This window comes from Primulina eburnea, chromosome 5 (assembly GCF_022965805.1).
Source record: "Primulina eburnea isolate SZY01 chromosome 5, ASM2296580v1, whole genome shotgun sequence".
Classification (NCBI taxonomy): Eukaryota; Viridiplantae; Streptophyta; class Magnoliopsida; order Lamiales; family Gesneriaceae; genus Primulina; species Primulina eburnea.
Genome location: NC_133105.1, coordinates 22,659,754 through 22,731,842, shown reverse-complemented (window position 1 = coordinate 22,731,842; position 72,089 = coordinate 22,659,754). Strand labels below are relative to the sequence as shown.

At 37.3% G+C, this 72,089-nt stretch overlaps 1 protein-coding gene and 1 pseudogene across 1 annotated transcript; one reads left to right on the top strand and one right to left on the bottom strand.

Moving 5' to 3' along the window:
- The first annotated feature begins 26,312 nt into the window (after window positions 1–26,312).
- Window positions 26,313–48,402, top strand: LOC140833096 (protein SLOW GREEN 1, chloroplastic-like; annotated as a pseudogene).
- A 158-nt stretch (window positions 48,403–48,560) lies between these two features.
- LOC140833097 (uncharacterized) lies at window positions 48,561–51,296 on the bottom strand. The gene is made up of 6 exons (XM_073197532.1): window positions 51,108–51,296; window positions 50,410–50,565; window positions 49,733–49,810; window positions 49,518–49,643; window positions 48,890–48,997; window positions 48,561–48,811 (listed from the first exon to the last, which is right to left on the bottom strand). The coding sequence occupies exons 1-6, from the start codon at window positions 51,205–51,207 to the stop codon at window positions 48,726–48,728; spliced, it is 654 nt and encodes a 217-aa protein (XP_073053633.1). The 5' UTR covers window positions 51,208–51,296; the 3' UTR covers window positions 48,561–48,725.
- Window positions 51,297–72,089: the final 20,793 nt, after the last annotated feature.

Here is a 72,089-nt window from a genome sequence, read left to right as displayed (position 1 = left end):
AGTTACTTTAGGTGAGTAGAAAATAAATTCATTTAAGTTCCTTAATTAAGGGGTTAGTTCACTAAATTATTTAAAGGATAGGTGAGGCTTTTAAGGGTTATAAATTTAGTAACTAAACAACAATTTCCCTTCATTTTATTGTGAATTTTCGGCCACCTTAGATGAGTAACCAATTTCCTTGCCAACTCACCCTTTGACCCATTCTTTGTTAAAATTTAGCATGCAAACTTTTTAATTATTGATCAACCTTAATTAATTAATATTAGAGCATATCCTAACCTAGTCTAGATGAGAATTGGCCATGCTCCCCTCCCCCACCCCCCAAGAATACTTGTTCAAACAATTTCAAAATTTAAATGAGATGTAGACTTAGTCTTGCCCTTCAACCCCTTTATTAGTGGATCTTCCCCTCACCCTCCTAACCATCATTCTCCACCCCCCATGACCGAAATTCAGAGCATTTAGAGTAGAAAAATCGTGACCCTCATAGCCAGAAACAAGAGAGAAAAATCGAGCAAGAAGCAAGATAAGAAAGCGCTCCACCTCCTCCGCGCCAGATCGTCTCATTCTTTCGTTTTTCTTTCAAACGAAACCAGGCATGCATATATTCTTCCTTGACTCTTCAATAAAGTCCTACTATCATTATTTTTATGTTTCAGGATCATCATTTCATGCAAAAACCGAAATATATCAAACAATTTTCAGAAAATAGAAGGTGCAGATTTTCGGCCCTCATGATGCTCTTCACGTTTTCTTGTGTTTTGATGGTTTCAGGATTGGTTCGATTCCAGGCTCCCAAGGTGACATCTAGACATATTATAGGATTGTTTAGGATCATGTTGATCCATTAGTTCAGCCCCATGCATGATGGAAACCGAAAAATGACAGCGACTTTCCATTCTTGCCACTTGAGTCTTCGAAAAATTCTGTTTTTATGTCAAGGGAAACGTTTCTGATCATGGTTACCCAAAAGGCCTATAGCCATGGTTAGATCACTTTCCTAGCATGTCTAAAACGTGACTAAGTCGCCCTTTTGGTGGCTTGGTCCATGGTGAATCGATTTTTACAATAAAACTCAAGAACAGCCCCTCCCCACTTTCGGCCCTCTCATTTTTACAGCATGTATGGTTCGATTTTGTGGAATGGTGTGGATCTTGGTTGGCCTATGGCCATTAGCCACGGTTCATCCCATACCCCGAGATGTCTAGACCGTGGCATGGTCAATCAAATGGCCACTGGAACGATCCGTGACAGCAAAACAAGAGCGATGCCCGACGCGCAGAATTTGTGCTCTCGGGTGTGACGTTCGATTGAGTTATGGTGTGATGCGAATGGTGGCTGGCCTAGGGCCCTTAGCCATGGTTCAAATCATTCCTTAGGATGTTGGTAAGAGGTTATGGTCGGTGGTTCAAGCCCCAATGGCCATTAGCCTCGCAAACGACGCAAGGAAACCAAAGCACAGCTGCTGTATTTTTGTGGACCGAAACTTGCTGCTGTGGTTCAGTGGCTCGTTCGAGTTCTTGCTTGGCTTTTAGCATATGGCCTTGGACTGGACAGTGCCTCATTGAGTTAGAAAGGTCACATTTTTGGCCGTTTGTGATTCGGATCATTTTTGAGGTCGTACGAGAATTTACGGTGCGATGTGCCAAATTGACTCTCGAAAGAGCGTTTCATGTTTTGGCATCCATCCACCTAGATTTCGACCCTCACCATTTTAGGGGTATTACTTCATCATTTGAGACGTATTTTAATCATGACTATATGATGTTTCAGTGTTGGTTCGGGTTGGTTCAGAGTCATGATTAAATACGAAGTCGTTAGACGCACTTGTCTCAGTTTTTGGATGTTATTGCATAGTTTGGTCCCATAAATCTATTGCATATTTTTCATGGCATATGAAGGTTGCAACGAGCCTGGGAGCGATCCAATCCATTCAGTAAAATTATTGCAAGATATTTATTATTTTAATTAATTATATTATGTGCAAAAATATTCATTTTTAGATTTATGCGATATTGCTTGTGGTCACTTTACTATCATGATTTAACCCGGTCGTCAGTTACCGGTCATGGGAGCATTACTAAATCCGGTCGCCAGTTATCGGTCAGTTCAGTTGTTTCACCCAGTATACTGTGGCAGTAGTTTGATCAGACGTACATTATTAAATCCGATCGCCAGTTACCGGTCAGCTCAGTTCAGTTCAGTTCAGTTCAGGGACCACTTGCGTAGACCATAATCTCACCAGAAAAATTACTACATGCTATTTCAGTACAGGACTCCAAGGAGCAAACATTTTCACTATGATTTTCAGTTCAGTGATGCAAATATTATAATTAATCATGACACGATATTTTCACGATATGCCTCATGACATGATATTTTCACTTACATACAATTTTACTATTTATGTACTTGTTATTTACGATATATGCATGTTGAGTCATTAGACTCACTAGACTTGATTGTTGTAGGTACTGATGATGTCGGGATCGAGGGCGGGGACAGTGAGCAAGCTCGAGTCGGCAGTAGTAGGACCCGAGGACCTCAGTTCAGCATTTATTATTATTTGTCTGCTCAAAATTTTTTATCGTCGGATAAACTTTTACTATTATTTTGAAAATTTTAACTTCTTCCGCTGCCACTTTGAACATCAAACTTTATTTATCAGTTCATTTATGAAGGAGACGATTTTAATTATTTAGAAAAAAAAAGAAAATTTTAAATTTTCCGCAATTTTCCAAGGACGGATTTTTAGGCCTCTACAGGTGGTATCAGAGCAATGGTTCTGTATAGGGTCGTACTACTACTGATTTCGGGAAGCTCACGAAGTCACGTCTTCGGTCTGTAAGTTTTACGTTTACGCATTTTATTTAAAGCATGAATTATTTTCAACAGCATGATTTCATGAGTTATGTTGCGCCCAGATTTTTTATTGCTCAGTATTTAAATTTAAATTAATGAGGGAATTATGCATGTTAGTTACGTATGGGTTATGTATGGAACAGTATGCCCCCTAGACGCATCCTCGAGCGCACTAGAAATGACGAGCCTCGCCAAGAGGACAGGGAGGAGCAGAGGCAGGAGAGAGACCTACCACCTCCACCACCCCCTCCACCTGACATGAGTGCCTAGATGTTAGCTGGGATGACGCAGTTCTTCGCACAGTTTGCAGGGAACCATGCTGTGGCGACCAGGCCGACAGGGCCAGAGGCTGTATATGAGAGATTTATGAAAATGCGTCCGAAGGGTTTTTCAGGGACGTCGGACCCCATGATTTCCGAGGGCTGGATCAAGTCCCTCGAGGTTATCTTCGAGTTCATGGAGCTTGGGGATTCAGATCGAGTTCGTTGTGCCTCTTATCTGTTCAGAGGAGATGCCCGCTTATGGTGGAAGGAGCTTCAGTAGCCCTTAACTTGGCTACACTGACTTGGGCACGCTTCACGGAGGTATTCTACTCTAAATATTTTACTGAAGAAGTGCGCACCAGGTTGACTACTGAGTTCATGAGCCAGAGTCAAGGAGATCTGACTGTTACGGAGTTCATCCAGCATAAGAGGCATTTTCACGGCCCGCCCAGAAACAGAGGATGACCTCAGCAGTAGCAGCAGTAGGGACGCACAGTCCCGAGGCCATTTGAGCACCCAGTCTGTCCCAACTGCTCATGCCGTCATCCTGGACATGCATGTATGGCTCAGGGAAATGTTATAAGTGTGGCAACACAGACCACGTTCTACAGCAGTGCCCCCGGAAGAATCTGCCTACCCAAGGCAGAGTTTTTGCTCTCCATGCTGCGGAGACGAACCCCGATACCATGCTGATGACAGGTACCTTACAGCTTTAAGTTTACATTTACATTCCAATGTTTTGGGAATCGGGATTAAGATTTTGAACTTAGGAATGGAGATAGGATTGCATGCTCTACTCAGTATTATTTCCGGGATTAAGATAGAAGAACTTTGACATTTGCATGCTTATAAGCTTAGCTCTTGTGATTATTGGATTTTACTTAGTGTTCCGAACTTTCAAGGAGAATTTTCATAGCTGGCTCAGCTACCAAAGCCCTGATAGATTCAAGGGCTACCCATTCATTATTTCAGAGGTCTTTGCGAACTTTCTCAAAGTTAAGACCATCGGAATAGATGTAGCCTATTCCGTATCATTGCCTTCTGGAGAGGAGATCACAGCCACCAATGTGATATGAGACATAGACCTTGAGTTGCATGGAAATCTTGTTTATGCGGATCTTATCTTATTGCCGATACCAGAGTTTGACATCATTCTGGGGATGGACTGGCTATTGCGGAACAGAGTTTTGATCGAATTTCAGCGGTGATCTATTCTAGTCCAACTGCCTGGAATGACGCAGTTCCTATTTGAGCCGGACAGGTACTTTCCTTTACCGCGCATTATTCCTTATGTCCAGGCTAGAAAGCTCATGCATAGAGGGTGTCGGGCATTTTTAGCGACTTTTATATCTGTCCCCGAGGCACCCAGTCAGTCAACCGCAGATGTTCCGATTGTTAGAGACTTCTTAGACGTTTTCCCTGAGGACGTCTCTGGTATGCCACCTGAGAGAGAGGTGGAGTTTTCCATTGAGCTTATGCCAGGTACGACTCCGATATCCAAAGCGCCGTACTGACTAGCACCGACAGAGATGGCAGAGCTTAAGAAGCAGATTCAGGAACTTCTTGAAAAGGAGTTCATTCGCCCCAGTTTCTCACCTTGGGGCGCGCCAGTCTTGTTTGTTAAGAAGAAAGATGGCACGATGAGGCTTTGTATTGACTACCGGGAGTTGAACAGGGTTACAGTGAAGAAGAAATACCCACTTCCGAGGATTGAGGATCTGTTTGACCAGTTGCAGGGAGCTTCGATTTTCTCTAAGATTGATCTGCGTTCAGGTTATCACCAGTTGATGGTGAGAGACACCGACGTTTCGAAGACAGTTTCAGGACTCGTTATGGTCACTACGAGTTCCTTGTGATGCCGTTCGTTTTGACGAATGCGCCAGCGATCTTCATGGATCTCATGAATCGCGTATTTCAGCCGTAACTCGACCAGTTTGTGATAGTGTTCATAGACGACATTCTCGTCTACTCCAAGAATCGGGAGGATCACAGCCGGCATCTAACCACAGTGTTGCAGACATTGCAGAAGCACAAATTATTCGCAAAGTTCAGTAAATGCAAAGAACTGGTTAGAGAAGGTGGCGTTCCTAGGCCACATTATTTCCAGCTGTGGCATTGAGGTAGACCCAGCGAAAGTTGCAGCAGTCAGAGATTGGGTTGTGCCACAGAATGCATCAGAGATCCGCAGTTTTCTTGGCTTAGCAGGATATTATCGGAAATTCATTGAGGGATGTGAAATTTGTTTGGAGCGAGGAGTGTCAGAAGAGCTTCGATGCTTTGAAGCAAGCTCTTATCTCAGCACCAGTTTTGGCCATGCCATCAGGGTCCGGTGAGTTTGTTCTGTATATCGATGCTTCGAAGCTCGGTCTTGGCGCAGTATTGATGCAGCATGGGAAGGTGATAGCTTATGCTTCTAGACAGTTGAATACCCATGAGAAAAACTACCCTACCCATGATCTAGAGTTGACCGCAGTAGTTTTTGCCTTGAAGATTTGGAGGCACTATATGTATGGAGAGAAGTGCCAGAACTTTACCGACCACAAGAGCCTCAAGTATTTCTTTACGCAGAAGGAGCTGAATATGCGTCAGAGGCGTTGGTTGGAGCTTGTGAAGGACTATGATTGTGACATTAGCTACCACCCGGGTAAAACTAATATAGTTGCGGATGCATTGAGCAGGAAAGTTGCAGCGATGGCCCATTTGACAGTTTCGAAACCTCTTCAGTTTGAGATGCAGAGATTTGATCTTGAGAGTTATCCTCGAGGTAGAGTTCCTTGTCTATCTACCTTGACCATTCAGTCTTCCCTTATGGACCGTATTCGTAGTGGTCAGTCATCAGATGAGCAGTTAGCAAAGTGGAAGCAGAGAGATGAGGCCAAGGGCAGTGTCTTGTATTCAGTCAGCGATGGTATTGTGAGATACCAAGACAGGATATGGGTTCCTAGCAGTGATTCTATTCGAGCGGATATTCTGACGGAGGCCCACATGTCACCGTACTCCATTCACCCTGGGAGTATGAAGATGTACAAAGATCTACAGTTGTTGTATTGGTGGCCTGGGATGAAGAAAGACATCAGACAGTTTGTATCCGAGTGTCTGACTTGCCAGTTAGTGAAGGCCGAGCATCAGATACCAGCAGGTTTGCTCAAGCCTCTTCCTATTCCCGAGTGGAAGTGGGAGAACATTACCATGGACTTTGTGACCGGATTGCCGAAGTCAGCCAGAGGATCGAATGCTATCTGGGTGATTGTAGATCGTCTTACCAAATCAGCGCACTTCTTGCCTATTAAAACGACTTTCACCATGATTCAGTAAGCGGAGTTGTAATCCGAGAGATAGTCCGACTTCATGGTATTCCAGTTTCTATCGTATCTGACAGAGATCCCTGATTTACTTCCTCATTTTGGAAGAGTTTGCATTCGACTATGGGGACGAAGTTGTTGTTTAGCACAGCTTTCCATCCACAGACAGATGGGCAGTCAGAGCAAGTCATTCAGATTTTGGAGGATCTTCTCCGTGCCTGCATCATTGATTTCTCAGGGAGTTGGGAATCGAACTTTCCATCGGTTGAGTTCACCTATAACAACAGCTTTCAGTCGTTTATAGGAATGGCTCCGTATCAAGCATTGTATGGTCTCAAGTGCAGATCTCCTGTTCATTGGGATGAAGTAGGAGATAGAGCAGAGTTGGGTCCAGATATTATTCAGCAGACTGTCGATGTAGTAGCCCAGATCCGTGATAGAATGAGGACTGCTCAGAGTCGACAGAAGAGTTATGCAGATCAGAGAAGGAGAGATTTAGAGTTTGCTGTCCGCGACCATGTCTTTGTGAAGGTGGCACCTATGAAGGGTGTCATGAGATTTGGGAAGAAAGGGAAGCTCAGTCCGAGATTTTTTGGACCATTTGAGATCCTTGACAGAGTTGGGACGCAAGCTTATCGTGTGGCTCTTCCGTCGAATCTGACCAGAGTACACAATTTCTTCCACGTCTCTATGCTGAGGAAGTATATGGCGAACCATTCGGATGCCCTGAACTTTGAGCCGTTGCAGCTTACTCCGAACTTAATTTATGAGGAGAGACCAATGCAGATCTTAGACAGGCAGGAGAAGAAGCTTCGGAACAAGCTGGTTAAGCGAGTCAAGGTCAAATGGCTCAACCATTCAGAGGAGGAAGCTACATGGGAGTCTGAGCCGGAGATGAGAGATCGTTACCCCGAGTTATTCGGTGAGTTTTAATTTCGAGGACGAAATTTCTTTTAAGAGGGGAAGGATTGTAGAACCCGTAAATCAGTCTACGTATAAGCCATGCATAATTCTAGTATTTTAAATTAAATTGATTTTTTTCCATGAGTATTTAAATGATTTTCTTTAAGTTGATTATTTATGCAGTAGTTTGATTTTTATCATTTCAGTTAATTCAGTGAGGCCGGACTGGAGTTGGAGTTTAGAGATAAAATTTAAGATTCAGAAAACATTTCCAGAACTTATTTTAGCTAGCAAGTAAGTTCATTTAAGTTAATAAGGAAGTTTAAGGAATTATATTAGTCACTTGAGGTGAGTAGAAAATAAATTCATTTAAGTTCCTTAATTAAGGGGTTAGTTCACTAAATTATTTAAAGGATAGGTGAGGTTTTTAAGGGTTATAAATTTAGTAACTAAACAACAATTTCCCTTCATTTTATTGTGAATTTTCGGCCACCTTAGATGCGTAATCAATTTCCTTGCCAACTCACCCTTTGACCCATTATTTGTTAAAGTTTAGCATACAAACTTTTTAATTATTGATCAACCTTAATTAATTAATATTAGAGCATATCCTAACCTAGTCAAGATGAGAATCGGCCATGCTCCCCTCCCCCCCCCCCCCCCCTCCCCCCCCAAGAATACTTGTTCAAACAATTTCAAAATTTAAATGAGATGTAGACTTAGTCTTGCCCTTGAACCTCTTTATTAGTGGATCTTCCTCTCACCCTCCTAACCATCATTCTCCACCCCCCATGACCGAAATTCAGAGAATTTAGAGTAGAAAAATCGTGACCCTCATAGCCAGAAACAAGAGAGAAAAATCGAGCAAGAAGCAAGATAAGAAAGCGCTCCACCTCCTTCGCGCCGGATCGTCTCATTCTTTCGTTTTTCTTTCAAACGAAACCAGGCATGCATATATTCTTCCTTGACTCTTCAATAAAGTCCTACTATCATTACTTTTATGTTTCAGGATCATCATTTCATGCAAAAACCGAAATATATCAAACAATTTTCAGAAAATAGAAGGTGCAGATTTTCGGCGCTCATGATGCTCTTCACGTTTTCTTGTGTTTTGATGGTTTCAGGATTGGTTCGGTTCCAGGCTCCCAAGGTGACATCTAGACATATTCTAGGATTGTTTAGGATCATGTTGATCCATTAGTTCAGCTCCATGCATGATGGAAACCGAAAAATGACAGCGACTTTCCATTCTTGCCACTTGAGTCTTCGAAAAATTCTGTTTTTATGTCAAGGGAAACGTTTCTGATCATGGTTACCCAAAAGGCCTATAGCCATGGTTAGATCAATTTCCTAGCATGTCTAATACATGACTAAGTCGCCCTTTTGGTGGCTTGGTCCATAGTGAATCGATTTTTACAATAAAACTCAAGAACAGCCCCTCCCCACTTTCGGCCCTCTCATTTTTACAGCATGTATGGTTCTATTTTGTGGACTGGTTTGGATCTTGGTTAGCCTATGGCCCTTAGCCATGGTTCATACCATACCCCTAGATTTCTAGATCGTGTCATGGTCAATCAAATGGCCACTGGAACGATCCGTGACAGCAAAACAAGAGCAATGCCCGACGCGCAGAATTTGTGCTCTCGGGTGTGACGTTCGATTGAGTTATGGTGTGATGCGAATGGTGGCTGGACTAGGGCCCTTAGCCATGGTTCAAATTATTTCTTAGGATATTGGTAAGAGGTTCTGGTCGGTGGTTCAAGCCCCAATGGCCATTAGCCTCGCAAACGACGCAAGGAAACCAAAGCACAGCTGCTGTATTTTTGTGGACAGCAACTTGCTGCTGCGGTTCAGTGGCTCGTTCGAGTTCTTGCTTGGATTTTAGCCTATGGCCTTGGACTAGACAGTGCCTCATTGAGTTAGGAAGGTCACATTTTTGGCCGTTTGTGATTCGGATCAATTTTGAGGTCGTACGAGAATTTACGGTGTGATGTGCCAAATTTACTCTCGAAAGAGCGTTTCATGTTTTGGCCTCCATCCACCTAGATTTCGACCCTCACCATTTTATGGGTATTAATTAATCATTTTAGACGTATTTTAATCATGACTATATGATGTTTCAGTGTTGGTTCGGGTTGGTTCGGAGTCATGATTAAACACGAAGTCGTTAGACGAACTTGTCTCAGTTTTTGGATGTTATTGCATAGTTTGGTCCCATTAATCTATTGCATATTTTTCATGGCATATGTAGGTTGCAACGAGCCTAGGAACGATCCAATCCATTCAGTGAAATTATTGCAGGATAATTATTATGTTAATTAATTATATTACGTGCAAAAATATTCATTTTGAGATTTATGCGATATTGCTTGTGGTCACTTTACTATCATGATTTAACCCGGTCGCCAGTTACCGGTCATGGGAGCATTACTAAATCCCGTCGCCAGTTACCGGTCAGGTCGCCAGTTACCGGTCAGTTCAGTTGTTTCACCCAGTATATTGTGGCAGTAGTCTGATCAGACGTACATTATTAAATCCGGTCGCCAGTTACTGGTCAGCTCAGTTCAGTTCAGTTCAGGGACCACTTGCGCAGACCATAATCTCACCAGAAAAATTATTACATGCTATTTCAGTACAGGGCTCCAAGGAGCAAACATTTTCACTATGATTTTCAGTTCAGTGATGCACGTATTATAATTAATCATGACACGATATTTTCACGATATGCCTCATGACATGATATTTTCACTTACATGCAATTTTACTATTTATGTACTTGTTATTTACGATATATGCATGTTGAGTCTTTAGACTCACTAGACTTGATTGTTGTAGGTACTGATGATGTCGGGATTGAGGGCGGGGACCAGTGAGCAAGCTCGAGTCGGCAGTAGTAGGACCCGAGGACCTCAGTTCAGCATTTATTATTATTTGTATGCTCAAACATTTTTATCGTTGGATAAAATTTTACTATTATTTCGAAAATGTTAATTTCTTCCGCTGCCACTTTGAACATCAAACTTTATTTATCAGTTCATTTATGAAGGAGGCGATTTTAATTATTTAAAAAAAAAGAAAATTTTAAATTTTCCGCAATTTTCCAAAGACGGATTTTTAGGCCTCTACATAGAGCCATAGAAATAAAAAAAATGCTACACACGAAAATTACATAAGTTGGAACAAACTTTCTGTCATGTTAATCAAGGGGCTCGGTTGATGTGGAGTTTGTGGCTTGGCTTGGCTGGGGCTGGACCAGGATGGGCTAGGGTCATGTGTGACTCAAGGGAATAGTCATGTCCACGCTAGGACTTGAGTTAAGTGGGCTGGGAGGAGTCCTTGCCAACAAGGACTCCTACCCGAGAGAAGTTCAAGGGAGGATGCGCAGGGTTCAGGGTCTTGTGCGGGGATCATGGCTCGGTCAGGGGGAAATTGGCTGGGCTAGGTTAGTTCCTTAGTGTCCTAGGAGGGTGATTGAGGGGATGGTTCAAGGGTTGTATCGGTGGTTGGGGCCCTAGCAGCAAAAAAACGTGGAGTACACTTGCTGTGCAAACTCACGCATGCAGCTGTTGGAGGGCACGGGGATTGATGTGGCTTTGGGCGCTGGTTCAGGGCTTGGGCTGGCCTGGGCTAGGTCTGGGCATGGTACATGGAGGGTTAAGTTCGTGAGGGGTCAAGTGGTTAAGGCTAGGAGGTGACCTAGTTGACAAGGGAACCTGATACACCAAGGATACTAACACACGCACACAAGCAGATTTTTGGGGTCAAGTTCCAGAAGAGTTTTGGTCAGGCCAGGGCTTGTTTTACGGGATGGGCTTGGTCAGGATGGTTTTTACGTGGGTTGGCTAGGTTTTGGCTCAAGGTGGCTTGGGCGTGGCTCGAGTAAATTAGGAGATGGCTCGTTGTGTTCGATAAGGTGTCTATTTCAAAAATTAAAAGGATAAAAATGAATCCATGGGTCCACGGGTATGGCTCATGACTTGGAAGGGTAGAATAAATAATAAAAATTCTATGTGTAATGTTTGGGATCAAAATAACGAGGTTTGAATTTATTCGAGATTTAATCGCCGCACGAAAACGCTAATTAACGAGTTAATTGAAACGCCTAGTTTTAAGCTTTATAAAATTATGAAAAATTATGTTTAAGCTCAAATAATTATTTGAAGTCTAAGTTTGTAATTTGGGAATTTTATATTAAGGTTTGGTTTAATCGGGATTAAAATGCAGTAATACGTCTTATTTAAAGATTAATTTAAAAGTCATCGATTTAAGCCAAATAAAAATATGAGAAAATTCATTTAGGCTTAAATAATTTTTTGGGACATGTAAGAGTTCATGGAATCAAGAAAAAGTCAAAAACGTAAAATGTCACGACCAAGGGTAAGACGATTTTTTTACACCGAAAAATTAGTAAACGTCATGGCAGTGCTCTAATCTAATATGATTATTTTCAATGATTATGTATGTTTATGGAATTTTTATATGTTAATATGTCAATTTTAAATGTATATGGATTTTTAAGATGTTAATATGTTTAAATGTTTTATGATTTAATATGTTAAAACATTTATTTTAAATGTTGTTGGAACATTTAATGTTCGCTATCTTGATTTTGATGTTAACAAAACTTGTTATTGTGTTTCTAGCATATTTACTCAAGTGTGAAGTTGCAAACACAAGAAGCAAGCTGAAACTGAATTCTGCACAAACTGAATTTCTGGCAAGCTTCGGTGTTTGAATAATATCTCTCAACTGGATGATCCAAATGAAAATCCGCCAACTGGACTGACCATAAAACCCAATTTGGAACAAGTAGTATTTCACGTCAGTTGGGCAAACTCGGATGTTATCATGGTCTAACTGATCGCTTAATTACCGAACTGATCACATGAAAACAACAATCAGTTTGGTTTGAGCAGCTGCGGTATTTTGGTCATATCTCTCAGCTCAATTATCGAAACGAAGTGATTGAGTATGCGTTGGAAAGATAAGACAATGATCTACAAATCGTCTTCAGAAGTCAAAGTCTGAATCGAAGCTTAAGATTCTAATAAATGACGATGAATTTACTGGTTCTGCACAAACTGAAATCAGCTAGGCTGGTTTCAGCGCACCAGCTGAAACTGAATTGAACCAGTTGAACTAGACCAGAACAGCTGAAGACCAATTGAACTAGACCAGTTGAACTGAACCAACTGAAATAAACTGAACCAGCTGGTGACTAGTTGAACTGAACGACCAGTTGAGTTGATCAGAGTTGACCAGTCGGGAAAATGCCCAGCAAAACGAATTTGACCGTTACAATTTCAGAAACAGTACAGAAACTTTCCAAACGGTCATATTTTTGTGTCTAACATATATATCATTGTTGGGGCTTATAAATACAACATCTTGAAGATCAAACAAGAGCTTTTGAAGTGGATTCAAAGCATGGGCATTTAGCATGAATATATCAGCTAGTTGAGAGCACAAGCCCTTGTGTGATGATACATTTGAGATGTACACTGTAACTGATAAATTCCTCACACACAATCACTCACACTTATACAAGAGAGTTGAACTTCAAAGATTAGTTGAGTGAATCTTGCACAAAGACGTAAAACTTGTGTATGTAATCTTTGCATATGAGACATTAAACAATATGCTGATTGTGAGGTACTTCCTACAATCTTGAGTGCTAGGAGTTCAATTTAGGCAGTGGGTAAGTCCTAGCTGAGTGGGTTTGTACAAAGAGTTGTATCGATCAAAGTCTTTTAGTGAATCCTTCCTAAGGAGAAGAAGGGGTGATGTAGGAGCATTTGAAGTCTCCGAACATCCATAAACAAATTCGTGTCTATTTGTTTATTGCATTTACTTATCATTTTCATAGTTTTAAATATACATTGTTGAAGCATTTTATGTGTTCTTCAAATACCAAAATATTACATACCAAGTGTTTGAAAAAATGCTTCCACCAAAACATTTTCACTCATTCAACTTGCATAATTTTAAATGCTTTACAAAATATTTAATCGGTTTCTACGAAGGATTATTTCCAGTATCTTCCGCTTGGTTTGCACACCAAACTCGATTTAATTCATCGGTGTTCAATATTTCAAGAACCGAGCTATTGTACCTCAACGATGATCCCCCTAACCGATCCTATCAAATGTTTATGATTTAAATATTTATTTTAAATGTTTATGATGTTAAAATGTTTATTTTGAAACGTTTATGACTTTTTATGATTTTTATACGTTAAAATGTGTATTTTAAATGTTTGCGGATTTTTAATCTGTTAAAAATGTTTATTTTAATTTTTTATGGATATTTATGGCTTTAATATGTTAAATTATGATTTGTAAATGTTTATGAATTTTATGATTTAAATTGGACATTTAAAAGATATGTTGCATGCTTGGTTTCAAAATAAAATGATATTATATGCATGTTTTTATTAAGTGATGGAAATACGACATGTTGAAGAATGTAAAGGGATTGTGACTACTACATGTTGGAGATATCGTGAGGGTTATGGTCCCAGTAGGAGCCCGACGATGGTGTTTCTTTGGATACGGATACGGATACGAATACGAATATGGTAATACGTTGGCCAGGGCCCAGTTGACCGGTGAGAGTCTCGCTGGTGTCCCCCGCCGCCAGTACTGTGATTTTGTTTAGATGGATCCATCGCCCAAGATGTTTAAGAATACGAGTCACAATCACGATCTTAATTCAGCATACACGAACATGAATATGAATATGTTAATATGAATATGAATATGAGGACATGAATATGTTTATATGAATATGAATATGAATATGTTTATATGAAATTGTTTATGCATAAGATTATGAAAACGTTTTTATTTAAAGTTTTATGCATTATAAAAATGTTTATGAAAATGGATTTGTTTAAAGTTTATGCATCTTCATGAAAACGATATTTTAAGTACAAGTATTTTCACTATTGTATGTGATCTTTATATGTATTACTCATTATCAAGAATATGATGTGTTGAGTCTTTAGACTCGCTAGGTGTGATTGAAGCAGGTGATTAGGATAATAATTTTTATGGAGGTCTTGATGGTTGACTTTGCTGGACTGAAGGTGCACATAACACGAGGACCGACGGTAGTTTTCCGCACTAGTTAAGATTTATGATTTTAAGTTATGTTAAAAATATTTTACGACTTTTTATTTATGAGTGGTTTTTGAGAGGTTATAGTATGGGTTATTTCCTTTGGATTTTCAAATACTAGTGGGATGGATTATTTTAAAATAGTGCAAAAGTATTTTTATGTATATGTATATGCAATGACCGAATATGTGAGAGTTTTTTTTTAAAAAAAAATATTCTAGTATTTTTTAAGAAAACGAAGTAGCAGACGTTTCACAACCTCCCTTTGACCACCCTAGGACCCTACCGGACCCACTAAACTCACGGCCTCAGTCCCATGCAAGCTGAACTAAGCCTATGACCGCTAGACACCGAAGGAGCACTACCGGGACCAATTTTTCCCTCACCGATAGATCGCACTTGGGGGTTGGTTCCAGCAGGTTCCGAGCCCTTCCAGGCCCTATCTCATACCCACCAGGGTCTGGTCCATGGCGCGGATGAGTCCTTGCACTGCCGGTTTGATCCTTGCATGCAATCTCCTTAAAACCGAGCCAAATTTGGACACCACTCTCAATCTACACCATGCTTCAACCAACACCGACTCCAGCCCTATTTCCTCTATACCATGACATGTTTCGGCCCTTCCCTAGGAACAGCATCCAACAACCCTTGTACATCAACATGAGAAAGTGAGTGTATGCCATAAAGATGCAAGGATTCATGACAAAACATGCATAAAATGATTTACTATGATAGCCGAGAGAAAACCTCATGCATATACACGTATAGCAGCAATAATATTGTGACACCCTGACCCGTAACGATAAAAATACAGCGGAATTTAAAATTTTCTTTCAAATGGAAGGAGTTTCAAAATACATTTCAGAAAATGTTTACAAAATAAATACATGATCATTCAAATGATATACAAAATACAAAACAAACATTTCTATGATCATGTCCCAAAATGATAACAAAATAATCACCTTCCAATCTTCGTATGCATATGACCTCTGACCACAGTCAACGTCCTGGTCCGTCGCTCTTATCTGCATCACATGAAAATAACTGAAATGAGTATAAAAACTCAGCAAGTGGAACTCTACATAGCAATGATACATAGTATATTCTGTAAAGCATGACTTTAAAATCATAAATACCATCAACTCTGAAACATGAATATTGTAGCAATAACTGTAGCAATAACGTAGCAATAGATAGCAATACGATGGTATTTCTCTTTTCTCTGGTTGGATTGATATCAATAGTATCTCTGACTGTGGTTGCAAATATCCCATCGATATAAATCGATAACTGTGAGGGATAAAAGCCTATGGTTGTTGATCAACTAATTGCATGCAATGCTCTGACTATGATTCAATCAATCCAATAAAAACATTTGAATTCTCAATAGCATTTAAACAATCACTTTGGAAACTATATCTTTTCTCTTGTATTCCCTTTTTCAATAAATGAGACATACAATGCCTCCAATAGATAATCAATGGAATCAATACATAACAATGGATCAATTGAAGGGAATAACACTTTGAAACCTTTGAAATACAATACATATAACATCATGTGAGCAAAGGGATGAAATTCCACTTACAAACCAATAGAACACCTCCAACTAAACTCTTGGTACACCACCTACAACAATAATCCATAAATAACACCAATATCAACTCTATATCCACAAATACAAGTCAAATAATCCCTTAAACCAACAAGAACAACACCCTATAACATCTCATTACCAAAAACCATGATAGAACTCAACCAAAAACTTACCTAAGCTTCCCAGCACCAAGGAGAACCTCGATCTCAAGTCGAAAATCGAACTAGATCCACGAATCGAAGATAGGAAGCAAAAGAAAATGGAGAAAACCCTTGGAAAATGAGAGGAAATCGGAAATAAAGGAAGAAGATAAGGTAAGGTATGGCCAACAACTCCCAAAAAGTCACTTAAAATCTCGCCCATACCTCGACCGCGGGTGCGACAACACAAGGGCCGCGGGTGCGCTGAGCTCACGGCAATCCAAACAATTCCTGAACCACTAACACCGCGGGTGCGGTGCTGCAAGCAACGCGGGTGCGGTCCTTGCACTACCGCGGGTGCGGTGATGCCACGGCCTCTCAAAACCAAAATCATGAACAGTACACCGCGGGTCACTCCTCTAAGAGCGCGGGTGCACTCTTGCTACGGCAACGAACAAAACCAACGCAACTAAAATCGATCCGAAACTCTGAAACGAACAATCAACAACAACTAACACCTCAAGAACAATAATAACCAATAATACTATGGCCCAAAACACAACTCTAAACATCTAATCATATAACCCAAATAACAAACAAAAATTAAATCGTACCGTACACCGGGCTCGGCTATTACAAATATGGCTTGAATGAAGAAGAAAAGAGGATACAGCGTGCCTTGATGAATTGTGCTCGAAAACTTTGAAGAATATCACGTCGAGGATGCACCGGAGAGCGGAGAAACGATCTTGCTTGAACGAAAAAATTGAAGAATGTTGGCTGCTGGATTTTTCTCACATAAATGGCTGCTAAAGGGAGGGTGGATGGCTGCTTGTTTAGGGTTAGGTTTAGAGTTAGCTTAGGGTAATTTTAAATAGATAATTACAAGATGATGTGTAAGGCCCGAGAAATTTATCCTGTTAATCTGAAACGATTTAGTGATTAATTGATGTGATTATAGACGGAATGAACCAGACCGGGAAAGACGAGAAAAGACGCAAAATATGTGCGAGGGAGACTCTATCCACGCACATGCGCGGGTTTGGCAGAAGACCCCGCGCATATGCGCGTTGTGAGGGCGCGCATATGCACGAGGTGTCCAGTAGCCAAAGTTAATGTCCAGAGGACCTCGCGCATATGCGCCGAGCTGGGGCACGCATATGCGCGAGTGGTAGAATGCGGAGACAGTAGGTCTCGCGCATATGCGCGGCGATGGGGCGCGCATATGCGCGAGCCGCCGTGACGAAGACGCGCTGAGACTTTGTGTCTCGTGCATATGCGCCGCTGCTGGTCGCGCATATGCGCGAGACGTGCAGAACATGCAACAAGCCACTTGCCTATACAAATATATATATATATATATATATATATATATCAGTCTTTAGAAATAAAAAGAAGGAGAAATCGAAAGCGCCGAGGAAAGTTTCTTCAAGATTAGGAATTGTGATTTTGCGAAGATTCCACTGATTGATTTTGAATCTGGGTACAGTACCGAGTTCTTAGCGACGACATCTATAACAGGACGTAAGTTTTGTTACGTTTTGATATCGTTTGAAATTATGATGTTGTCAGAATTGAATACGAATCATATATGGTGTTTATGATATAGTAAACATCGTATGTTTTAAGTCAGATCGAAGAACGGACTGATTATATAATTGTTATGATTTTATGAAGTGATATGATTGAGATTGTACCAATTTGAGATTATGATCTGTTATCGCTGGAGTTATGAGTTGTATTGATATTGATTATGTCTCGTGATAGTATGTCTGTGATGTTGAGATTGACGGGGTTATCAAGACTGTATTATTATACCGTCGAAGCATTAGTAGATTGGTGTTAATCAGATTCAGTATTGATTATGATTGTATCGTTCTGTCGTGACATTAATCAGATTATGTTTGATTTGTGTATTGATCAGATCAAGCCGTGAATTGGACCGTATATTGATATTGTGTTTATTTGATATTATCATTCCAGATTTGATATGGACAGATTTGACTTCGAGACCTCGACTTCGTCATATCGAGAAGACAAAAGTATAAGTCAATGTGATATTGGAAGATCGACTCAATTAGGATATACTTGGGTTTTCCTAAATCACATACTTACTATTATTATATGCATTGATTTGAATTGATATGCTTGTTCTATTGAGTTATAGGAAGCATGTATTAAACAAATATTAGACAAGTAATCTTGTGACAGAAGTGCCTGATAGTGGTGGGATCGCCACGGGCACATTGCACGATGCCACAAAATAGTGTATTGGCGATAGCCCCAAAGTCTGTCACCAGATGATTGGATCTCGATGTGGATAGAATTGGAGTTTCTTCTATTACTGGTGATCGATATCATATCGATGTGGATAGAATCGGAGTTTCTTCTATTACTGGTGATCGATATGGAATGCCAACGTCTGGAAACCGGGATCCCTAGTCTAGGAATGAGTCTAGTCTTAAATGTGGAGTCACGAGTATGATTTATAGTTAGATATTGATTCATGTTTCTGATTTCGATACATGTGATGAATATATGCTTCATGCTTTTATTTATGTTCTATGAAATGCATGTTTCGTTGATTTATACTGGGAATATAATTCTCACCGGAGTTATCCGGCTGTTGTCTTGTTTGTATGTGTGCATGACAACAGGTGGGACAGGTTCAGGGTCCAGGAGATGAAGAGAGATCGTGATTAGGGTGGAGACTACGGACTTTGATTAGAAATAGGGTTTGGACACTTGATGTCTAGTTGTTGAACCTTAGTTTGAATAAATGTATGTTGTACAGGACTCGTACTTTAATTTATACTGATATGTATAATAGCCGAATGCCATTACGTTCCGCATGTAATAGTGTATGTTAAAAAAAATTTAGAACCTGTTTATTATACTTGATTAATTAGTCCCAAAGACGATTAAGAATCGAATTAGCGTCCGGGTCCCCACATGATGGGCCTTTAATAAATTTTAAAAGTTAAAAAAAAAGAGTCTTGAGCCCACCAAGCTTAAAAATAGTCCCATCAAGCCCAAACACACTCCCGGAAAATATTTTGTTTGGATAAGTTTTGAAAATATTGTCCGATCCCTCAAAAAGTCTCCCGATTCGATAAAATTTGCGTACTGGATAAAAATAAAGTCATGTGGGTAAAAATACCCAAAAAACCAATTTTTCGAAAAATACACTTAAAAACACTCCAAATTGATTAAAAAAAAATTAACCATGTAATAAAAATAGTTTTCCTGATATTTCCAAAGTCTTCGTTCCTCGATCGAGCGTGAATTGCAACCTAAAACCCGAATGCATGAACTTTTAAAATCATCGTGAAATGAATCATAATATGCAATAATTATGCATTAAATGCATAAAAATAAATAAACACATCATTTAAATAAAATGATAGATTGCATGCATTCAGGTTGCGTGAATTAAATTCCTAGACCTTACACCAGCCCCGAGTCTAGACCCTTGTGCACCTTCTTAGGACCCTATTAACTCAACCTAACCTTGCCCGAAGCCCCGTGGCCGAGCCCTTTTTCCCTGCGCACGCTGTTGCACTTGCATGTAGCCTCACGGGTGGAGTCATAGCTTGCTAGGACTCCTTCCCAGCCATGTCTCTCGAGTCCTAGCGTGGCTAAGACTCCTTCCCTGACCCATACGTGACCCTAGCCCAGCCCTGGTCTAGCCGAAGCCAAGCCGTGCATCAAGTTTCCCTCTAACCGATTCCTTGACCCAAAAACCGTGAAGATTGGTTCCAGCTTCTATCGTGCTCGTGTGCAGCGTCTCATGCATGACTTGGGACACTATAACTCGTGTAAAACATGACCTTTTTAATCCTACAACATGGCAGCCCCTTCATGAATGAAATCAACAATTTTTTGGATAAAAACCATGCTTCAAAAAACCCATGTTTTTGCATAAACGAAAATACATAAAAGTGTCACTTGTTTGTCATAAAATTCATGAATAAATACATAATATGGTGTGATAATGAGTAAATGAAATTATATGGCGTGCCTTTGCGTAATTTACGCAAGAAAACGTTGACGCTTGCGAAGAACGACGACGAACGACCTTGGTTTGAATTTTCTTGATAAAACCGAAGCTTTCCTCTCCTAGTAATTTTTTGTGTCGTGTGTTGCTTGAGAGAAAAGAGTTTGAGGTATTTAGCAAAGCGGGGCGTGTGAATTGGTTGTTATGGGGTGGGTTTTGTATTTTAAATACCAATTAAAACACTAGTCATAGCTTAGGCACATTAACAAGGTTAGTTAGGTCTAATAATCCCCATTAATGCTTAATAAAATTATTTTTTTAATAAAGTTTGTGAATTATTAGCCGAGTTGTCAAAACGTTCGTATTTTTGTTAAAAATCCAACACCGATAAAAATTACGTCCCGGCGTATAAAATCACCTCAAAACTCCTTATTTTCAAACATAAGAAAAAACATCAACCATATTTTAAATAATTAAAAACAATTATTTAATAAAATTATTTTCCATTTTTCAGTCATCGGTTTCCGTTCCTCGATTGCAACTCGAATAACCCTTAAAATACATTTTATTGTATTTAAGTAGAAAAATACTAAAATATCATATAAACATATCGCATAATCAATTTAGCAATTAAAATCAATTAATTAACTATTTTTCATATTCCCTAGATTTGCATGCAGTTAGCAAACGTCGTCTTAATTTTGGACCTTAAACAACTGATCCTTGCTGATCAGTTAAATTGGTGACCTCTACTGACATCCGTTGGCCTAGATAAAATCTGATTTAGCCTAACTGAAGTGAAATACAACTTGTCCCAAATTTTGTTTTCTATTTAGTCGTTTTTGTGGCGGGCCATTTGAATCATCGAATTGAGATACATCGAAACACTACAGCTCTCCAGATTTTCAGTTTGGCTAAATTTAAGTTTTAACTTCCATTATGAGTTAATAACTTCACACTTGAGTAAATATATTAGCAACACAATAACAAGTTTTGTTATCATCAAAATCAAGATTGTTAGTGTGGGGACCCGGATGCTAATCATACTCTTAATCATCATCAGGAAAATTTAATTAATTATAATAAACAGGGTCTAATTTTTTTTTAAATGCGGAATGTAATGGGATTTAATCTAATATACATATCAGTATTAAAGTACAAGTCTTGTACTATATATACAATTATTCAAACTGAGGTTTAACAACTAAATGTCAAGTGTCCAAACCCTATCTCTACTCCAAGTACGTAGTCTCCACTCTAATCACGATATATCTTCATCTCCTTGACCCTGAACCTGTCCCACCTGTTGTCTTGCACACATATAACCACGACAACAGCCGGATAACTCCGGTGAGAAATATAATCCTAATATAAATAAACGAAACATGCAATCATATAAACAATGTAAAAGCATGTAACATATATCACTGACATGTATCTCAGAAACATAATCAATATAAAATCATTAACCAAACTCGTGACTCCACGTCTCAGACTAGCCTCATTCCTAGTCTAGGGATCTCGGTTTCCAGACGTTGGTATTCCTATATCGAATTTAGTAATAGAAGAAACTCCAATTCTATTCAATCGATATAACCAAACATCTGGTGTCTTGACCTATCCGTCACAGACTGTGGCACTATCGCCAAATTCACTATCTTGTGACAATGTGCAATGTGCCAGTGACGATTCCATCACTATCGACACTTATGTCACAAGATCACTCGTCTAATACTCATCTAATACATGCTTCTATAAATCAATAGAACAAGCATATCAATTCAAATCAATGTTAATAGTAACAATAAGTATGTGATTTAGGGAAACTCAAGTATATCCTACTCGAGTCGTTCTCCCAGTACCATATTAACTTATACCTTTCTTTCGTAGTCTCGGTCTGAAACAATATAAGTTCTGAATGCAAGACTATCTCTGTCAATCTGAAATGACATATCAAGAATAATAATATCAACATTCCATTCCCAATTCAATACTGAATCTGATTAATCTGAATTTATTTCAAATTCAACGGCATAACAGCACAATCCCGATATCCCGTCAATACAATATCAACTGATATAAATTAAAAATCATAACCCATATCCGCTACAATCTGTAATCAATCAATAATTCAAATCTGTCCAATTTCCAATCAATATAATCAAAAAATTATAACAATTCCATAATCAATCTGTTATTTGATCTGACTTCGATTATACGATGTCTAATATTTCCAGAACACATAATAATGATCAAATAATAATTCTTCCAACATCATAATTTCAAATGATAACAGAACCTAATAAAACTTACGTTCAGTTGTAGCTGTCGATGAGAGGAGCACAGAACTGTGTTCGGATTCAATCTTGCACAATAAATTTCTAGGCTTTGAGGAAATTTGAGAGAATAGCTATGGAATTCGTTTGGTTCTTGCTGGAGTATGAAGAAGGAAATGATATTTGACATATCAAGTTGCATAAGAAAGCCAAGTGTCCCATTCAATCCAATTAATTGCACTTTAGCCCCTGGAACTTCACTATTTGCAATTTGGTCCTCACAACTCTTTTTAATTCAATTTCAATCCTATGACATTGTAAAACCATGGAATATGACTCAAAATTCCAAAATTCATAAATTAAATAATCTCGGATTAAAACGATTAAATCTCGGGCCTTACAGTTAGATTTTCTAAATACAACATAAATTTTATATAATATTATGCTTTTTCAACTTTTTAGTGAAGATTGTCATAGTGAATTTTTGATATATTAACTATTAATGCATCGATATAATTATTATTTAATTAGAACTTTAGTATAAATATTTTTTAAAATATTCAAAAAATAAATTTAATCAAAATTTTCATTTAATAAATGATTTTTTAAATTTATGAAAATAATTTAATTATGATTTAAAATTTTGATAGACAAATAATATATTATTTTTAATATCTTTTTTCGTTGATAATCTTTCCACTAAATCCATATATCGAATGCAATGATAAATAATTCAATTTGACGACATGATTGATATTTTTATTTGAATTTTATCTCAAATAGTATAAAAAATTTATATAATAAATAAAAATATTCATTATATCAACAATTTTAAGTAATTATTTAAATGTTCATACGTACTAATTTTAATACTATGTGTATCGCACAAGTAATATACTACAGAAATAATAGAAACTAAATTAATTAATTATTCAATTTTTAAAAAATTTATTGTTTTTCATATATGGCGGGGGTTAAACCCGCTTGATCCATAAGAGCATGTTCAATGCTGTCATTAGATACTTTTGTAAGCGACGATAACCTAATCTCATAATTATGTGATGATGAGATGATTATTACAGAGATTATCTTGAAATATTAATTTTTTATTTAAAAATATTAATTTTTCCCATCAAATATTTGAGTATTTAAACACAGAATAAAATTACATTTAATTGAATTTTTTTAAAATTACACGTATTAAAATTTAAAAGCTTGCACATAATTTTAAAAGCATAATTAAAAAATAACACGCATCATTAAAAAATAAGACACATACATATTTAAACACACGTAATTAAAGGAAAAAACTTGTGTGAGACGGTCTCACGGATCATATTTTGTGAGACGGATCTTTATTTAGATAATCCATGAAAAATACTATTTTTTATGCTAAGAGTATTACTTTTATCGAGAATATGGGCGGAGTTGACCCGTCTCACAGATTGAGATCCGTGAGACGGTCTCACATGAAACCTACTAGTAATTAAAAGGCGAAGATGATTTTAGTTTTTGTAGTGATTTTTTATTTTTAAAGTCTAAGGTCATCTCCAATCCACTGCACTACATTCTGCACTACATTCTGCACTACATTGGTGTTACACTAAAATCATCTCCAACCACATTACACTACATTTTACACTACAATAGAATATTCCAAGAATATTCTTTTTTTTTCAATATTAATCTTTCTGTTTTATGTTAATTATTTGTAACTTGATAATTTAATGATAATTAAATATTAAAATTTATATATTTAAATATTTTAATTTATATATTAAAATGTGAATTAATTATTTCATATTAACGAAATAATTATTTGATTTACGTACAATTATCTAATACAAACTATAAGTTAATAAAATCAAAATATCATTGAAAAAAACACGTTTATTTGATATTAAATTAATAATACAACAAAAATACAATATTAAATATTAGAATTATTGTTGTTTTTTTCGTAATTTGTACCATTTTAACGCATTATTAATTTAATCTGTGTTTTTTTATTTTTTATTTTTACACTTAATTAATATTTAATCAAAATATTAACAATTTTATAATTAAAATTACAAAAAATTTATAATTTCAAAAAAATATTAATTAATTAAATATTAAACACTAATATAAAATTAATCAAATTAAAAAAAATAAAAAAAAAACTAAAAAAAATGTGGCGCAGCAAGTGGTGCAGGTTTTGGCGTTGCTCCAATCCAGCGCCAAATTTGGTGCTGGATTGGAGTGAAATTTCATGGCACCACAATGGTGCCACACCATTGTGGTGCCATGATTGGAGATGGCCTAAAATAATATTGACCATTAATTACAACTACCAAATATTCTCATTCACTCCTTTTTTTATACATATAAATTTTTTATTATTAATTTATAAAAAAGTAAAATAAAATAAGGTTGCAGGCGGGCTTCAACGTTTACAAGCTAAACATAGTAAGCCATTTTGAAATTCATCCTTAATTATGTTATTTATTAATAAATTAATTTTGACATATATATAATTAATATATTCATCTGAATCTTGGAATAAAATTGAGATAAAAAAATAGACATTTAATTCTTGGAATAATAATTATATAAGATTCACATATGGATCTTTTACAAAATATAAAAATATTTATCAAAGAAATTAAACAAAAAAAAAGTTTTTAACGAGGTCCACCTCAGAAATATAAATTCATAAAAATCACTCACAAACGCTTTAAACGTTATTTTTCGGCTTAGCAGGGTAACTGACTACAGCATGAATTTATAGTTTCCTAATTAAACTCTAACATTGTATTTATCATCTCCTGGTTCATCTCTTACCTTATGTTTTAATCCAAAACTTTATATTAATTTTCAGAATTCAAAAACATAAATAAATCTTTTTATATCTCATATTAATTACAAGCTACAAAATAAATTAGACCATATCATAGTAAGACGATGATTTAGCACAAATAATTTAGCATGTCATTCAGGCTAATCTATATGTAATTTATTTTTAAACTAAAGACAAAAAAAAAAAGAATTAAAAACAAAAATCAAACTTACAAATTTTTACAACAGAACCTTGAGCTTTTATTCAATATTTCAAATATATTAAGAGGGAGAAAGAAATAGGACAAAAACTTGTGTGAGACGGTCTCACGGGTCGTATTTGTAAGACGGATCTCTTATTTGGGTCATCCATGAAAAAATATTATCTTTTATGCTAAGAGTATTACTTTTTATTGTGAATATGGGTAGGGTTGACCCGTCTTACAGATTAGGATCCGTGAGACGGTCTCACATGAAACCCACTCAAGAAATAGAGGAGAACAAACTCAACTGTATCCCTATAATAAACAAAGGCATTATTGATGGAAATATCTTCAAACATATCATCTTCTGGATCTTGAGCATCTTGGTCATCATGTGCTTTCATTAGATTAATGAATTGAGTATCAGTAGAGTTTGAAGCCATTAATTTGTTTGATTTTGAATATGTGCAAACTATATTCTTGAAAATATCCTTTTTCATTTCTTGAATATATAAATCAATGATTTTCTATTTGGAGTAATTATCAAAATATTTTTGAGTAACAATTTTAAAAGAACTTAAAGACTCTTGTCCTTTTTCTTATTCTTGTTTTTATATAATAGTCCTGTTTATAGGGTTGAATTTTTTCTTCCATTAACAATTTTTCCTGTATCAAGATCTTCTCAAGGCATTTTATACCAAAATTTTGTGAAATTGACACGCCATAAGCAAGAAATTTCATTATCATCGAGGTTTATATTGTCAAATCCATGGACATATATATAATTAACATATTTTTGTATATATGAAATAGAACGTATTAATTAATTTTATTATTATTCCACTATGTTTGGTGAAATACTCTCTTCCCGTCTGCCTGCCTGCGCTGCAGCTCTCCATTTGGTTCCTTCTTCCTGAAATTGGAACATTCAAATTTTCAGAACGAAACCCTGAAGGAACTCAGAACCATGAATTCTACCTTCATTCGTCCCAATCCAATGCCCCCTAAGCTTCACGATTCTTCCTTTACCACCGATCTTCATCCGCCGCACAAGCTTCTTTCACACTCTATGACCAAGAAATTCACAGTTAAAGCCAGTTGTAGTGGTTCCGTGCCACCATCTGATCCTCCCAAGTCCTCCATTTTCAGCCTCAAAAGCGCCTCCGCAGCAGTTGTCTTCGCCGCTGTCGCCTGGGGTAGCTTCCCATTTTTGCATTCCAAAGCCGATATTTTGTCGCCGCCGGCGGGTGTAACCGAAGAGCTCGCTGAATCTGGTTCTGGGGAGGAAGAAACGATTGAAGGAAAGAAAGGTCCTTCTTCAAATTCTCCTCTGGCCCAGTTGTTGGAATCCAATTCGGAAGCCATTGACGCGTTGAAATCGCTTCTCCAGCAGAAACTGGAAGCTGGCGAGGATGAGGAGGGTTTGGCTATTTTGAGACAACTATCCTCCGGTCAGCCTGAAAATCTTGAATGGAAGTTCCTGATGGCTAGAGTTTTGAACGAATTGGGGAAAATTCAAGAAGCCCGCGATGCCCTCGAGGAGATTTTGACGAAAAACCGGTTGTCTTATGAGGCTTTGTTGGAAAACGCATTGTTGATGGATAAGTCGGGAGAAGGGGATGCAGTGATGCGGAGATTGGAGGACGCATTGACCTTTGCTGAGACGTAGAACAAGGCGAAGGAAGCTAGGGATGTGAAGTTGATAATGGCGCAAATGCAGTTCTTGCAAAAGAATGTGGATAAGGCGTTGCTAACTTACGATGAGATTTTGAAAGAGGATCCAAATGATTTTCGGCCTTATTTTTGTAAAGGGATGATTTTTAGTTTGCTGGATAAGAATGTAGAGGCTAGGGAGGAGTTTGCTAAGTATCGTGAGCTTTCACCTAAGAAATTTGAGGTGGAAGGGTATTTGAGGACGCCATTGTCACGTATGAAGCTCTTTGGGACCGATGAGGGAAATTGAGTCTTGATTTTGAGCTATGGAGTTGTGGATTGATGTTTCTAACAATTCTGGTGGGTCTTCTGCTCCTTCCAGCTCAAGTTTCCGGAAACTATAATTCGAATGTTTCGGGTACACAGAGTCTTTTCTGATCAAGTTTTTGAGGAAGTATCAGATCTTTTGTTCTTGTTTAGATATATACGATATATAGTGATGATTTTGAACGGACTAAAATACATGAATAATAAATAAAATGTTGGATCCCGGTTTTCTACACGCCCAAACGCAGCGGAAGTTTTAAAATTTTTATTTATTTTGACAATCAAAATATGTTTGGACGCTTGTATGATTTTATCATAAACATTCATAGGGTGTTAGAATTATACCTTTAGGTATTGTTTGGTGTGCATGATAAAGGGGGATTGATTGTTAATTCTTCACTTATCATGTGTTAGGTGTGCATGATTAAAATTGTGATAGGCCCGTTCAGCCCGCACATATGCATTATTATCCTCATGTGGATGATTATATAATCTTTTAAGAGAAAAAAGATTATGTTTAATTAATTTAAATTTTTCTTTACTATTCTAAAGTTTAAAATAATTATAGATTCAAAACATTTAATAAAATTTTAATATAATTTTTAATTTGACTAATATTATAAATAATTTAATTAATATTGATCATATTTTTTATTATGATATTATTTTTAACTGTAATATTATAATTTTTATTAACCATTTTTTATCATTCAAATTTGTATTAATATTTTAATTATCACAATAAATGCATATTTATATTATTATCAAAATTTAATTATTTTTTATAATATTAATCGGGTTTTTAGTTTTTTTTTTCGAAATTAGAATTAATGAAAATTTAATAATTAATATAATATTTAAATTTTATTTATAATTTTTAAAATCAATTAATTCTAGATATTTTATTTATTTATTCAATCATTTTAAAAATATATTACTAACTAATATATGACGAGGGCATTTTAGTAAATAATTAACAAAAATAATCAAGCAAGTTAAACTCATGCCAAACATCATATAATTTATCATAATGTATTGTGTATCCTTACTTTTTATTTTATAATCACTATTATTATATATCATTTACTTATCCTATCACACGAACCAAACGGTGCCTTAGTGAATTAAATCACTTGGCTCCAACTAATCCGCTATAGGCGGATCTAACTCTTGATGAATCCCTACGAACGATCTTCAAAAACTCTTTCCTTCAATCCTTCTAATTAGGTCCACGACTAGAAGATTTGTTCTTCTTTCAAATAGCACTAGAATATTTGAAAGAAGTTTTACGCTGAGATCTAAAATTTGAGAGAGACCTCAAAATAATTTTTTTTTGAAAAGTGGCAAAAAGTTTGAGGAATATTTTGTACAACTCTCGTGAGTTACAAATGGGAATCAAATTAGAGGCTAGGTCAATTTTTATTTCCTTAAAAACAATAGCTTGACCTAAATTTCATAATTAACATTAATGGGCTTGATTGATTAATTGGGCTAGTCTTACTAGTTTAATTAATTAATCAAAGTTCATTAATAACTTTAATTATTTAATATGTTGGACTTGTACTCATACAAGCCCATTAAACATACCCTCACTATATTTGATTTAATATTTAGTAAACTCTACTTTTGATAATTAAATCAATTATAAATTCAACATTTGAATTTAATATTTAAATTATAAATTCAACTCCTTGAATTTATCACCTCCAAAATTTAATATTTAATAAACCCAACATTTGAGTTTAATAAATTAAATTCCTAAATTTTATAAATTCAACTCCTTGAATTTGTTCTCTCCAAATTTCATAAATTCAACTTCTTGAATTTACTATCTCATAAATTCAACTCCTTGAATTTATTTTCTCAAAATTTAATTATCATAAATTCAACTCCTTGAATTTACTATATCATAATATAAATTCAACTCCTTGAATTTATTCTCTCAGCGGGAACAAACATCCAGTGCTTGTGTGACCCTCAATGGTTCAGGGATACAGCTAGCCGTGAGTTCACAGCTCTTTGTGATTCAGGACATAATCTTTTATTCGGGCTTACCCTAGTTAGCCCCATTCTTTTCATCAACACCTTGATCAAGAATGTCAGAACTCATTTCTGATTGCACCCATTGGATCGTGGTAAGAGCATCTAGTAGCATCGCCCCATGATCCCCTAGGTATCACTGATAGTGCCTGCAAGAACCAGTCGATTATGATTAACTACAGTACGGTCCCTTCATCTCATATATCCCGATCGAATCTACAACCATTGGTTCATCGAGGGTTGCATATTAATTCGATAACTATGTGATAACTATAATAGTGGCATCGCGTGTACTATTGGAGAACTCCTTCTCCAACGTACATCTCATACTCTGGCAAGAGATTCCATGCACTATTATTTCATTAGATCACATAGGATATCCACACCCGTAGGTGAGCGGTGAATCCCCGACTACAATGCATTAGCTCCTATATGTGTCGCAATTGTACCCAACCTCGCCACCTGATGACTCTCCTAGAGCCGGTAAACGAGTCAAAGCACAACCCTAGCATATACAACCTCAGAGTTGTCCCGGGTCGTAAGGAATAATGGTGTACAATCATAACCACGGACTTATCCTCTCGATGAATGATAACCACTTGGAAAGTCCGAGGTAGGGTTGTTCGGTATAATCATCATATGACTACCCATCTGCATGTTTGGACATCTCTATGTCCTTACCAAGAAACGCAGTACACAACATCACAGATGCTAGTCTCGAGCTCAAGCGACCTTTATCCATGTTTTAGGCGGCTGAATCGACTAGGAACGAATTTAGAATATGCAGTGTTTACAAATGAATTTCAATATCAAATTACGATTCATTTGTATTAAAGCTTAATCAAGGACTTTATCTATGCTGCTTGCATGGGTATACAGATAAAGTATAACGAAACCATTAAAAATTAAATTATATTAAAATAAAGATTGTCTATTACACTTGAGTTAATAAACTCCCCAGCCAACCGTTGGCTTACAGGGCATCTACTCTAACAATCTCCCACTTGCCCTAGAGCCAACTACCCATAAACTTTAATCACATTGCTTCGCGATGCTACTCAAACAATGGTCCTGGCAAGGGCTATGTAAGTGGATCAGTAACATTATCTGCAGAGGCGACTCTTTCAACTGATATATCTCCTCTTCCCACAATCTCCCGGATAATGTGGAACTTCCTCAGTATATGTTTGGATCTTTGATGAGACCTTGGTTCCTTTGCTTGCGCAACGGCACCAGTGTTGTCGCAGTACACCGGGACTGGATCAACTCCATTAGGAATGACGTCCAACTCTTGGACAAAATTCCTCATCCAAACTGCCTCTTTGGCTGCAGCTGATGCAGCAACGTATTCAGCTTCATTGGTGGAATCCGCAACGGTGTCTTGCTTGGAACTCTTCCAAGAGACAGCCGCACCACAAAGCATGAATAAAAAACCAGAGGTCGATTTCGAATCATCTACGTCACATTGGAAGCTAGAATCAGTGTAGCCTTCCAATTTCAATTCTCCATCCCCATAAACCATGAACAAGTTCTTAGTGGTTCTCAAGCACTTAAGAATATCTTTCACGGCTTTCCAACGCATTGGACCAGGGTTCGCCTGATATCTGCTTGTAACACTCAAAGCGTAAGCAAAATCAGGACATGTCGATATTATACCATACATGATACTACCAATAGCTGACGCATATGGAATACGTGTCATCATCTCTATCTTTCCATCAGTCTTGGGCCACATTGCATTAGATAGAGTAATACCATGACACATTGGTAAGTATCATCTCTTGGACTCTTCCATAGAGAATCGCTTCAGAATGGTATCGATATAAGTGGCTTGGGTGAGTCCTAGCATACCTTTAGATCTATCTCTATAGATTTGTATTCCCAATACATAGGATGCTTCACCCATATCTTTCATGGAGAATTTACTTGCTAACCATACTTTAGTTGATTGCAGTAATCCTACATCATTCTCAATGAGTAGGATATCATCAACATAAAGTACTAGGAATATCACAGCACTCCCACCAACTTTCTTGTACACGCATGGTTCCTCAAGATTCTTAGCAAAACCAAACTCTTTGATAGTGCTATAAAATCTGAGGTTCCATCTACTTGACGCCTGCTTGAGACCATATATTGATCTCTGAAGTTTGCATACCTTATGCTCACTTCCTACTGATGTGTATCCCTCAGGTTGAGACATATAAATTTCTTCTTTCATGTCTCCATTGAGGAATGCAGTCTTTACATCCATTTGCCATATCTCATAGTCATACCATGCTTTTATGGCTAGTAGTATTCTAATGGACTTAAACATAGCAACTGGTGAAAAAGTTTCCTCATAGTCAACTCTTTGTCTTTGAGTATAACCTTTTGCAACCATCGCTTTGAAGGTCACTACCTTCCCATCCGCCCCAAGCTTTCTTTTGTAGATCCATTTGCATCCTATGGGAACAATTCCCTCAGGTGGATCCACTAATGTCCAGACTTAGTTTGAATACATAGAGTCCATTTCTGACTGCATGGCTTCAAGCCATTTGGTTGAATCAGTATCAGATATTGCTTCTTTGAAATTCATTGGATCACATCCAACACAAGGCTCATCATGGCCTTGTTCATGAAGAAGTGTATATCTGGCAGGTGGTCTAATAACCCTATCAGACCTTCTAGGAGCTTGTACTTCAACTACTGGTTCTAGGGGATTAGGTTCAGCTTCTAAAGTTGAGGGAGTATCTTGAATTTCTTCAAGTTCTATCATATTGCCTTTTCTATCTAATAGAAACTCCCTTTCCAAAAATGTGGCATTTCTTGAAACAAACACTTTTGCTTCACTAGGATGATAGAAATAATATCCAACAGAATTCTTTGGATATCCTACAAAGTAGCACAAAGTGGATCTACTATCCAATTTGTCTCCCACTGTCTGCTTCACGTAAGCAAGACATCTCCATATTCTCTCGTAAGAATATTTGGGAGTTTTTCTCATCCATATCTCATATGGTGTTTTATTCACTGCTTTAGTATGGACATTATTCAACAACATTGCCGCAGTTTCAAGCGCAAAGCCCCAAAACAACGTAGGCAATTCAGTGAATCTCATCATTGATCGAACCAAGTCCAACAAGGTTCGCTTACAATGTTCAGAAACACCGTTCAATTGTGGTGTTGCTGGTGGAGTCCACTGTGAGAGAATCTCATTCTCTTTTAGAAAACCAAAAATTCAGCACTTAAGTATTCTCCACCTCGATCAGATTGAAGTGTCTTAATACTTCTTTCCAGCTGATTTTCTACTTCAGATCTGAATTTTTTGAACTTTTCAAACGCTTCAGATTTGTGTTTCATAAACATACCCATACCTCGAATGGTCATCAGTAAAGGTAATGAAGTAGGATTGCCCATAATACTTAGCAGGCCACAAATGTCTGTGTGGATCAAATCCAATAGACCATGCGCACGATCCACGTTTCCATCGAATGGAGCCTTTGTCATTTTTCCTTTTAGACAAGATTTACAAGTAGACAGAGAATTTATGTCTGACAAGTCAAACATGGCTTCTGCCACTAGTTTGTGCATCCTTCTTTGGGAAATGTGACATAGTCTAGCATGCCATATTTGTGTGGGATTTGGATCATCTAACTTTCTTTTGTTTGTTGTTGAAATAATGTTTACTTGGACATTCACTTATCATTTCCAGAACATTTCTGGTACATATAATTTCTTATGTCCGGACTTCTTGCAGCGAAATAAATATGTTCTAACTTATCGGGCTTTGTAGGCCTTTTAAGTGTCTTTCAGAGTTTGCCTCTTATTGAGATTGTTTTTCTTGTGAGGGGCGGAACATTTATTTCCCTTACCTTGTGGGCTATTTTTCGTCTGACGAGAAAAAAACAACAATTCCCTGTTTTATGGTGATCTCATAAGTTATAAGCGTATTGACTAGCTCTTCAAAGCTATCATCAATCTTATTCAAATTGAAGTTCACCATAACCGCGTCAAATGAGAAGAGAAATACAAAAATTGATGTCATCAATCAACTCGTTAGGAATCACATATTCCAGGCTCATCACATTCTTAATAAGCTCAATCATACGTACACCACGCTCATGGGCCAAAGCCCTATCTTGCATACGTATAGTCATGAGTTCCTTGAAAATGGTGTGCATCATCGTATGAGTTTCATGCACCATGCAACTCTTGCATGTGTATTCGAATGTCAGCAACATTCAACATTTTCTCAGCCTGTCCCTACAGTTCATTTGACAAAAAGCGAGCATGTTACACTTTAGCTTGCATACTATGGTCCTACCATCTTGCATTCTTTGTCAGTTCAACAGGACTGACATTAGTGTGTATGCCATTTTTTCTGAATTCAGAACAATTTTCCCAACCAGTCTTGAAAATTAGATTCGGTTAGCTTGTTAATAATAAAAACTTATTACGTGACGAAATCGAAAATATACTGATACGGAAACAGAATAATGGTTGCTGATTATTTTAAAATAATTTTAAGATATAAAATATGGATTTCATTTTATAAATTAACCTCCTACTATTTTTACATTTCCACCACCCTCTGATGAAAAAGAGAAATTGTATTTCCTTAGTAGGCACGTAGAGTCCAATTAGCCAATTATAATCCCGAATAATATCAGCCAATTATAATTTCTAAAAGATAGAGTCCAATTGCATCCCTATGCAACCTCCGCGTGTTTTGCCTCACGTTTAATAAGGACCCAATAATATGACGTCGTTTATTTTCGCGTGTCAAACCAACCCATCAATATTGAATTGTAGTAGACGGTCGCCTTGAGTTCCCCCAATAATATGAGCCGAAGTCATGTGAGTTCTACTCAATTCACATCATATGTCCGGTGGAAGTCACAGCTTTCCGGCGTGCAGGCCTCCCCAATAATATGAGGCAAACACTGTCCGCGGGTAGCGATCGACATGCAACCACGGTTGATGGAAGGCAAGGAAAAATTAAACTCCTTTAATTTTTACTTTTTCGGTTTGATATAAATTTTGAATCTTATTCAAAATGAGGGTTTTTAATTTTAAAATTATCTCATCATTTTAATTTAAAAATCGCGTGCCACGAGTTTGTATGTTTGCCAGATTCATGCAACTATATTATATAATAATATACATACATGCATACTACTATATATCACATATATCATAATATGACATTCAACAATAAATAAGGATGATCGATCGCCAACACTATTAGATCTATGTGAGCCATACATGGATCCAGGTCCAAAACCTAGGTGAATGCAGGGATGCAAATGCAACTATTACAAAAGCTTCCAATATTTTACATGTCTTAATCTTGATCATCGGGCCCACCATCTTCCAGTCTTGATCTCCCACTATTTCTAATAATTACATTTGAATAGCCATGTTACTTAAGGTATACATCTCATGAGGGTGGGAATGGGCCATAAACCAGGCCCACTTTAATAATATCAAATATTAAAAAAATGAATAAAAACAGTAAAATATCCTAACATACACCTAACACATTGTTCAAGGCTCTCGATCATCCTTCATGCATTTAATATCAAATATTAACATCAATTAATTAAACAATTTAATGAATTGATAAATCATATATCTAATAATTTTATCACTAACCACCACAATTATTGTAATGCCCGGAAATTTAATCCTAGTAATCTATAATTATTGATATATAATTTGATATGATTATGAAAGGATTAATCGGGACACGAAAATAAAACTACATGTGAAATTTGAGGAAGTTGGGCAGAGAGTGTGGCGCCCGAGCGGTGGTCTTTGACCGCCCGAGCGCCAATGTTCAACAGAAATATGTCTCGGGCAGAAGATGTGGCACCCGAGCGGTAGAATATGATCGCCCGAGCGCCAAGGGTTCAAGCTGAAAATGCTTGGGCAGAAACTGCCGCGCTCGAGCGGTAGTTTCTTACCGCCCGAGCGCCAGATATATATATATATATCTGAATTGAATTCAATTCTCAGAATTGAAGAGAGAGCCGAGGAAGCTTCGGGAAATCTTTACGCCTTTTTATTTCAATCCGTCCGTTAGATTTTGAATCTGAGTACAGTACCGAGTTCCTATCAACGCAGGCTACAACTGGACGTAAGTTTTGCTACGTTCTGACATATTCTGGAATTATGATATTGTCAGAATTGAATAGAATTCATATATGATGTTCTGGTCATGTTAGACATCATAGAATCGAAGTCAGAGTGAGAAACAGACTGATTATGTAATTGTTATGATTTTTGGAATCGATTTGACTGAGAATTCATATCAGATATGTATTGTTATTGAGATTATGACTGGTATCGATATTGATTATGATTTCTGGTATTATATCTGTGATGTTCGGCTTGACGGGGTTATCGAGACTGTATTGTTATACCGTTGAAACATCAGTTAATTGATATTGATCAGATTCTGTAGTGATTTCGATTATATCGTGATATGGTCGATATGGATTAGAGTGTATCTTGATTGGATATCGATCAACGTATATTTCGATTTGAATATTAATCAGAACAGGTATTGAATTGAGTTGAATATTGATATTATATCTGTTCGGTATTGTTATTACCAGATTGGGAATGGACCGAGATAGAGTCGGGACTTCTTCTTCTTCTTCGTCTGAGCGAGGAGATAAAGGTATAAATTAATGTTGAGTTGGGATTGCACAACACGGGTGAGGTTTGACTCGAGTTTCCCTAAATCACATATTTTACTTATTGCATTGATATTTGCATTGAGTTGATTGATATACTTGTTCTCTTGAATTATAGATAACAGGTGTTAGACGAGTAATTTTGTGACAGAAGTGCCTGATAGTGGTGGGATTACCATGGGCACATTGCACGATGTCATGAGATATTGTATTGGCGGAAGTGCCATAGTCTGTCACTGGATAATTGGCTATCGATGTGGATAGAATTTTAGCTCCTTCTATTACTGGTGATCAGTACTGTATCGATGTGGATAAAATTATAACTTCTTCTATTACTGTTGATCGATGTTATATCGATGTGGACATAATTGGAGTTTCTTCTATTACTGGTGATCGATACTATACTGATGTGGATAGAAACAGAGCTTCTTCTATTACTGGTGATCGATACTATATCGACGTGGATAGAACTGGAGTCTTTTCTATTACTGTTGGTCGATATGGAATGCCAATGTCTGGAAACCGGGATCCCTAGGCTAGGATTGAATCTAGTTTAAAACGTAGAGTCACGAGTTTGAGTGACGGTTATATTGAGTGATATTTATTGATGTTGATTATGTTCCTGAATATGGTTCATGTTCCTTGCTGTTCCTGATATTGGTACAGGTTTAGAATAGGAGTTATTCTTGATATTGATTATGTTCCTGATTAGGGTACATGTATAGAATATGATTTATTCTTGTTATGGATTTATATCATGATGTTGATATATGATATGGTTTTGATATATGCTTTTATATTGTTTATATGATGGCATGTATACATGATTTATACTGGGATATTTATATCTTACCGGAGTTATCCGGCTGTTGTCTTGTTTGTATGTGTTCATGACAACAGGTGGGACAGGATAAGGGTCAGAAGGAGAACGAGGCCGGACTAGATAGCGTGGAGATCCGGGCTTCGGAAGCAACTTAGGATTCAGTACTGATATGTAATTGAACCTAGTGGAATTATTGTAGATAACATCAGATTTGTATGTTTATGTTTAATATGTAATTTGAATTTAATTACATTACGTTTCCGCTGTGTATTTAAAAAAAAAAAAATTAGACCCTTTTTATTATAATTGTTTGAATTAGTCCTAAAGATGATTAAGGAATGAATTAGCGTCCGGGTCCCCACAACAGGTGGTATCAGAGCTGTAGGTCCTTGAACTGTAGGTTCCTTAGCACTGAGATAGAGAAGAGTGAGCGGGGTAGAATGAGTTTTCTTTCCTTGCATGTGATTGCTAGCATGTGATTGATTATAATGTGGAACTACATTGTGTACGCTAGCATGATATTATGTTTTACTGCCTGGACTTATATGGCATATGATTGAATATAATGTTGAAACTACATTGTATATGTTATGATTTCAGTATGTGGTACTGTTTAGAAAGCTACATGTTACCTGAATATCTGAGTTGATTTGGTAATATGTATTATTTGAAACTGGATCAGAACCAATTCTTGATCAGAGGTAAGCTGATCAGGATTGGGATTGAAACGGATTTGTCTCTTGTTACTACTAACGTCTATGATTATCAGATATTCCTCCTAGAAGGATTCCAGAAAGGGGTAGTACGTCGTATGATCAGATGGATGTGTCTGAAACTCTGATGGAAACACAGATGATAAGGTTTAAGTCGTTTGAACCACCGATTTTGAAGGGTGTTGAAGCACCAGATGATTGTGAGACTTGGGTGGAGGAGATTGAAATGCTGTTTGAATTTCTGGGATTCACAGATGAGTGCAGAATTAAATTGGTTGGGAATCAACTACGGGAAGTCGCTAGGAGTTGGTGGCTGATAACCCGGGAAGCCATAGCACAGCGTGGTTTCACGATTACGTGGAAACTTTTCAAAGTGGAATTTTATCAAAGGTTTGTACCTCTATCATATCGAGAGGACAAAAGTGCAGAATTTGCAAATTTGAGGCAGGGTCCATTGAAGATTGATGAATATTTGGCCCATTTCTTCACCTTGTTAAAGTTTGGTCCGCAAGTGGCTAGAAATGATACAGCTGTAGCTGATCAGTTTATCAAGGGCTTGAATCCAGAAATACGCACCTTGGTAACTGTGAGACAACCGAGTAATTTTACTGATACTCTGAATCGAGCCAGAAGAGCAGAAACCGTTCTAATGAGACAAAAGGAAGCTTCATATGTTCTTCCAACACCGATACCACAACAACTGCCTTCCAGAATTGAGATTGGCAGTAGCAGTGGTGGAAAGAAAGAGATGTTGAAAGTTCAAAAGAAGCAATTCAAGAATTTTGGGAGCGGTTCATCTAGCTCTAGCGGTTCGAGTCCGAGTTATACTGGCATCTATTGCAGAAATTGCGGGGGAAGACATTCCACGGAACAATGTCATGGGGTGACCAGTAGATGCCGTGTTTGTAAACAGCAAGGACATTTTGCTAGAGTGTGTCCGCGGAAAAGCTTCTGGAGATCTGATAGAGCAGAACCATCTGGTTGTAAGGACCAGGAGACAGACCCAGGATAGACTTGATGAGATTGTAACAGGTAACTGTTCTTTTATGATTATGTTGCATATGTATTGATGTATACTAATGCATTCCTTGTGATTATCTTTGACTGAGGTGCATTGATATATGTTGTACCTGTTGGGTCTGTGTTATTGTAGTATTGACTTTTATACCTTTTGGGGGAAAGAATTCATATTAGTGATATTCTGTGATATATCATATACTGCAGTAAGTTGAGAATGAGATTGAGTTAGACTAGCTTGTACTTGTATTGTCTGATGATGACTACATGATTGATATTGATATATCGAACAAGTACAGAGCTATTATAGAGTCTTGTCAGGAAATGGTAAGATTTGGACCTGAAATGGCCAAAGACTAAAGGATATACGGTAAGGATTCCTGATTTTGAATTACTTGAAATCCGTATTATATAAGATTCGATGATTATCGAAAGGAATGGAGTAATTCCTTATGTATTCAGTTGATGACTGAAGATGAGCCTATCAAGGATTGATTTACTAGTAGCAGGAAGTTTGCTATAGGCTGGCAGATGAGATTTCAGGTTGGTCCTGTATCAGGGAGAGTGACTTCGGCCTTGATGTGATTCCAGGTATTGGTTTCATTTGAGAATTTTTTTTTTATAGACTGATATTGATTGAATTGAGATATCAGTTGAAAGAATTACTGCCTAAAAGTTAGAGTTACATCTAAGTATATGTTTCTCTGTAAAGTACTTCAGTTCCAATCATGGGTTGATAAATCCTGTGCTCGGAAGTGTTCTGATGATTTTATGCTCGTTTTATCTATGATCTTTTGATATATTCGTAGCATATGATTGATTGAATCGAACAGTTGACATTTATATTGAATATTCTGGGTACTGAGAGCGTTGTATACAGAATTGTTCGGATATGAATTTTGATTGTAGCCGATCGTATTCAGAGTCTGTGATATCTGAAGACAGTATACCGATTGATTGTAGTACTGTGAGACCGTGATCAGTGGCTGAGAACGACATTGAATATGGCAGAATTTTCGAAATGTCAGAAATGGCGTTCTATGCAGTTATTAGATCAGTATTGCGTATTGGTATTTTGAATCTGATCCGATATTGTTATCATTCTGAGTCCGTATTTGATACCGATTGTTATGAACCGTTGAGCTTACATACATTTCAGTCGAGTCAGAACTAATTTTGAAGATTAAAGCTGAATACCAGGTAGGTATTTTCTTTAATTTATCTTATTAGCTGATTTGTTTATGTCAGATATTCAAATTGGAAATTGACAAGTATGTCAGAAACATGAGTCAGATTGTATTGAATGCCAGAGTTTATTTTATCAGACTGTGATTTTCGTTTGATTGTATACTTTTGGCTGAGTGTATGACATGTTTTTTCATCTATGATTTATAGATTGACGGATAGTCGGAGTGAACTATCCTGATACTGGAGGATATCCAGGAAATGTAGTGCTGGATTATAGCACTAGTTGACATGAGTTATTGTCACTTGTGAATTATGGTACAATAATAGCTATCAGATGAGTATCGAAATAGTTTTGGTTGAGGTATTGTACCCTGAGAACTGCAGATTTCCTTCGTATGAGAATGATATTGCGGTGATGGTTGAGATTGGATTTGACAAGATCAGAAATCTGATAAGAAAGATGAAACTGATTCAGAAGAAATCGAGGATAGCTCAGAACATATAGACTAAATATGCTAACGTCGGACGATGACTATTGATATTTGAGGCCGAAGATTGAGTATATCTCTGACCGGGATATTTATTGCTATGAGTTAATTGATTGGTATATACGGATGTTGTATAGCCATGGTTCTGAGGTTGATTATATCACGAGTGATTTCGTTGATATGAGATTATTGTCATTTCGATGTCTCCTTCTTGTATCTGATTTGAGATATAATATGATTATCTGTATAACACGAGTTGAGTGTTTGTGATTTCGGGGATGAAATCATATCTTAGAGGGGGAGAAATATAATGCCCGGAAATTTAATCCTAGTAATCTATAATTATTGATATATAATTTGATATGATTATGAAAGGATTAATCGGGACACGAAAATAAAACTACATATGAAATTTGAGGAAGTTGGACAGAGCGTGTGGCGCCCGAGCGGTGGTCTTTGACCGCCCGAGCGCCAATGTTCAACAGAAATATGTCTCGAGCAGAAGATGTGGCGCCCGAGCGGTAGAATATTACCGCCCGAGCGCCAAGGGTGCAAGCTGAAAATGCTTGGGCAGAAACTGCCGCGCTCGAGCGGTAGTTTCTTATCGCCCGAGCGCCAGTCTTGCAGAACGAGAATATGCCACTTGCCCTTGAACATGCACGAGATATATATATATATATATATATATATATATATATATATATAAATATCTGAATTGATTTCAATTCTCAGAATTGAAGAGAGAGCCGAGGAAGCTTCGGGAAATCTTTACGCCTTTTTATTTCAATCCGTCCGTCAGATTTTGAATCTGAGTACAGTACCGAGTTCCTATCAACGCAGGCTACAACTAGACGTAAGTTTTGCTACATTCTGACATGTTCTGGAATTATGATATTGTCAGAATTGAATAAAATTCATATATGATGTTCTGGTCATGTTAGACATCATAGAATCGAAGTCAGAGTGAGAAACAGACTGATTATGTAATTGTTATGATTTTTGGAATCGATTTTGTAAGGCCCGAGGATTGGATTACTGTAATCTGAAAGGATTTGAGTATAATTATTTGTAATCTGAGATGGTTATTGATTATGAATTGATATAATTATATACGGGCTATTATGAGACCAGATTGGGTAAAGAATATGAATGATATGAGTTTTGGGCAGAACAATTGGCGCCCGAGCGGTATAAAGTAACCGCCCGAGCGCCAAAGCTCAACAAGGTGTGTTTCGGGCAGAGAAGGTGGCGCCCGGGCGGTAGTTTTTGACCGCCCGAGCGCCAATGATACATGGTGAGGGCCGAATACCTCGCGCTCGGGCAGAAATTTATTACCGCCCGAGCGCCGAGCAAAATGGAGGAAAAGTTGACACGTTCTTTTTTCATGCAACGTGTAAGTATATATATATATATATATATATATATATATATATATATATATATATATATTTATATATATATATATATATATATATATATATATATATATATATATATATATATAAGCAACGTCAAATTCCCTCAGATTTAGAAAGGGGTCGCAGAAACTTTGTGGAAATCCTTACGCCTTTTTATTTCAATCCGTCCGTCTTTTTTTGAATCCGAGTACAGCACCGTGTTCCTATCCGCGTAGGCTACAACTGGACGTAAGTTTTGCTACGTTTTGACATGTTTTGAAATTAGACTATTGTCAGAATTGAATAGGATGCATATATGGTGTTCTGGTCATGTTAGACATCGTATAATTGAAGTCAGATTGAGAAACGGACCGTTTATGTAATTGTTATGATTTTCGGAGTCGATGTGACTGAGAATTCATATCAGATATGTATTGTTATTGAGATTATGACTAGTATCGATATTGATGATGAGTTCTGGTATTATATCTGTGATGTTGGGATTGACGAGGTTACTGAAATTGTATTGTCATACCGTCGAAACATCAATGAATTGATATTGATCAGACTCAGTATTGACTGTGATTATATCGTAATATTGTCGATATGGATTAGATTGTGTCTTGACTTGACATTGATCAGATTATGTGTTGATTTGAGTATTGATCAGAACAGGTATTAAATTGAATTGTTTATTGATATTATATCTGTTCGGTATTGTGATTACCAGATTGGGAATGGACCGAGATAGAGTCGGGACTTCTTCTTCTTCTTCTTCTGAGCAAGAAGATAAAGGTATAAATTAATGTTGAGTTGGGATTGCACAACTCGAGTGAGGTTTGACTCGAGTTTCCCTAAATCACATACTTTATTTTATTGCATTGTTATTTGCAATTGAATACGATTGATATTTTTGGTCTATGGATTTATAGACAATGTATGTCTTGAGTCATAAGCGGATATGCTTAGTCGTAGACATTTCATCTTGTGACAAAAGGGCCGGATAGTGAGGACTCGTCACTGGCCCATTGCACTTTGTCACAGGACATGATATTGGTGATAGGACCACAGTCCATGACGGTTAGGTCAGGATACTGGATGTTTGGTTATATCGACGTGGATAGAACTGGAGTCTTTTCTATTACTGTTGGTCGATATAGGAATACCGCATCTGGAAACCGGGATCCCTAGGCTAGGATTGAGTCTAGTCTAAAACGTGGAGTCACGAGTCTGAGTGACGATTATATTGATTTACATTATTGACGTTGATTATGTTCCTGAATATGGTTCATGTTTCTTGCTGTTCCTGATATTGGTACATGTTTAGAATAGGAGTTATTCTTGGTATTGAGTATGTTCCTGATATTGATACATGCTTAGAATAGAATTTATTCTGGATATTGAATTATGTTCCGGATTAGGGTACATGTACAGAATATGATTTATTCTTGTAATTGATTTATATCATGATTTTGATATATGATAGGATTTCTGTTATATGCTTTTATATTGTTTATATGATGGCATGTATACATGATTTATGCTGGGATATTTATATCTCACCGGAGTTATCCGGCTGTTGTCTTGTTTGTATGTGTGCATGGCAATAGGTGGGCTAGGATCAGGGTCAAGAAGAGACCGAGGCTGGACTAGATAGCGTGGAGATCCGGGCTTTGAAGCAACTTAAGATTCAGCACTGACCTGTAGTTGAACCTAGTCGGATTATTTTAGATCATACAATGATTGTATGTTATGTTTAATATGTAATTTGAATCTAATTACATTATGTTTCCGCTGTGTATTTTAAAAAAAAAAAAAATTTAGACCCTGTTTATTATAATTGTTTGAATTATTCCTAAAGACGATTAAGGAATGAATTAGCGTCCGGGTCCCCACAGATTTGACTGAGAATTCATATCAGATATGTATTGTTATTGAGATTATGACTGGTATCGATATTGATTATGATTTCTGGTATTATATCTGTGATGTTCGGCTTGACGGGGTTATCGAGACTGTATTGTTATACCGTTGAAACATCAGTTAATTGATATTGATCAGATTCTGTAGTGATTTCGATTATATCGTGATATGGTCGATATGGATTAGAGTGTATCTTGATTGGATATCGATCAACGTATATTTCGATTTGAATATTAATCAGAACAGGTATTGAATTGAGTTGAATATTGATATTATATCTGTTCGGTATTGTTATTACCAGATTGGGAATGGACCGAAATAGAGTCGGGACTTCTTCTTCTTCTTCGTCTGAGCGAGGAGATAAAGGTATAAATTAATGTTGAGTTGGGATTGCACAACACGGGTGAGGTTTGACTCGAGTTTCCCTAAATCACATACTTTACTTATTGCATTGATATTTGCATTGAGTTGATTGATATACTTGTTCTCTTGAATTATAGATAACAGGTGTTAGACGAGTAATCTTGTGACAGAAGTGCCTGATAGTGGTGGGATTACCACGGGCACATTGCACGATGTCATGAGATATTGTATTGGCGGAAGTGCCATAGTCTGTCACTGGATAATTGGCTATCGATGTGGATAGAATTTTAGCTCCTTCTATTACTGGTGATCAGTACTGTATCGATGTGGATAGAATTATAACTTCTTCTATTACTGTTGATCGATGTTATATCGATGTGGATAGAATTGGAGTTTCTTCTATTACTGGTGATCGATACTATACTGATGTGGATAGAAACAGAGCTTCTTCTATTACTGGTGATCGATACTATATCGACGTGGATAGAACTGGAGTCTTTTCTATTACTGTTGGTCGATATGGAATGCCAATGCCTGGAAACCGGGATCCCTAGGCTAGGATTGAATCTAGTTTAAAACGTAGAGTCACGAGTTTTAGTGACAGTTATATTGATTGATATTTATTGATGTTGATTATGTTCCTGAATATGGTTCATGTTCCTTGCTGTTCCTGATATTGGTACAGGTTTAGAATAGGAGTTATTCTTGATATTGATTATGTTCCTGATTAGGGTACATGTATAGAATATGATTTATTCTTGTTATGGATTTATATCATGATGTTGATATATGATATGGTTTTGATATATGCTTTTATATTGTTTATATGATGGCATGTATACATGATTTATACTGGGATATTTATATCTTACCGGAGTTATCCGGCTGTTGTCTTGTTTGTATGTGTGCATGACAACAGGTGGGACATGATAAGGGTCAGAAGGAGAACGGGGCTGGACTAGATAGCGTAGAGATCCGGGCTTCGGAAGCAACTTAGAATTAAGTACTGATTCGTAATTGAACCTAGTGGAATTATTGTAGATAACATCAGATTTGTATGTTTATGTTTAATATGTAATTTGAATTTAATTACATTAAGTTTTCGTTGTGTATTAAAAAAAAAAAAAATTAGACCCTGTTTATTATAATTGTTTGAATTAGTCCTAAAGACGATTAAGGAATGAATTAGCGTCCGGGTCCCCACAATTATTAAAGAATTTAATAAATTAAATAAACTCCTTTATTTAATTTTCAATTAAATCAATAATAATTGATTTCTTGTAAAAACTCATTTTTACCATAAATAATTAAAATCATATTCTAATTATTTATTTCACAAGAAAATTATTAATTTTTCAAAATTTAATTTTCCAATACAAAAATGAACCAATTTTCAAAAATATCAATTTTTGCTCAAAATTTGAAAAATCAAAAAATTGCACCCTATGCCCAAACAATTCAAACCCGTCATCCAGAACGCTTCCCGAGACAATCCCGGGCAGCCGCCCCTGCTGCCCGAACGTTTCGGGTAGCCGCAAGGGCACTATGCACGCAGGCGCGCACAGGGGCGCGGAGCGGCGGCACGCTCGCTCGCTGTGCGGACGGTCCGCACAACATGCGCGCGCGCAGCCGCCGCATGCTGTGCGGACGCTCCGCCAGCCGCGCGCTGTGCGGACGATCCGCACAACGCGCGCGTCGGCTTCGCGCGCGGCACTTGGCGCGCACTGTGCACTGCCCGGAACGGTTCCGGGCAGCCCCGATTTTTTTTTTAATTTCTGGAAAAATAAAATTTTTAATGGGGCTACAATTTTCTGAAAAAAATTTCTTGTGTGGTTAGAAATAAATTATTCAATATCAAAACCATACGATTTAGAAAAAACTTTGGCTCTGATACCACTGTTGGATCCCGGTTTTCTACACGCCCAAACGTAGCGGAAGTTTTAAAATTTTTATTTATTTTGACAATCAAAATATGTTTGAACGCTCGTATGATTTTATCATAAACATTCATAGGGTGTTAGAATTATACCTTAGTGAATTAAATCACTTGGCTCCAACTAATCCGGTATAGGCGGAACTAGCTCTTGATGAATCCCTACGAACGATCTTCAAAAACTCTTTCCTTCAATCCTTCTAATTAGGTCCACGACTAGAAGATTTGTTCCTCTTTCAAATAGCCAAGAATATTTGAAAGAAGTTTTACGTTGAGATCTAAAATTTGAGAGAGACCTCAAAATAAATTTTTTTTTGAAAAGTGGCAAAAATTTTGAGGAATATTTTGTACAACTCTCGTGAGTTACAAATGGGAATCCAATTGGAGGACTAGGTCAATTTTTATTTCCTTAAAAACAATAGCTTGACCTAAATTTCATAATTAACATTAATGGGCCTGATTAATTAATTGGACTAGTTCAACTAGTTTAATTAATTAATCAAAGTCCATTAATAACTTTAATTATTTAATATGTTGGACTTGTACTCATACTAGCCTATTAAACATACCCCCACTATATTTGATTTAATATTTAATAAACTCAACTTTTGATAATTAAATCAATTATAAATTCAACATTTGAATTTAATATTTAAATTATAAATTCAAATCCTTGAATTTATCACCTCCAAAATTTAATATTTAATAAACCCCAACATTTGAGTTAAATAAATTAAATTCCCAAATTTTATAAATTCAACTTCTTGAATTTGTTCTCTCCAAATTTCATAAATTCAACTTCTTGAATTTACTATCTCATAATTTCAACTCCTTGAATTTATTTTCTCAAAATTAATTATCATAAATTCAACTCCTTGAATTTACTATATCATAATATAAATTCAACTCCTTGAATTTATTCTCTCAACGGGAACAAACGATCTAGTGCTTGTGTGACCCTCAATGGTTCAGGGATACAGCTAGCCGTGGGTTCACAACTCTTTGTGATTCAGGACTTAATCCTTTATTCGGGCTTACCCTAGTTAGCCCCATTCTTTTCATCAACACCTTGATCAAGAATGTCAGAACTCATTTCTGATTGCACCCATCGGATCATGGTAAGAGCGTCTAGTAGCATCGCCCCATGATCCCCTAGGTATCACTGATAGTGCCTGCAAGAACCAGTCGATTATGATTAACTACAGTACGGTCCTTTCATCTCATATATCTCGATCGAATCTGCAACCATTGGTTCATCGAGGGTTGCATATTAACTCGATAACTATGTGATAACTATAATAGTGGCATCGCGTGTACTATTGGAGAACTCCTTTTCCAACGTACATCTCATACTCTGGACCAGAGATTCCATGCACTATTATTTCATTAGATCACATAGGATATCCACACCCGTAGGTGAGCGGTGAATCCCCGACTACAATGCATTGGCTCCTATATGTGTCGCAACTGTACCCAACCTCGCCACCTGATGACTCTCCTGGAGCCGGTAAACGAGTCAAAGCACAGCCCTAGCATATAGAGTCTCAGAGTTGTCCCGGGTCGTAAGGACTAATGGTGTACAATCATAACCACAGGACTTATCCTCTCGATGAATGATAACCACTTGGAAAGTCCGAGGGAGGGTTGTTCGGTATAATCATCATATGACTACCCATCTGCATGTTTGGACATCTCTATGCCCTTACCAAGAAACGCAGTACACAACTTCACAGATGCTAGTCTCGAGCTCAAGCGACCTTATCCATGTTTTAGGCGGATGAATCGACTAGGAACGGATTTAGAATATGCAGTGTTTACAAATGAGTTTAACATCGAATTACGATTCATTTGTATTAAAGCATAATCAAGGACTTTATCTATGCTGCTTGCATGGGTATACAGATAAACCATTAAAAAATAAATTATATTAAAATAAAGATTGTCTATTACACTTGAGTCAATAAACTCTCCAGCCAACCGTTGGCTTACAGGGCATCTACTCTGACATAAAAGCTCTTAGGTTTGGATTTATCTTTCAATCTTTAGGATTTTCCAGGTAAGTTAATTGAATATTGATGTCAATCTGGAGTTGGTGCCTTGGAATTTTTGTTTTATTGGTAATATGAAATTCAGGAATATTCCTATAATCGGTCATTGTACATATAAATGCTCAGTCCGCAATTTTTACTTCTTTGTTCGTTACCAAACTCGATTTTATTGGACAATGGTCGATAGAAATTGAGAAACTAATGCCGGCAGATAATAAAACCAAGACTGCGGACCAGTTTGCCGCCCTATAGCTAGTATTTGATGGTATAGCCAATCGGCTGTACTTAACTAACCCTTTCTAGCGCCTGTATTTGAAACTTATGTCCCAGTATATCCATATTTTTTGTATTCAGTCTTAACCTAATCTTCTATAGCAACCACCTAATGTTTTGGTTAGAAACATGTGAAAAGGGTTATGAAATTGACTAGGAAAATCTGTATCAGAGAAGCAGGAAACAAATACAAAAATTAAAACATGCAACTGAAGTCTGTAAAAGAATCGTGTGGTCTATATTACAAGTGACTGCCTGCAGTATAAAATATTCATCCTAATATTGTACAGTAAAACCATACAGCTGACAGAAATAGAACACAAACCATATCTCATGTCTCAATGGTGAAATGTACATAGATAACCACTCTGTATCCTAATTATGCTTCCACACAACCAGAGCAAAACTTGTCACCATTGTAATTGACCAAGTAAAATCAACTCTCGTGTTTAATGTAGCCGCTGTTACCGAACAAAAAAATTGACATGAGGCGAAATACTAGTAAAATTGAAGAAAATATTTCAAGGGTGTGGTCTCACCATGACTTGTACTCTGTTCGTCCAAATTAGTTGCTGGAGAAGTGCCTGAAGAACTTGATGGTGTGTGAAAGTTGAGTCCAAGATTCTGACAGTTCCCTCCTATCGAACCTAATATTGCAAGTCATGATCGATTTTAGGTCTGTCCATTTAATTGTATCCTAAACCAATAATTGCTGTTGCCGCTTGCTTGAGTTGATACCAGGGGAGCAAATCGAGCCCACTGCTTTGTGAGCTTGTTGAGCCAGCTCAACTCAAGCCAAAGCGAGTTCAAGCTTGTGGCAAGCTCAAACTTAAGTTATGGCTCACAAACTCACAGCCTTTTTATAATTAATAATATATTTTTAAACAAAATGTGATCTGAGCTCATGAACATGTCAGTTCAAGACAACTTGTGAGCCAAGCTGAGTTTGAGGTGGAGTCTCTTTAGTTTGGGCTCTATGAGTCTGAGCTCAAGTTCAGTCTCAATTTTTTAGTTGAACTTGAGTTTAGGCTCATGAAACTTGACAAGTAGGACTTGATTGCACACGTAGATCGCGCACTTGTCCTCGCTTTCTACTACCATAACCTGTGCTAGATATAGTCGCTTCTTACTAAGCTCTATACAAGTTGTTTATTGTGATGTTCTTACATTGTTTGTAGCATGGAAATGCTGTGGAATTGAGCAGATTATAGTAACCCTCTTCACATTCGCAAGCGAATGTGAACGGCGAGGTCTGATTGCAGGTACCACCTCCACAATCAGTCCAGAAGCAAGCTATAAAGCAAAAACAATGTATATTTTAACTAAACAAATCCTTGATGATAAATGTGAACTTGTAATGAAGTTTGAGAGCTTATAGTTACGATCGAAAATAGATTTAGCTTTCACGCTTCTGTTCTGCACTGGGGATGGAGTAGTTGCACAGGTGTAGTTTAGTGTACCTGTAAAACAGAGTTTTATATATCATTCTTGAAATTAAGATAAATTTTTATAAAATATTTGTCAACATTGGTTGTAGCAATAATTTCTGAGAGGAAACATAAACCCTTGAGTAACTGACTTATAGATTATCAAGATACTCTACCAACTTAATCTGATTTGGCGTAAAACATCGGAATTTTAAAATATAAAGCATCAATTTGTACATTTTTTTGATCATGAAGAAAGAAGAGGATTTGGCTTTCTTGTTATGTTCATATGCTTTAATTTAATACAATATTCGAGTACAAGTGAGGACTTCGTAACGATAACCTCAAGGAGGATATTCCTTCGGCAGCATTGGCTCTGAAAGACATTAAGCCTCAAGAAACAAGAACAGTATGTTATTACTTACTGCATGGGGTATTTCTCAAATACATCAATCATTTCATAATTTTACCTGAAATTAATATAGATAATGGATCCCAACAAAACAGAGAATGGACAATTAGTTGAGAAAATATATTCCCTAAAATTTCCCGATTCAACTGTAGTTGAATTAGTTGAGACAAGATATGCAGATATACTTTTTCTTAAAAACAGAATAATCGAGAGAACTTACAATTGGGAATCACACAAGGCAAGAATTTTAAATCGTCGTCTTCTTCAGTAAAAGCTTGTCTCCATCCCTTGTCGCATATACACTCGTACCCGAAAGTGCCATTTTTCGAAACCGTACAGTTTCCTCTCCCACACAAATTTTCTTGGCATGCATTACCTATTCCCCAAAACAATAAAATATTCATAAACAGTATATTGTTATAAAATCAATAAATTTGATCAATTTCTTTCTAAGAATCACATACATATATATGCTACTGAAGCCACTCCCAGATGGATAATATATGCAGGTACACATATACATATATATGTGCGCGAGACTGTGTGCGCAGATTAAACTCGATAATGCGGAATTTTTATCTGTAATTTTTTCAAATTTTTCTAATTTTTTTAATTATTTTTTTCCAATTATATAATTATTTCTATTTTTATATGTTACGGAACCTCCTTTCCAAAATAAAAAGTTATGGAACACGCCAACGTGCCGAGTAGCGTGTAGTGGCATAAACCAGAGTGCCACTGCAAGAAAACAGGGCTTCAGAGAAGGAAAAATTCGAATCCAAAGCACATTTTCCGTCTCAAAAATCCGTGTCAATTCTATCTCACGCTAAAGCAAAAACCTCGTCCAGTTGAAATATGAAAGAAGTTCTCGACTTTTATTTCATGAAAAAGATTACTAGAAATTGTACAGATACAAACCAAAGAAAGGTGGCCAGAATGAACGAAAGATGGCAGTGGCAGCAGAGAATTGGAAAGCTAGTAAAACTGCAAGAAAAACAGCGAAGCAAACAGAAGCCATGATCAAGAAACTGGAAACAAATGCGATTTTTCTGATGAGGATAAAGTTTTGAAATTGATTTAATTGAGATTGTATGTTTATATATTATTAATGGCTGACGAAATTGGTACTTGGGAGAATTTCAAACGGCGAATTAAATTACAATGAAGATTGACTTTTGAAGCATAGCGAAGTCGAATGTGTAATGAAAGTTGTTGGGAGTTGGGGGAAGAGTTCCAATTTTTCCAATTTATAAAGAGATGTTCACCAATCATTGGATGCCACATGCACCTTTTTTTTTCTTTCGTCATTAAATATTGATTGTAGACTTTTGATAAAATGCCGTTTTTCAGTTGTCACTTTGACATGGTCTTTTAAGATATCTAAATAAACAAAAGATTTAAATCCTAAAATATACAATACGTTAAAAAAAATCTCAAACTCTCAAAATTTATCAAACTACACACTTTATAAAATTTTCTCTCCACTCAATTGTGATTTTCTGCACATATTGAGAGACATATTTATAGAATTTCTTTTGGAATAATCCAAAAATAAATACATCAATACATATATCATCACACACGAATTTTAAATATTTACAACTCTTATTTTCAACATTCAACTTTTTTATTTTCAACATTCAAATATTTCAACTCGTGATTATGATTATGATACAATGATTGTCTCTATTACGTGTTTTATAATGCCTCATTTAAAACTTTACTAGGAAAAACCCATTGGGATAAAAATCATAGTAAGGGAAAAAGAGTGCAGTCACGTAAAATCTCCCTCATGTTAACACGAATGATTTTTCACAAATTTCGTAGATTGCGCATCCCAATGTTATACATATGTTTTCTGTATATTGTCGTAGGAAGGGCCTTTGTGAAGAGATCTGATGAGTTTTTGCTTGATTGAATGTAACGGATATCAATATCTTTATTCTTCTCAAGCTCTTGTGTGAATGCGAAGAACATAGGGGGAATATGTTTAGTTCTGTCGTTTTTTATGTACCCTTCTTTCATTTGAGCAACACATGCAACATTATCTTCATATAGTGTCACATGCTTCTTGTCGAATGATAATCCGCATGAGGTTTGGATATGTTCGGTCATTGATTTTAGCCACACACATTCACGGCTTGCTTCATGTAGTGCAATAATCTCGGCGTGATTTGATGAAGTTGTTACAAGTGTTTGTTTCTGTGAACACCAAGAAATTGCAGTGCCTCCACGAGTAAATACATATCATGTTTGAGAACGTGCCTTGTGTGGATCAGATAAATACCCGGCATCAGCATAAACAATTATGCTTTGATTTGTATCTTTTGAATACAAAAGTCCCAAGTCTGTCGTTCCTCGTAGATAACGGAATATATGTTTAATTCCGTTCCAGTGTCTCTTTGATAGATATGAGCTAAATCTTTCCAATAAATTTACAGCAAAAGATATATCAAGTCTTGTACAATTTGTAAGATACATAAGGGCACTGATAACACTTAGCTATGATACTTCTGGACCAAAATTAACTTCATTATCTTCACATGGACAGAATGGAGCATTTTCTACGTTTAATGATCTAACAATCATTAAAGTACTTAAAGGATTTGATTTATCCATATTAAAATGTTTAAGGACCTTTTGTATAATTTGACTGATAAACAAATATTCCACATTCTCTATATTCAATTTGAAAACCCACACAATGCTTTGTTTTTCCAAGGTCCTTCATTTCAAATTATTCCTTCAAGTGCAACACAACTTCTTGAATTTCTTTATTCGTTCCAATGATGCTTAAATCATCAACGCTTCCGAATGTTGTTTTTTTAATTAGAACACTAGGGCATATTGAATTGTTTACATATCTCTTTTTCATTAAGTGTTCACTTAGCCGATTATACCAAATTTGGTCGGATTGTTTTAACACATATAATGATTTTTGTAATTTTACAGAATAACATTCTCTGAGTTTTGAACTTTGTGCTTCAAGCATCTTAAATTTTTCAGGGATTTTCACACACACACACACACACAAATATATATAAGTAAGCTGTTACAACATCCATAAGACGCATATCTAAATTTTCAGATACCGCCAAACTAATCAAATATCGAAAAGTAATTTCATCCATAACAGGAGAATATGTTTCTTCATAATCAATTTCAGGCCTTTGAGAAAAACTTTGTACAACAAGCCGAGCTTTATATCTTGATATTTCATTTTTCTCATTTCGTTTTTGAATAAAAACCCATTTGTATCCTACAGGTTTTACACCTTCAGGTGTAAGGACTATAGGCCCAAAAACATTATGCTTATTTAGCGAATCCAATTCAACCTGGATGACATCTTTCCATTTTATCCAGTCATGTCGATTTTGACATTCACCAAATTATTTTAGTTCATGATCTTCATTGTCATTTATGATGTCTGCCACATTGTAAGAAAATATCTCAACAATTTCTTTTGTATCTTTTTGGTTCCATAATTTTTCAATATTAATATAATTTATAGAGATTTCACGATTCTCATCTGTTTGTGGTTCTGAAGGAACATTTTCATCATTATGTATTTCTGCCGGAATATCATTCTCTATTTTGTGATCATCGTGTTTCTCTATACTTTTTCTTTTTCGAGGATTTTTATCCTTGGAACCGATTGGTCTTCCACGCTTCAAACATTTAATGGCATCATGAGTGTCTTCAATTTGTTTATTTGGGATTTCAATTCAAGCAGGGGCATTTACAGCATGTATATATGATTTAGTTACTCATTTTGTGTCTGCAAATGCATCTGGTATTTGATTTGCTATTATTTGCAAATGTACAATTTGCTGTACATCTTTTTCACATTGTTTAGTTCTTGGATCCAGTTGTAACAATGATGATGTATACCATGAATTTCTTTTTCAATTTTTTTTTTCTCTCCCTAACATTGAGAAGATTTCATCATTAAAATGACAATCAGCAAAACGTACTGTCAACACGTCGCCTGTCTGAGGTTCAAGATAATTCCATACATCCAAAAACTTTCAAATGAGAAATGTCTGCTTCTTTACCAAATGCAAGCTACAATGGGGATTATTTATGATATACACTTGGTCTGATGCGAATTAATGCAGCAGCATGTAAAATTACATGTCCCCGTACAAAAACAGGGAGTTTTTTTTTTCATAATCATTAGTCTAGCAATCAATTGTAGACGTTTTAATCGATTATTCAGCTAATCCATTTTGTGTATGTACATGAGCAAACCGATGCTCAACAGTGATTCTCATTGACATACAATAATCATTGAAAATATGGGAAGTAAATGCAACAGCATTATCAAGTCTAATTTTATTGATTGTATGATCGGGAAATTGATTCCACAATTTTATTATTTGAGCAAGTAATCTTGCAAATGACACATTCTGAGTTGATAATAAATATACATATGACCATCTGCTGGAGGCATCGATCAATACCATAAAATATCTATATGGTCCACTTGGTGGATGAATTGGCCCACAAATATCTCCCTGAAACGTTCAAGAAACATGGGTGATTTAATTTGGATTTTAGCTGGTGATGGTCTTATAATAAGTTTTCCAAGAGAACATTCTTTGCATTGAAACTTATTATTTTGAAAGATCTTATGGTCTTTCACTGGATGACCATGTGTATTTTCTATAATTATTCGCATCATTGTTGAACCAGGATATCCTAATCGATCATGCCAATTGATCAGTATTGAAGAATTATAAAAACCATGTTTGATTCAATTGGACTTATATATGTATAATGCAATCCAGCAGGGAGCATTGGTAGATTTTCAGCTACATATTTCTTTTCTGATTTATATGTGGTAAGACAAATATATTTCTCATTTACTTCATTTATTGTCTGAGTATGATACCCATGAGAATTTATGTCATTAAAAATCAACAAATTTCTTTTTGATTGTGGTGAATACAAAGCATCATTTATCAAAAATTTTGTATCATTAAGTAACCAAAAATGTGCTTTACCACAAACTTTTATCAAGTCTACATGACCTGATATTGTATTCATCATTATTTTTGTTGGTTTTAGTTCCAAGAAATATCTTTTATCTCGGAGAATAATGTGCGTCGTACAACTATCAGGTATGCAAAATTTCATGGGATTAGTTCATTATTAGCTTTGTTCATAGCATTTTCCATATTTGAACTTCAAAAAAAAATTATGCAATGAAAAAGTTATTGACAATACATATGTAATTTATTGAAAAATATATGTTGGAAACTAAATTTCAGTGATTTGACAAACTAAACTAAGCTTCGAAATGTATTTGTATAACTGATCAAAGGAAACGAAGCAACGAACAATGAGCTGAAGATTAATGCGTACCAGCTATAAATTATACACGTCATCAGCTGAAGCAATATTATAACTGACTGATCAGTTGAAACAAATCAATTATAAGCTTTCCATCAAATTATCCTTCAGCCGGTCCCTCAGCTGTACATGTCATCAGTTGAGAACAAAAACCGACAAATAGTACAACAGACTGCAACTAGCAGTGGGATGCCGTATTTCATAGATTGCATTGTACGAATGTCAGAAGATATCGACGTGGAAATAAATGGATATAAACATTCAAATGATATTTAATATTACCATTGAGAGGGAAGCCTATAAATATGTGAAGAGGGCAGCTGAGAATACAGATCACGCGAACTACTATTCTATTCAAGCTTGCTGTTATTCTGCTAAAATCAAAAATCGCATTCAGATATCAAAGCTCACTCTTATCAGATTTATCAGTAGCAATCAAGGATACCTTACGAGCTTATTAGCACTTTGAGATCTTTGTCAAGATTCATTCAGTTGTGTTATACTTTAAAAGTTTTGTTAACTAAGAGTTTCAGTTTGGCAGTGTTAAGTCTGAACTGAAGTGGGTCAATACAACGTGTGTATTTGATCAAAGTATTTTAGTGAAAATTCTATCCTTGTGATAGAAGGGGTGACGTAGGAGTTATTCTATTCTCCGAACATCCAGAAACATATCGCGTGTTTTTCATATTCAGTTACTTTGAGTTATTCTATCTTTCAATAAGTTCACTTCCGCAACTGTATTTCAGATGAACTGATTGTTATCGACTGACGAAATACCGAGTGTCAGTTTGTAACAAAATTGTACCCATTATTCGAAAAAAATATAAAATCAGTAACTGTTTATTCAACCCCCTCCTTCTAAACACTTATCACCTTATTAATCGATCTTTTCAATATAACACATATCATAATTGTACAATAACACATTATCATATGAGTACATGAAAAATAAATTATTTTATATTTACATTCCACCATTATATGGTTCATTTTCGGAGAAATCGTTGAGAAAATATGCAGCATCAATATTTTTCATTTCTATTCAACCAGCATATTGATCATTTCCAGAGAAATCATTTAGAAAATCTGTAGCATCAAAATGAGTTGAATCACTCAATCAGCCACTGTGTTCAGTGAAGTTGGTCTCTTTTTCTTTTCCCTTTATCGATTATTTATAGAGCTTACAAAGGTACTCTGGGGCTCGACAAATACGAGACCAATGTCCTGGAGTGCCGCATCTAAAACAAGAACTTTCAAATTGTTTTGAGTGATTTTCATTAACACTCATGTTCTCATGATGCCTTTTCAGTTGGTGGTTCGTGACGCCCTTTTCAGATGAGTTATAAAAATAACTATCTCGATTGTTTTCAAAACCACGGCCGCGATCCGCGACATGCGATACGTTCAGAATATCTTGCAAATCCACGCACTCTATATTGTAGTTGTAGAGTTATATTTGATGCGTGGAATGTGGAAAATGTTTTTCAAGAATTTCCGATTCCGTAACTTCATGTTTACAAAATTTTAATTGCGAGATTATTCGATACATCGCCGAATTGTAATCACTGACTTTCTTAAAATCTTGGAATCTCAACATAGTTCATTCTTCGCGGGCGGTCGGAAGTATAACTTTCCTTATATGTCCAAATCTTTCTTTTAATCTTTTTCACAGAGCCATGTGATATTTTTCTATAAGATATTCCCATTTTAAACCTTCATCAAGATATTGACGCAAAAATATTATAGTTTTTGCTTTCTATTGTGATGAAGAGATACAATTTTCTTTAATGGTCTCGCTTAGACCCAATGACTCAATATGCATTTCTAAATCAAGAGTTCATGACATATAATTTTTTCCTGTAATGTCGAGCGCAACAAATTCGAGTTTTGCCAAATTTGACATGGTGGTACTAGAAAAATAACAATGCATTTTATTAGTTAAGTTCTATTAACAAAAAGTAACGGATAAATTACAAGTACAAGCATTCTTAAAAATAAAAAAAAATGCGATGCGGATATTCTCCGATAAATACAAGACTAGTGAGTATAATAACCAAAATAATTATACAAAATAACCTTGAAAGAGCCATCTTCTTCTTCTTCGAAAATTTTGATGAAGAAAATTTTTAGGGAGGAAGAATAAGTTTGGAGTGATTGAATGTGTTTATGAAGTCATATTTATAGGGTAAAAACTAGTCGTTTATGGCCGTTTATGACAGTTACAAATTCTTAAAAAATAAATGTATGTATATGTAAATTTTATGGCAATAATATGATGTATATAATATTAATTATGTTTAAATAATTATGTATATCATATCAAAATATTATAATGAGGTGTCAATGACTCTTTTTATTAATATTGTGACATTATACAAATATATATATATATATAATTATTATATAACACATTAAAAAAATATATAATTAGTGAAATATCACATCACGTTATTATAATGAGGTGTCATAGACTCTTTTTATATAATAACATGATATTATTCAAAAATATATATGCAATAAATAAATATTAACACAATAAAATAATATAAGCAGTATAATAATACAATCACTCATGTTATTATAATGAGGTGTCATAGACTCTTTTTATATAATAACATGATATTATATATTAAATATATGCACAATAAAAATAAATAAACAGTAAGTAAATATTCTTATTTTTGAATATTTTTACCTTGTCTTGTGTTTTGGAGCTTGGAAAAATATGGAGAACCGAACCTTGGAGTATCGTGTTGATAACGTGTTAAAAGTAAAAATTAACGGTAAAAAGTAAAAATCTCAAGCTCTCAAAATTTACCAAACTACACACTTTACAAAAATTTTCTCTCTACTCAATTGTAATTTTCTTCACACATTGATTTTCTCTCTACTCAATTGTGATTTTATTCACACAAAAATTTTCTCTCTACTCAATTGTGATTTTCTCTAAATTTACCAAACTACACACTTTACAATAACGTGCTGATTTTCTTTAGAAATAATCCAAAAATAAATACACCATCACACAATAATTTTAAATATTTGCAACTCTTATTTTCAACATTCAACTTTCTTATTTTCAACATTCAAATATTCCAACTCATATTTTTCAACACAATATATATGTATATATGATTCAAAAAATTAATAAGGATAAATTAATATTTTTGTAGTTTTGAAAATTTTGAAGTGATTGAGATACATAAGTGATAAATATTTATAGAATAAGTTTTTTTAAAAAAATAAATTAGGGAATATTTCATTTTTATCATATATTTATGTTTTTTTTTTTTCATTTTGATATTCACTATTATCAAATTTAAGTTATTATTTTTTCATTCTTAGTATTTTTCAATATGATGTTGACATGTGTAGTGTCACATCAGCTCTCTTAAAAAAATGACTACAATTGCAAAAAATAAAAGATATTCCAAAATAGTTCATAACAAAACATGCATAACCTAATATGCAGTTTCCCATAATTTTATTGAAAACAAAGGATTATATTGATACCCTATAATTCCAACCCGACCCAGATCTGATTTAAGCCAATCCGATCACCGTCGTAGCCCATTAAACAATTTGATGATCCCATATTAAATACAATTAAGACCAAGGTAGAAGCCTCAATAACCTACTCAGAATGCGGCTCATTTCTCTCTCAACTCGGGAAAAGTTCTACCAGGTAAAGTCTGAGCAGCCGAGCACATTGTTATTAAACAACTGAGCACAGGGTTACCGAGCAGCTGAATTAACAGCTCTCTGAACCGAATAGAAATATGAATGACGGTGAATAAATTTCTACCCATGTAAAATAATATACAAATCTTCTGTAGTAAGGAAATAATCCCAAAAGAATAGGGATATACCATTCAAATTACAAATTTACGAAAAAAGAGATGAGATCAGACTAAATCTTCTGTTTAAGGCAAATTACCATATCAGAATTCTTGCCACACAACGATTCCGGCCTTTCATACCTATATAAATATCAGGTATTCCTCATTGTTACATTCATTCACTCATTACTTAAACACTATTATATTACACTCTTAAGTTTTCTTTTTCGGACTGACTTAAGCATAGGAGGAGCTTTGCCGAAAATACTTGTGGTGCCTTCTAACGTTTGTTCGTCCACTCAAGATTCAGCTCGCTGACACTCATCTCGCCTACATTTAGCTCGGATAGAATCAAATCAGCAAGGAATATTGAAGCATTTGGCTCACAAGACCGAACCCTAGGTTAAGTGAATTTTTTTGTTGCATTTGGCATCATCTATGGTAAATTGAAGAAATAAAGATAAGACAATGAGAGGAGAGGAAGACGTGGTGGCAGAAGAGGTCATGGCCCAAACCTAGAGAATGAGGCCAATACCAATCAAGAATGGAGCCAAGAGAACAAACCTATCCCACCAGCTACGTCTTTGATATCGCACAACTCACTGATCGAGGTTTTCTTGCACAGTAAATCTCCAATAAAAATAAAATAGAAGTTTATACTCGAATGAATTGCAAGTGTACGAGTCAAGTTATAATATAGTGCATGAAGTACGAGTATCGTTCCCACAGAAATTGATTAGACAAATTTAACTTAAACAAAATTCTTTAGTCAACTAAAAAGGAAATTGGATTAATTAATAAAATAAATTGAAGGTCAAATAAAATAATTTACAAACATGATATAAATAATATAAATCACATTAGTAAATAGAATGATCTTGGTTCACCTACCCCTGAATTTTTTCTAATGATTGAATTTCAATTATTAAGTCATGCTTTTGACAGGATTTCCTAGTCTATCAATATATTATGTCGAGCTATATTGATCTAATTAACAAAATGTAGTAACTAAGTGTTCTTATGTTATTTAACAATTGCAATCGTATTAACGAACCGTGGAATCTTGTAGCTTTTGACCTAATGGACTATGGCTATCAACATGTATCCAACCTCATCTGTCTATGCTAATTGTAGATCCATGAATTATGTTATTATATTATGTTATAAAATCTCCACTCGGTTTCAATTATAACACATAAAATCTCTTCGAAGTGGATCATACTCCAAAGTTGCAAGAAACATCGATAACATAATCAAGTATACTTAGCAAGATTTAATCTTCAAAGAGGATACAAAACAAAAATGTTTGGGGCTAGGATCCCCTTAATCTCAAATAAAGAAAATAGAAAAGAAATAAAACGCCTATACAGTTCTTGTTCTTCGATCGAGTTCTCTTGCTCTTCTCCGTCTCCTCGCTCCCGGCTCCTTTTTGTTTGCCTCCTCTCATCAATAACCAAAATCCCCTCCTAAAAAACATGTATACGTGCTGCTATCTTTCATTTATGTCCAAAAATCCACCACGTAATGAAATAAATTGTCTAGATGTTGTTTCCATATTGAGTCACGTTGGGGAGGGTAAAAATACCCGCCCTAGCACGAGATATTCGAATTGTTCCCAGGCATGCACGTGTACTCGCCCCAGCACACGACACCTACCCTAGCGCGTGGTCCTCAGAGCTCGTTCTCTTTTGCATTGGGGCGAGTAAATACACCCATCCTAGCGTCCCCTACTCGTATTTTTTCCAATAATTCTCTTATTTTTTGCAAATCCGCCTACAAATCAACTGAAACATGTGAGGGGAAAATAACATACATAAATTATGACTAAAACAGAAAAATACTGATTCAATACCCTAAACTTACGCAACAATAGATTAAAAAAATCCACATATTAAAATATGCAAAAACGACACCTATCAATCTCCCCATACTAGCCTACAATCCTTCATGGATTTTAAACGTGCATGTGTAATGTTGGTTCGAGAATCGTGCATTTTAACTATTCAATTTTTAAAGCTGCGAGAAACTGAAAGGGGATCGGTTACGGTGATCGGAAGCGCAACGGAAGTTTTAAAAATCTAATTTTTTGGTAAATTTTCGGCCACCTCAAGATTTGTGTAGCAAATACAATAACAAACATATATCATACATAGGATGTTAAGAAATGTACCTATCAACCTCTTGAGGTTGATGATGGCTCCAACCAAGTTGTAAACAATTTGGCTCTTGAATGCAAGACAAGTCTACAAGCTTCCTCCTCCAAGTTCTTGAATCTTTCCTTCAAATTAGGCCCACAACCAACTAGGTAGATCCCCTCAAATTTTGCATTAGAAAAATAGGAGGATTTTTCAAAGAGAAGTATTTTTCATTCCTCAACACTTGAAGAAAATTGAGAGAAAAATTGGAGAGGATTGTAAGGTGGAATTTCGGCCATTAGGTATTGCAATGAGGGGGAGGGAGACTTGTCTTGGTAGTGGAAAAAGTAGAATTACTTTTTGCATGCCATGCCTTGAAAACTCAAAAAGTAGTCTCCCAACCTTTCACCTCACATGCATGCATATTATATGGTTTTTTTATCAAAATAAAAACCATGGACTAAATTTAATTATCTCAAACATATTTGAGACTAATTAAACATTACTTGAATTTACCCAAGTCCCACTAGTTAAATAATTAATTTAAATTGAGCTCTACAAGACTCAATATAATTTAATTAATTCAACACTTGAATTAATTTAATTATTTGGACTCTACAAGGTCCACTAGTGTTTAATTAATTCAACACTTAAATTAATTTAATTTACTCCATAATAATGTTTATGAAAATCACAATTTTCAAATACATTATTCTATTGGCCAACATTTAATTTAGGAACAATTCCATAAATTATAATTTACATTTCTCTCATAGAAGTCATACTTCTATTTTTCCTTACACTTATAAACTCATTTATAAGTAGTTCAACACATTGAACTATTTTCTCCTTTATAGAAGTCATACTTCTAATTTTCCTTACGCTTACAAACTTCTTTATAAGCTGTTCAACACATTGAACTATTTTTACTTCTCAACGGGATCTAGAAAGCTAGTACTTGTGTGGCCCTCAATGGTTCATTGATACAACTAGCCGTGGGTTCACATCTCCATGTGATTCGGACTAAACATGTCCTTATATGAGCATACCCCAATTGCTCCATTCTTACTTATCAACTCCTTGATAATAAGAACGTCAGAACTCAAGTCTGATAGTACCCAACCAATCATGTTAAACGCCTAGCAGCATCGCTTACATGATTTCCTAGGTATCAAATGATAGTGGCTGCAAGAACCATTCAATTATGGTTAGCGTACAGTACGGTCCCTTCAACTCATATATCCCGACCGATTCGACAACCATTGGTTTATCGAGAGTTGTCAATGAATCGATACTATGTGTGTAGTGACCCGTTCCAGAATCACCTACTAAACAAGAATTAAGCATGCAATTAACTTAATTAATAACAATCAGAGATAATGGCGGAAAAGGTCAACAAATGATAGATATACAACCCAATCGAAAATCCAGAACAACTTAAACTAAAATGAAAGTATGCGGTACAACCATATCGAAACAAAGCAGTACTGAAGAAATAACTCAACCGGCTACTCCACGTCCTCCTCATCCTCCTCCTGAGCCATCCAACCTGAGGCCTGCCCCGCGGAAATGGGGTGTCCAAGATAAACAAAACCGAGGACGTGAGCGATAAGAACGCCCAGTACAAAAGCATGAGTATACAAGCCTATATGAAATGCACATGCTATGATATGATACCAGGGTAGTCAAGAAACAGGAGTCACAAAAGATCTCAATATGCTCAGTCTAGAGGCGCCAAGTGGATAGTGCCGCGCGGCACTCCTCTGGGTCACTGCAGCCACTACAAGATCAGACGTGGACCTAAAATGTCCCGGATCACCGAAGCCCTCCGGACCTGTCGGCCACTGTGTACTCTCGGTGTCCATGCGTCCACAAGACAGGGCTGAGCGGCCCCACAAGATATAGCTTATCTCGAAAGAGATACAGCTCAACAATAAAGGCTATCTCGAAAGAGATACGGCTCAAGATGAAATGCAACATGCAGTAATAAGCGTGACATAATAGCATGCATCATATGACATATATCAATGCAGCAAGTAATCATGCAACACATATAAGAATGTATACTCGACCAGGATATCTCGGATAGTACTTTCGTACCTCAAACCAGTAGATCCTAGCAATCAGCCCTAGAATCAAGCCTGCGTCCGTAGTCAGCCCACTGATGCCGCTAGCTCCCAACTAGAGCACAGTTCCGCTACAAAACCAGTAGCTCCCCGCTAGTGCCTGAACCTCGGGAAAAGACTAGAAACCCATCAGAAAAGACTAAAATGCTCTGGAACACTCGGAATTGGCGAGTAAAAAGTGAAGCCTCGTGCCTCTATTTATAGTCAAACTTCGGAAGATCCGATCCACTTCGGAAGATCCGATCCGGTACACTTCGGACCTTCCGAACCCTGCATGTCTTCCACGGGTCCAGCCACCTGTCTCGGACGATCAGAACCCTGATCGGACGATCCGAATCCTGCATGTCTTCCACGGGTCAAGCCACCTGGCTCGGACGATCCGAATCCTGATCGGACGATCCGAACGCTGATCGGACGATCCGAACCCTGTTCGGTCCTTCCGATCCCACCGAAATATAATTAATCCAATAATTAACTCAAATTAGGCATCAGGATACTACATTCTCCCCCCCTAAAAAGGATTTCGTCCGCGAAATCGTCTCTGAAAAATGACAATTCTGAACAACAATACATTCAACTTAAGAATGAATTACAACCGAAAGTACAACTGAAATTATAATCATAACTGAAAATACCACAACTAGAACAACTCTGGATGCTCTGACCGCATACGACTCTCTAGTTCCCAAGTAGCTTCTTCAGTGCCTCTGCGCTGCCACTGAATTAAGACAAGAGGAATGATCTTATTTCGCAACACCTTGTCTTTGCGATCTAGAATCCGAACTGGTCGTTCCACGTAAGACAAATCCGAATCAAGTTGAACTTCAGAGGGATGTAAGATGTGAGACTCATCTGCTACATATCGTCTCAACAAAGATACGTGGAACACATCATGAATACTTGATAGGTACGGCGGCAATGCAAGTCTGTAAGCCAAATCTCCCACGCTTTCCAATATTTCAAATGGACCAATAAATCTCGGAGACAGCTTACCCTTGAGACCAAATCTCAAAATCCTGCGAAAAGGCGAAACTCGGAGAAACACTTTCTCACCTGGCTGAAATTGAAGAGGTCGACGCTTGGTGTTCGCATAACTCGCTTGTCGATCCTGAGCAGTCTTAATCCGCTTCTTGATTACTGCAACCTTATCAATAGCCTGCTGGACTAACTCTGGTCCTTCAACATGTCGTTCCCCAATTTCGTCCCAGAATAATGGAGTACGACAACGTCGCCCATACAACGCCTCAAATGGTGCCATACCAATACTACGATGATAGCTGTTGTTGTACGCGAACTCAATCAAAGGCAAATGATCCTGCCAAGCGGTTCCGAAATCCATAACACAAGCTCGCAACATATCCTCAAGTGTACGGATAGTCCTCTCTGTCTGACCGTCGGTATCTGGATGATAAGCCGTACTCAAACTTAGTGAAGTACCCAATGCTGACTGGAAACTACCCCAAAATCGTGAGGTAAAACGAGGATCTCTGTCACTAACAATACTGACTGGCACTCCATGCAAGCGTAAAATCTCTTGAATATACAATCGAGCCATACGATCGAAAGTGAAATCACGGTTATATGGCAGAAAATGAGCAGACTTGGTGAGTCGATCCACCACTACCCAAATAGCATCACTGTTCCTCGAAGACAAAGGCAAGTGAGTAATGAAGTCCATCGCGATATGCTCCCACTTCCATTCAGGAATAGGTAAGTTCAACAATAATCCTCCCGGTCGACGGTGCTCTGCCTTAACCTGCTGACAAACTAGACACTTGGAGACAAACTGATAAATGCTGCGCTTCATTCCTTTCCACCAAAATCGTGTCCTCAAATCTTTATACATCTTGTTGCTTCCCGGATGAACACTCAACTTGCTTCGATGAGCCTGAGACAAGATCTCTTCCCTCAAAGTATCATCCTTTGGTACTACAACCCGATTAGACAAACACAGAAGACCATTAGACTGATAATGGAAATTACTATCTCCACCAACCAACCGAGCTAATCTTTGAGTCTTGAGATCAGACATCTGAGCATCTCGAATCCGAGTGAACAAAGTTGGCTCAGATAAAATGGTAGCAACACGAATGCTCTCCATACCTTTCCGATGTTTGAACTTAAACCCCAACGAACAACAATCCTGGACAGTACTAGACATAGCACTGGTCTGAAGTGCAGAGGCTCTCACCTTGCGACTAAGAGCATCGGCTGTGAGATTCGCAGAACCTGGATGGTACTTGATCACACAGTCATAATCTTTAAGTAGATCCATCCAACGACGTTGTCTCATGTTCAACTCAGCCTGAGTGAACAGATACTTCAGACTCTTATGATCAGTAAAGATTTCAAACTGAACACCGTACAAATAATGACGCCAGATCTTCAGCGCAAACACAATAGCTGCCAACTCTAGATCATGAATAGGGTACTTCTCCTCGTGAGATTTTAACTGTCTGGAAGCATAAGCGATCACATGACCATTCTGCGTCAACACACACCCTAAGCCTTGAAAAGAGGCATCGGTGTAAACACTGAAACCATCAGATCCTGACGGTAATGCCAAAACAGGTGCAGAAGTCAGAAGTCGACGAAGCTCTCTGAAACTATCTTCGCACTCAGATGACCACTCAAATGGAACATCCTTCCGAGTAAGCTGCGTCAATGGTCTAGCTACCTGAGAGAAATTCACGATGAAGCGACGATAATACCCTGACAGACCTAGAAAACTACGAATCTCGGCCACTGTCGTCGGACGTGACCAATTCAGCACTGCCTCAATCTTGCTAAGATCCAAAGAAACTCCTTCCTTGGAAATCACATGACCAAGGAGTACTACACGATTAATCCAGAACTCGCACTTACTCAGCTTAGCATGCAATTGCTTCTCGCGAAGAATCTGCAACACCATCCTCAAGTGATGGATATGCTCTTCCACACTGTGAGAATAAATCAAAATATCATCGATGAAAACCACAACAAACTGATCTAAAAAATCCCGAAAGACTCGGTTCATCAGATCCATAAACACCGCTGGCGCATTTGTCAATCCGAATGGCATAACTGGAAACTCGTAATGCCCATATCGAGTACGAAATGCAGTCTTGGAAATATCATCATCTCTAACTCTCAACTGATGATAACCCGATCGCAAGTCAATCTTGGAGTAAACAGAGGTACCCTGAAGCTGATCGAACAAGTCATCAATACGAGGTAATGGATACTTGTTTTTGATCGTCACACGATTCAGCTGGCGATAATCAATACACAATCGCATCGATCCATCCTTTTTCTTGACAAACAAGACTGGAGCTCCCCAAGGTGAAACACTCGGGCGAATATAACCTTTATCAAGAAGATCCTGCAATTGTTGCTTCAATTCTCTCATCTCTGACGGAGCAAGATGATAGGGGGCACGAGAAATCGGTGTAGTCCCTGGCATTAACTCGATGCCAAATTCCACCTCTCTAATCGGAGGAAAACCAGGAATCTCATCTGGGAAAACATCAGGAAACTCACAAACCACTGGAATATCATCTATACCAACACTACCTGTGGACGAATCAATCGCATAGATGAGGTAGCCTTCCCCGCCCGACTCTAAAGCACGACAGGCTTTCAGAGCAGATATCACTGGCATCGGAGGTCGCGCTCCCTCACCATAGAAAAACCAACTAGAGCTCTCAGTCGTACGAAACTGAACAAGCTTCTGGTAACAATCCACAGTAGCTCGGTAGGTAGTCAATAGGTCTATACCCAAAATACAATCAAAATCTTCCATCTCTAGGATTATAAGATTCGCATTCAATTCGTTACCCTCAAAATCTAAGGGACAACCCATCACTAGACGCTTTGCTAACACCGAATGACCCATCGGAGTAAAAACGGAAAGAATGACGTCTAGAGAAACATACGGTAACTTATGACGCTTAACAAATCGTGCAGAAATGAATGAATGTGATGCTCCGGTATCAATAAGAACAAAAGCAGGAATACCGCATAAACAAAAAGTACCTGCTATGACTCTCCCTGTCTCATCTGCAGCCTGATCCTGGTTCAGCGCAAATACCTGACCTTGGGCACGAGGTCGAAGGTTTGAACTACCCATTGCCTGACCCTGCATCCTCTGCTGAACAGTCGTCTGAGATCCGGAACCAGATCCTGCTCCACCTCGCAACTGAGGACAATTCTTCTTAAGATGACCCATCTCTCCGCACTGAAAACAAGCTCCCGCGGCTGATCGGCACTGCTCCGATGGATGGTTCTTCCCACAATGCACACAAGAAACCTTCTTCTTACCAAAGCGAAAAATACCGCTAGACCGAGATCCAGATCCAGAAGAAGAAGAACCTGACTTCTTGAAAGACTGAGATCGAGGGCTCAAAGTATTCGGAGGTCTAGAAGAAAGAATAGACCTACCACGCTGGAGACTAATCTCTGCCTGGCGACACCGGTTCACTAATCCATCATAAGAAGTAGGATTATCGCAGACAGTGACTCGATCAAAGATTTCCTGGTTAAGACCCTGAAGAAAATGGTCATACTTGGCCTCAGAACTGCCACTAATATGAGGAGCAAAGGGTAACAACTCGAAGAACTTCTGCTGATATGCATCAACAGACATACTACCCTGCTTAAGATTCAGAAGTTCAATCGTCTTTGCCTGGCGAAGGGCTGGAGGAAAATATAGCTGCATGAAAGCTGCACGGAAATCGGCCCAAGTCACCCTACCCTGAGACTGGACTATCGGCGCAGAAGTCGATCGCCACCACTTGCGCGCACGGCCCTCGAGAAGAAAACTAAGGGTCTCCATCTGCTGCTCTTCGGTGCACTGGAATGCACGGAAACAACTCTCCATGCGCTCTAACCAATCCTCAGCAACATCGGGAGTCTCACCACCGACTAAAGGCTTAGGCCCCATCTGAATGAAACGGTGCATCTCAAAACGCCTAGGGCCATCACGACGATGGCGATGTTCACGATGACGCCTCCGATCGTCCTGGTCACCCCGACGACCTACACTCCCCTGACTACTCTCATCACCAAAGTGGTCAGCCATCGCTACAAGATAGAATGGGGAAAATGGTAAAATGGTCAACGGAAATCCCAAAACAGAATCTATATCCCAAAATCATAAGCATGATCTGATACCATAAATGTAGTGACCCGTTCCAGAATCACCTACTAAACAAGAATTAAGCATGCAATTAACTTAATTAATAACAATCAGAGATAATGGCGGAAAAGGTCAACAAATGATAGATATACAACCCAATCGAAAATCCAGAACAACTTAAACTAAAATGAAAGTATGCGGTACAACCATATCGAAACAAAGCAGTACTGAAGAAATAACTCAACCGGCTACTCCACGTCCTCCTCATCCTCCTCCTGAGCCATCCAACCTGAGGCCTGCCCCGCGGAAATGGGGTGTCCAAGATAAACAAAACCGAGGACGTGAGCGATAAGAACGCCCAGTACAAAAGCAAGAGTATACAAGCCTATATGAAATGCACATGCTATGATATGATACCAGGGTAGTCAAGAAACAGGAGTCACAAAAGATCTCAATATGCTCAGTCTAGAGGCGCCAAGTGGATAGTGCCGCGCGGCACTCCTCTGGGTCACTGCATCCACTACAAGATCAGACGTGGACCTAAAATGTCCCGGATCACCGAAGCCCTCCGGACCCGTCGGCCACTGTGTACTCTCGGTGTCCATGCGTCCACAAGACAGGGCTGAGCGGCCCCACAAGATATAGCTTATCTCGAAAGAGATACAGCTCAACAATAAAGGCTATCTCGAAAGAGATACGGCTCAAGATGAAATGCAACATGCAGCAATAAGCGTGACATAATAGCATGCATCATATGACATATATCAATGCAGCAAGTAATCATGCAACATATATAAGAATGTATACTCGACCAGGATATCTCGGATAGTACTTAAGTACCTCAAACCAGTAGATCCTAGCAATCAGCCCTAGAATCAAGCCTGCGTCCGTAGTCAGCCCACTGATGCCGCTAGCTCCCAACTAGAGCACAGTACCGCTACAAAACCAGTAGCTCCCCGCTAGTGCCTGAACCTCGGGAAAAGACTAGAAACCCATCAGAAACGACTAAAAAGCTCTGGAACACTCGGAATTGGCGAGTAAAAAGTGAAGCCTCGCGCCTCTATTTATAGTCAAACTTCGGAAGATCCGATCCACTTCGGAAGATCCGATCCGGTACACTTCGGACCTTCCGAACCCTGCATGTCTTCCACGGGTCCAGCCACCTGTCTCGGACGATCCGAACCCTGATCGGACGATCCGAATCCTGCATGTCTTCCACGGGTCCAGCCACCTGGCTCGGACGATCCGAATCCTGATCGGACGATCCGAACGCTGATCGGACGATCCGAACCCTGTTCGGTCCTTCCGATCCCACCGAAATATAATTAATCCAATAATTAACTCAAATTAGGCATCGGGACACTACAATGTGTCATGTCGTAGTTGCATCGATGGTGTAATCTATGAAACCCCTTTCATAATTACAACCATACTCTGGCCAGAGATTTCAACCTACATACACATGATAACACATAGGATATCCATACCCGAAGGTAAGCGGTGAATCCCCGACTACAATGCATCGACTCCTATATGTTTCGACATTACACCCAACCTTGCCACCTGATGACCCCGTAAGAGTCGGTAAACAAGTCAAAGTAAAATGCTAGCACATAGAGTCTCAATGTTGTCCCGGGTCATAAGGACTAATGGTGTACAACCATAAACTAGGATGTTTCCACTCGATAAGTGAGAACCACTTGGAAAGTCCTTTAATGGAGGGTTGTTCAGTGCACTCTACCAGGAGCACCTATCTGCATGCTCGGACATCACAATGTCCCCTACCAATGAAACATGGTACTCACATCGCAGATACTAGTCTCTAACTCGAGCGGCCTATATCCTTCTTAGTGGCGGATGAATCGACTAGGAACCGTTTAGAATATACAGTATTACAAATATGAGTTTCATGATACCCATTCTATGAGCATCTCATATTCTTTCTACCATTTGTATATTCAAGGGCTTTATCTATGCAACTAGCATGGGTATACAGATAAAGATGTGCCAAAATAATAATATCAAATATTACTAAAATAAAGATTGCTTATACATAGAGTTTCATTGTGAACACTCGGCCAACACTTGGCTCGACGGGCACCTACTCTAACAATCTCCCACTTGCACTAGAGCCAACTACCCATATGCTTTAAACCCATTGATTCGCGATGCTTGTCGAATAATGGTCCAGGTAAAGGCTTAGGTAGTGGATCAACAACATTGTCTGCGGAGCCGACTTTGTCGATAGACACTTCTCTTTCCACAATCTCTCCGAGGATGTGGTACTTTCTCAATACTAGTTTGGATTTCTGATGAGACCTTGGCTCCTTTGCTTGAGCTAAAGCTCCTGTGTTGTCACACAACACCGGGATAGGAGCAATTCCATTAGGAATAACGCCCAACTCTTGGACGAAATTCCTTATCCAAACAGCCTCCCTTGCTGCATCTAATGCAGCAATGTATTCGGCCTCTGTGCTGGAATCCGTAGTATTGTCTTGCTTGGAACTCTTCCAAGAGACAACAGCACCATTGAGCATGAATACAAACCCAGAGGTTGACTTCGAGTCATCGATATCGCTTTGGAAGCTAGAGTCGGTATAGCCTTCCAATTTTAGTTCTCCACCCCATAGACGAAGAACAATTTATTGGTCCTTCTCAACTACTTGAGGATGTCTTTCACAGCTTTCCAATGTGGAAGACCGGGGTTCGATTGATATCTACTCACTACACTTAGTGCGAAAGCCACGTCAGGACGTGTAGATATCATCTCATACATGATGCTACCAATCGTAGATGCATAAGAAATGCCTGTCATCGCCGCTATCTCTGCATCAGTCTTGGGAGACAGACTTGGATAGGGAAACGCCATGACATATTGGTAGATGTCCTCTCTTGGACTTATCCATCGAGAACCGCTTCACGATGGTATCAATGTATGTGGACTGGGTGAGACCAAGCAATCTTTTCGATCTATCTCTATAGATCTGTATCCCAATACAAAAGATGCTTCACCCAAGTCCTGCATCGAGAACTTACTCACTAACCATATCTTAGTTGATTGCAACATTCTTACATCATTCCCAATGAGTAGAATGTCATCAACATAAAGCACCAGGAATGTCACAACACTCCCACTGACCTTCTTATACACACAGGGTTCCTCAGGATTCTTAGTAAATCAAACTCTTTGATTGTACTATCGAATCTAAGGTTCCAACTCCTAGATGCCTGCTTTAGACCATAAATAGATCTATGAAGTTTGCATACCATATGCTCACTTCCTATAGATGTAAACCCTCCAGGTTTGAGACATGTAAATCTCTTCCTTA

What these genes read in the sequence shown, in the direction of transcription:
- LOC140833097 (XM_073197532.1), bottom strand. Translation starts at nt 51,207, where the DNA reads ATGGCTTCTGTTTGCTTCGCTGTTTTTCTTGCAGTTTTACTAGCTTTC. An exon ending in ATTTCCATGCTACAAACAAT is followed by an intron (nt 48,998 to 49,517) that starts GTAAGAACATCA and finishes TTGCAATATTAG; the next exon opens with GTTCGATAGGAGGGAACTGT. An exon ending in CGAACAGAGTACAAGTCATG is followed by an intron (nt 48,812 to 48,889) that starts GTGAGACCACAC and finishes GTTCGGTAACAG; the next exon opens with CGGCTACATTAAACACGAGA.